This window comes from Quercus robur, chromosome 3 (genome assembly GCF_932294415.1).
Source record: "Quercus robur chromosome 3, dhQueRobu3.1, whole genome shotgun sequence".
In the NCBI taxonomy this organism is placed as follows: Eukaryota; Viridiplantae; Streptophyta; class Magnoliopsida; order Fagales; family Fagaceae; genus Quercus; species Quercus robur.
The window spans coordinates 49442866-49495779 of record NC_065536.1 but is presented as its reverse complement, the minus strand read 5'-3'; the positions used below and the strand labels follow the sequence as shown (position 1 = coordinate 49495779).

At 35.0% G+C, this 52914-nt stretch overlaps 1 protein-coding gene and 1 pseudogene across 3 annotated transcripts; both read left to right on the top strand.

The window, feature by feature from the left end:
• Window positions 1-10768: 10768 nt before the first annotated feature.
• On the top strand, window positions 10769-13853 carry LOC126719706 (flavonoid 3',5'-methyltransferase-like; annotated as a pseudogene).
• Window positions 13854-18981: 5128 nt separating this feature from the next.
• On the top strand, window positions 18982-28200 carry LOC126718188 (uncharacterized). Of its 3 annotated transcripts, none has more exons than XM_050420279.1 (9): window positions 18982-19306; window positions 24453-24568; window positions 25799-25867; window positions 26118-26233; window positions 26329-26383; window positions 26661-26781; window positions 27219-27266; window positions 27563-27598; window positions 27796-28200. In XM_050420279.1, the coding sequence occupies exons 1-8, from the start codon at window positions 19192-19194 to the stop codon at window positions 27595-27597; spliced, it is 675 nt and encodes a 224-aa protein (XP_050276236.1). In that variant the 5' UTR covers window positions 18982-19191; the 3' UTR covers window position 27598; window positions 27796-28200. The 3 variants fall into 3 exon arrangements, with proteins under 3 accessions (XP_050276236.1, XP_050276235.1, XP_050276234.1); XM_050420278.1 differs by having other exon boundaries at window positions 24453-24572; window positions 25803-25867; window positions 27504-27598; XM_050420277.1 differs by having other exon boundaries at window positions 18985-19306; window positions 27504-27598.
• Window positions 28201-52914: the final 24714 nt, after the last annotated feature.

Genomic DNA, 52914 nt, shown 5'->3' with positions numbered 1-52914 from the left:
GTTACAACCAGATTAGAATGGACGAAGCAGATCAGGAGAAGACTTCGTTCGTTACCAGCCAAGGCCTCTTCTGCTATAAAGTAATGCCATTTGGCCTAAAAAACGCGGGTGCGACATATCAGAGGCTTATGAACAAGATGTTCGCAAATCAAATTAGAAGAAATGTCTAGGTTTACGTTGACGGCATGCTGGTAAAAAGCCAAAGGGAGGACGATCACTTGGAGGATCTCAGGGAAACATTTTACACCTTTCATTCTTACAACATGAAGCTCAATCCAGGCAAGTGTGCTTTCGGAGTGACGACAGGAAAGTTCCTAGGGTTCATGGTGTCCCAGAGAGGTATTGAGGCTAACTCGGACAAGATCCGGGCCGTAATAGAAATGGCACCCCCTAAGAACGTGAAAGAAAGTACAAAGCTTTAACGGCAAGATAGCCACGCTTAATAGGTTCGTGTCCAGAGCAACAGATAAGTGTCTACCTTTCTTTTGCATGTTGAAGAAGTCTTTTGAGTGAATGGTCGAATGTCAGCAAGCGTTCGAGGACTTGAAGGCCTACCTCTCTTCCCCGCCATTGTTGAGTCCCTCAAAACCAGGGGAAGAATTATTCCATTATTTGGTTGTATCCCTGGCCACCATCAACTTGATCAGAGAAGAAGACAAGGTGCAAAAACCCGTGTATTATGCTAGCCGAGCACTTCGTGGTGTAGAGGAGAGGTACCCATTGATGGAGAAGCTCACCTTCACTTTGGTTACAGCAGCCTGCAAGCTCAAGCCGTACTTCCAAGCCCACACAATGATTGTCCTCACTGACAAGCCCTTAAGACGAGCAATGAGCAATCCTGAAGCTGCTGGACGAATGGCACTATGGGTAATAGAGTTGAGTGAGTTTGACATATAGTATCGACCATGTAGTGTCATTAAAGGGCAGGTAGTCGCTGACTTCATTGTGGAGTTCACTAATGAAGAGAGCTAAGAGGCAGAAAAGTATCCTCGGTGGAGAATATATACTGACGAATCGTCCAACCGACAAGTTGGGGGAGCGGGTATTGTGCTTCATTCTCCGGAAGGGGATGAGATTGAATGCATGGTTTGTCTCGACTTCCCTACTACCAACAATGAAGCAAAGTATGAAGCTTTGGTGGCAAGACTAGATCTCGCTAAAGTGGTAGGGGCCGTGAGCATGGTTATTCATTGCAACTCCTAAGTCGTCACTAACCAAGTAAACAGGGATTATGAATGTAAGGGAGAAAGGATGAAGAAGTACCTAGAGCAAGTAAAGAGAAGGGTAGAGGACTTACAGGCCAAGATTGTTCAAATCCCCAGAAGAGAGAATGAGCGAACTGACCGTCTTGCCAAGGCCGCATTAGTAGAACACATGATCCTCCCCGACAAGGTACTTTCTTTTGTTCAGTTTTCACCATTAATACATCCCGTCGATATAAAGGAGGTTAGCTTTGAAAGCAACTGGACCACGCCATTAGTCTCCTACTTGAAAAACGACGCATTACCAGACGGTAAGGAAGCCACAAGGAAGCTGAAGGTCCAAGCAGCATGATTCGTTATGATAAGGGACGTCTTGTACAAGAGAGGCTTCTCCCGCCCATACCTAAGGTGTTTAAGCCTAGAAGAAGCAGATTATGTCATGAGAGAAGTACACAAAGGGATCTACGGCAACCACTCAGGGTCGCAGTCATTGGTACATAAACTAATTCGAGCTGGATATTATTGGCCTACTAGGCAGAAGGACGCCTAGACTTATGTCAAAGCCTGCGACAAATGTCAAAGGTTCAGCAACGTCATCAAATAGCCAACGGAAGAACTGACCCTGATGACGGCCTTATGGCCATTCGCTCAATGGGGACTCGACATCATGGGTCCACTCCCAACAGCAATGCGACAGCTGGAATTCCTTATAATCGGTATAGACTATTTCACTAAATGGGTAGAAACAGAAGCCTTGGCTACCATTACAGAGAAGAATGTGAGAAGTTTCATCTAGAGAAACATCGTTTGCAGGTATGGGATCCCCAGAGTCTTGGTCTCAGATAACGGGAAACAGTTCAGCAACGACTCCTTCAGGGATTTTTGCTCACAGTTGGGAATTAAGAACCATTATTCCTCCCCAGCTCACCCATAAGCCAACAGGCAGGTTGAGGTCACGAACCGATCTTTGCTTAAAATCATTAAGACTTGGCTCGAGGGAGCAAAAAGTGTATGGCTAAAAAAGCTACCAAGCATACTATGAACATATAGAACAAGAGCCAGGACACCTACAAGAGAGACACCATTTTGACTAGCATATGGAAGCGAGACAGTCATCCAATAGAGGTCGGACTCACAAGCTACAGGGTGGATAATCACGATGAAAGAAAGAATGACGTGGCTATACACCTACAGCTCGATCTACTAGATGAAATCAGGGCGACAGCTGAGCAAAGACTCGCACGTTATCAAGACCTCATGGCCAAGCACTACAAATCCCGAGTCAGACACAGAGATTTCAAGATTGGAGACCTCATCTTGAGGAAGGTAGTGGTCGTCGCTAGAGACCCCACCCAAGGAAAGCTCGGCCCTAACTAGGAGGGAACTTACAAAATCACGTTATGGCAGAGGAAATGCACCTATCACTTGGAGACGCTAGATAAATAGAAATTGTACCACCCATGGAACGCCAAGCATCTCCGAAAATACTACCAGTAGATAGCATAAAGAGTGACACTCCTCATTTTCCAATTTATTTTAGTTATTTTTTCACTACAATACTTTTTAAGCCTAAAGAGCAAGGGTTGGTTTTTTTTTTTTTTTTTTTTTTTTTTTTTTTTTTTTTTTTTTTTTTTTTTTTTTTTTTTTTCTACGTATGCATGCATTTATCATATAATAAGAGGAGTTTATTCAGATATGATTGGCATATTTATCTGTTTCTACATGTTTAAGTCCACAAGTGGATGAATCCATGATTAAGTCCATAACTGGACGAGTTCATCCCATGAGGATGAGTTAATATTATTAAGTCCACAAGTGGATGGATTTATGATTAAGTCCATAAGTGGACGAGTTCATCCCATGAGGATTAGTTAATATTATTAAGTTCACAAGTGAACGAATCCATGATTAAGTCCATAGCTAGATGAGTTCATCCCATGAGAATGAGTTAATATTATTAAGTCCACAAGTGGATGGATTCATGATTAAGTCCACAAGTGGACGAGTTCATTATTAAGTCCACAAATAGATGAGTTCCTCCAATGAGTTCGTGATTAAGTCCACAAGTGGACGAATTCATTATTAGGTCCATAAATGGACGAGTTCCGGATACCTTAGGGGTTTGTTAAAATTATTAATCCTCCAAATGGATGAGTTTATTGCAAGAACCCACTAGCAGACGAGTTCATTGTTAAGACTTATTAAGTTTGATGCCTTAATTTATTAAAGACAAGAAGACGAGTTTCTTATTTTGTCCTCAAGTAGGACGAGGTCTTTGTCATGGTTGACGGATTCATCCTAAACCCTCTTGCATACAAGAGCATACATATATCAATATCAACACACACAAAAAAGTGACGGATGTAAAAAGTATACCATACATAAAATAAGGTCTTTACAAAAAGGGCCCAAAAACAAAGGGGCATCAACATTGTTTGAAAGTTAGACTAAATATACAATGAGATTATCATTCAAAAAATAAAAAGCTAAGTCAAAGAGGTCGGGACGTCCTGGGGATTCTCTTCATTTTTGTCTTGAACGTCCTGAGCATGAGGATTCTCAACATTCAGAGGCTTAGTGGACAGGACCGAAGGGGTGACAAGAGGATTTGCGGCAGGTTGAGCGAGGATGACACTATCATCTTTTGGATTAGGCTCCGATTTTGTGGAGTCGTCGGTTTCATCAAGGATAGTGTTGCCGACAAGAGTTGACAGCAAGGGATCATCCATGGTGACCTTGGATAAATCTAAGTGAGGGTAGATGGACTAGACCTGTTTAAGGCAATCCTTAAACCCGTCAGCATAGTAAACGCAGGAATCAATGAATGGCTGCGAATCCTTGAATTCCTTCACGGCGTCAGCCCTGGCCGTCTCCACCTGCTTAAGAAGGGTCGTCAGCTCTTTCTCTACCGTTGCTTTAGCTTCTTGCTCCTTCTTCTTCTAACGACCCTTCTCCTCCAGCTTCTCCCTTAGCTCCTTCACCTCGTTATTAAGAGTATGAAGGGCCTCATTGTACTTCTCCTGCTTGTCGGTCAAAGTCTCGTTACGCTTGCGCAGACGAGTAATCACCCCTTCTTAGGCGACACTCCTATCTTGCAGTGCCTTCATGTGGATCAGCGCCTACAAATAGAATAACCGTCACCTATTAAGCAGTGAATAAATAAAAATTAAAAAAGAAAGAAAGAAAAAAGGAAGAGACGTACTTGGGCAAGGTCAAAAAGGCCTGACACCCCCAGCTCCTCTGTTATTTTCTCAGCATAAGGGTCCACGTCCATATCCTTGATGATTGACTCAATCACCTCAATAGCGTAGTCCTTGTGAGTAAGGAGATGACGATAAGATCCCTAAGTGACGAGGCCTGACGTTGTCATTAGTCTCTTGTCTGCCCTGTGGCTCGACTTGGGAGGAGACGGCTTCTTAGGGAGCTTATCCTCAGGGGTGACAGACACCTTCTTGGAAGGACGGTTGTCCTTCCCATCAGCCTTCCTTTCAGGAACCCCCTTTCCAATGGTCTTAGGGGCTGACGAGGACGCCCCGTCATTCCTCTTTGCCTTCTTCTCCTCTTCTTTCCTGCGTGTAGCAACTGCCCTCACCTGCGCCCTTTGCCTGGTTGCCTCCATTTCTGCAAAGGACAAGTGATGAGTGTTAGACCAAATGACGACAAAAAGAAAAACGGCGGGAGAAAGTTAAAAAATACTTACGTCGACGGGAATAGGTATTTAGTCTACGAGCTATAGGTGTTGGCTCTGGACCACCACAGTATGCATGCAACATATCGAGGGTGATCAAATCCTTACACTTCCACTGCTCAAACAGAATTTCAAGGACCCGACGAATGAAGGCCTATCGCTTGTCAGTTATGATTGGACGAACGTTGGCTGAGAAAGGAAAACGACGACATTAAAACACTTAACAAGTAAATGGAAAAGTTAAAGAAAAAACTGACGGTGCTAAACCTGAATCCTTGACAATACCCCAAGTATTGTCAAAACCATGGGGCATTTGTATCCCACTCCTCTGGACGGCATACCCAATCCGTCCCCTAAATGAAGAAGTATCTACCCTTCCAGTTCCTATTAGAATCGGGCATGTCGAACACGAGCCTTAACCCTTTCTTCCGTGCAACGAAGTGGTATATTCCTTGGGATGAGACGATGTGCTGAGGTTTGTAGTGATAAAAGAACTCGTCCAACAAAAGCTGACATTTCCCACCACTCAGATGACCCCATAAAATCTCAGCCTCTATAAAGATCCTCCAGGCATTTGGGGCAATCTGGCTAACAGATAAACCAAAAAAATTAGCCAATTGATGGTGCGATGCCATCAGTGGCAACCTAAGTCCCGTTGCGAATATAGCGTCATACATCCCGACATTCGTAGTCTTCCCTGAATAGCACTTCTCGAATTTCCCAAGGAGACGAATTGGGATATGGTCAGGGATTTGGTAACAATTCTTCAAATTCTTAAAAATGTTAGCCGTCATCATCGACAAGAAGTCATTAACGGTCCACATTTTGGGGAGGATAAATGGATGGGTATGCCCATTCCCAAGGCTTCCTGAACTTCCAACTTCGAGGGTTCTCTCGTCAACATCACCCTCGTCCCGGTCATCCTCTTCTCCTCTCATCACCTTCATCTTCACCCTCATCTATCTCTTCCTCACCTCCCTCCCCAACACAACTTTCCATTTCCTTGTCAAGAGAATGGGCTGACGTTTCCCTTTCTGACGACCGGGAGAGGCCCTCCTTAGGCTCATGACCTGTTTGGAAGACCTCGTCGTAGCCCGTTCCCTCACGGACTGACAACTGCTCACTTGTTGCTTCTCTAGACATCTATTTACCTACAAACGACAGAGGTATTCTAAGAACCTAAGTTGACGGCCTCTCTAAAAGAGGTAAACGATCAACTAGAAAAACAAAGATGAAAGATAGAATGAAATAAAGGAAAAGGTGACTACCAAGTAAAGTAGAAATTTCCTTGAAAGGTGACAGTTTCAGCAAAAGAACGAAGGCAACGAAGTTAGCAAGATGACATGAGTGAAGTTCTCGAAATAACAAGCCCTTTCTTTGAAGATCAACGATGATAAAATAGGAGAAAATGAGGAAGGAACTGAGAAGATATATATTGGATGAAAAGAGCACGGAGGACGAAGCGACATCCTCGTCTAGAAACGGAGCCAATCTGCTTAAGCCATGTGTCCAAGCAATTAATAAAGGTTGCTCGAGGAATTACACATAAATGCCCACTCTTTTTTCGATAAACAAAATAATAAGTAGTAAAAAAAGGAGAGAGCTACGAATTGAACTCCATAACTGTTGGCTAAAGCCAACGGGGCTATAGAGTAAAGGGCAGATGATAAGGGTAATTCTGTGGTTTTGATGAAGTTGTCTGTATTAGGCGAAAGTGATGGTCCTAATGAACTCGTCAGCCTCGCTTAATCGTTCACGACCTAACAACGATAGAATGAAAGTTGACGGTTCCACCTCAAAGTTGACGGCTGCACCTTGAAGACAACAAACATCTAAATGAGACAACTAGAATATATTGATGGGATATGAAGCTGATGGGGGGAAGCTGAAGAGGATAAGCGAACCTTTGACGAGGTTGCCATGTATCTTGTGCCCACGCTTAACCCTAATCAAGAGAGTCCTATAAGGAAAAGATCTCGTAAGATACATGAATTAAAGAAGATCTCTCCCACAAGAAAAGATCTTCTAAGCCAAGGAACAAATATCAACCCCATGCTATTATAAAAACCCCAAGACCTTCACGAACCAAGGTATGCATAATTGCCCAAGTTCTGACATTCTAGAGTTGTGAAAGTTCTCTAACTTAACCTTCAGAGGGTTTTTGGCTGGTATCACACCGATACTCTCTCAAGGTCTTTTTTGTTTTTGTTTCATAGGTGCTGTCTGGAGCACGTGAGGACCGTGTAATTTACTGACGATTTTCGGTATCATCAGTTATAATAAAAGGAAGCTTGTAATTCCAACAACTCCAATGTATTGTCATAAAAACTAATCACGCAAGAGTCTTGCGTGATTAGTTTTTTTTTTTTTTTTTTAGATTTACATGGGCTCTTGAGTCTTGACTGGGCTGGCCGGCTGGGATAGGGGGGCCAAGGTCTTTTATTTTTTTTTTTGTCGAAAATTTTATTTTTGGGCCCAAGGGGGCCTAGGCCCCCTTAGACCCCCGGCTGGATCCGTCCTTGCTAGCAATAGCATTATGACCAAATCTCAAACTGTGCATTTAATTATTTTAGTTAGTGTACATACATAACACGCACGTACAAGGGGAGTGCGTTCCTATTCTTGGCTTATATAATTGCACTTACATCGACATGTGAAAACTTTTTACAGCACCCGAGAAGATCATCCTAAAAAATCAAGCACTTCAAAAGGTTAGAAACACCAACTTTTTCACAACTATTAATATAACTTATTGCAATTACAATAACATTCTTTTTCTTTGGGTCCATCATATTTACATTACTTTTATTAAGTATCAATCAGAACAGGCCCTGCTAACAACTGTGAGGAAATTTTTTCATTAAAAAATATTTTATCCTTAAATATATTGTCTCTAATAACAACTAGTTTTTTGAAATCCACTACGAAAACACTTTTTTTTTTCTTTTTTTGCTGAGTATGTGCGCGCTGTTTTACCATCTTATTTGCAATGGGGAAAATGTTAATTGTTTCCTTTATACCCAACCCAACTCTTGGGTATTCTGGGAATTTTTTTTTTTTTTTTTGTAAAGGTATTCTGGGAATTATTTGGGCACAGTGAGGAGCTTTAGATATAACATGTATGGGCTATTTAGTTGAAGCTGAAACTATCAATTGGATACAGAAATATTGAAAATCTTCCCCTAATATGTTGTTTTGGAGAATCTGATTTTAAGCATATTAGATATGACTTCGTTTTCAATAATGATTTTTTTAAAAGGTTTCCTTCACAAACTTTGGTATTGAGAATCAAATTTAGATTTGAATATATATAGGATTATTCACATTAAACATGTCAAAAAAAATTACATTTAGTATTTCAAAACACTACTTTATCCATTTTAATACTCCACTTTATACTTCACCCAACGTTAAAGATTAATTTTATTTTTTTACTACTTTATTAAAATATTATTTATTTATTATTTATAGTATATTTTTATTCTGCATGAGACATATCTTTCTCTCTCTTTCTGTGTGTGTCTCTCTTCTCCAAGCAAAAACAACCAACCCACCCCTCATGGCCACCACCAGACACCACCCCCTCAATGTCACCACCCACAACCAACCACTGAATCAATCAGCCCACACCCACCAGAGAAAGATTTCATCAGAGAGAGATCGAGAAGCAGAGGCGAGCGTAGAAGCAATCCACGGCCTCAACCCATGGCACAACCCACAACAAATTACTACAGCCAACCGCCGAATCAATCAACCTACACACACAACCCAATACATCCCAATCAACTCACACCCATATCCAGCAAAACCACCCAAGGCTGCCGAAACCCACCCACAACCCAGACCCGACTCTACAACCCAGACCCGATCATCCCACACCCACAACCACAAAACCCACGAAACAACCCACAACCTTCACCACAACCAAAAACCTCCACAATCCACGACCTCCACCACAACCCACAACTTCCACAATCCATAACCTCCACCACAACCCACCAAACCCACAACCACCATAAACCACAAACCCACATCACAAATCACAAACTCACGGTGGCAGATCGGGAGAGATGAAAGATTTGGCAGAGAGAGAAAGACAAAATGAGACGAGATCCATCTCGGAACCAAAACGATGAGACAATACCCATCTCGGAACCAGAACGAAACGACGAGGTAGAGAGAGACGAGAGAGGGAGGGAGATAGAAGCCAGTGAACCAAAGAATAAAAGAGAGAAGAAAGCCCTAGTAGAAGAAAAGAGAGAAAATAGTGTGAGAGAGAAATAATATTTTAATTGAAAGATTAATAAAATATTATTATTTTTTATAAGATTTGAGTTAAAGTAGGCTGTTATTTGTCATTTTTGACATTTTACTGTAGTTATTAACAAGTTAAAATTTTTAATAATAGCAACTTTGATGTGTGTGACTTTTTGAAGGATGAGAGTTAAAAATGAGATTCTAGCACATTTTTTATGTTTTTTTCTTTTTTTTAAGAATACATTTTTGATATAAATACTCTTAAAAATAACATTAAAAAGAAAAAAAAAAGTTTTGTTATACGGTAGCGTTATGATAGTGACTATTTAGTGCTTTCTTTCGGATTGCTTTGACTATTCCACGTTAGTCCTTAGGCCCATCACCAACCCAGTTGACAAGTATTTCGGGAACTAGTCCTAAAACTTAGATTTTGGACATTCTAGTATTTGTCATAATCGTACAAATATTTTCCTTTATTTTTCAAAGGCATCCAAATATGTGAGAATCTTTTATCAATATGTATCTCAATATGGCTCACCTTCCTCTAACGTGATTTCATATGTTGCAGTACATTTTGGAAAAAAGCTAACCACGAGAGCATGAGCAATTGAAAGAACATCCTTTTTGGTGGGTCATAATTTTCTTTCCAAGCACTATTTTAAAGTCATTTTGGTTTGGATGTTTGATGGGTATATAATTGCTTTACCATGGTGAGGGAGAAAAGGGAGGAACAGAGAGAAGGGAATATGTCATATATCCTCCGAATTTTGTGTTTACGAATTTCTCTCATTCTCTGAAATTTGAATGTGTTCTTAGTCCAAAGTCAGAAGGTCTCACTAGAACTTTGCTTGTAAACAATTATCTCTATTTTTATTTATTTGAATAAAGATAATTATCTCTATTTTATTTATATCTCTATCTCGTGGGCTCAAATGATATGTGTCAAATTCTTTTTAGGGAAAATTACAACTTAATTAGCTATGGTTTGACCAAAATTTAAGTTGCCTACCTATGATTTGAAATTTAGCACTTTACCTTCTTGAGATTAGCTTGGTTAAAGTTTTGTAATGCACTTCTCTTAAAAACATGGCTAAATATGTAATTTTGCTCTACTTTTATATCTCACTCCTCCAAAAATACAAAAAATATAAAAATACAAGATTAAATAAGATAAAAAAGAATTTTGCAGAACATTTGCAACATGAGATTTCAAATCACAGGTAAGCAACTTAAATTTTGGTCAAATTTCAGGTGGGTAAAGTGTCAAATTTCAAACTACAAATAGACAACTTAAATTTCGGTCAAACCATAGGTGGATAAATTGTAATTTGCCATTCTTTTTACTAAAGAAGATAGAAATATGTGGTAAAATTTGAAATGTGTCACTAAATTTTGATGTGGCATATTGTAATTGGCTTAATTAATTTTTCAAGCCTCCTACAAATTGCAAGAAGAGGAGCATGGGTACAGTTAGAGCTATGTATCTTACATTTTATTGCACTTCATTTTATTAAATTTCATGCACTGTCACTGCCTAAGATAATAAATAACATTTTTTTTTTAAACATATCTTTACTAAAGTTATTACTTTTGAACTGTGTTCATGTGTGGTACGAGTTTAATGAATGTGCCTGTCGATGAAGGCCTCCTCATCTCAATGCTTCTAAAGACCATGAATGCGAAGAAAACGATAGAAATTGGAGTTTTTACTGTTTATTCTCTTCTTGTTACAGCTTTAGCACTACCAGTTGATGGACTAGGAAGCATCGACGCGGTTGGGAGGGTGCTGCATCGGAGTCCGATGCGGCCCGAAGCGGGGTGTGGCCACTGACGCGTTTGCCCGCGCGTCAGCGCGTCGATGCCGTGTCTGAGTTTTTTATTTTTAATTTTTATTTATTACTGATTCGCACTGACTCAGCTTTGATTCATGTCGACTCAACTTCGATTTGCACCGAACTGGGATGATTCAGCCAGAATCAGGTCGTATCGACCGAATCTGATCGTATCGGCTGACGGTTGAAATTGACCAAAATAGTTGAAACAGGCCGAAATCGGTCTTGAATCATGCCAGAGCAGCTGAAATCGGCTTTGAATGAGGCTCAAACATCCTAAATCTGTCATGCCTCAATTTTATTCTGAATATTTGTTACTTCTTTTGAGCTTTCTTTTTTGGTTTGTGTTTCTTGCCTTTGAAAATATATTTGAAATGAAAAGGATAACATATAGAAAATATATAGAAAATGATGTTGTTTGCATGCTTTCCCAGCAGTTAAATATATTTGTTATCATTTGTTGTTTGCATGCTTTCCCATAATATTGTTTTGCATGTTTTTAAAGGATGTTGTTTGCATGCTTTTCTAGAATAAAAAAATATTTTTGCCTTTGAAATATATAGAAAATATAAATAAAAATATTTTTAATAATTTTTTAATCGCCGCACTTTGCCACGCCCGCATCTTATTTTTTCAAAAATTGCCGAGTCTTGCACCCGCGCCTGAATCCGGAAATGCACCCGTGCTTCATAGCTTTTAGTATTTTTATTGTTATTATTTTTTGGTTACACCAGTTTACACTTTACATTATTGAGCATATATATAGCATTTGAGTGTAAGGACCAGATTAAACTGAGGATTTCATTTTTGCAGATAATAGCCATTGATCCAAACAAGGAAGCATATCAAACTGGACTGCCGTTTATTCAAAAGGCTGGAGTGGAGCATAAGATTAACTTAATTCATTGAATCAGATGCCTTGCCAATTTTGAATGATCTAATTACCAATGTAAGTTTCTTGCACGATGCATGATGCAATTGTATGTCTACTTAAGTTAATAATCGTATGTTTGTTAAATAAAAATAAATAAATTGCAATCGTAGGTGCTCATACTAGAAGTGTGGGGTAAAAGTGTTTTCTGTTGTTGATCTTATCCAACAATCAAGAAGCAGAACAAATTGCTAAAACATGAAGAATTTCCAATTTTATTTATTATTATTATTATTTTTTGATAGGATGAGGAGTTTCAAATTAGTTCCAACCAGGCATCAGTACTCTGAGAGAGAGAGAGAGAGAGAGAGAGAGAGAGAGAGAGAGAGAGAGAGAGAGAGAGAGAGAGAGAGAGAGAGAGAGAGAGAGAGAGAGAGAGAGAGAGAGAGAGAGAGAGAGAGCAAAAACAAAAACAAGAAATTGGGGTGGTTAACCATAATATACCTCAATGATAAAACCATGACAAGGCAATATTTTGCAGTAAACAGTCTAGTGACAAGGAAATTAATAAAATAAGTTACTAACTCCAAAATTTTTCATAATTACTACATAAATTTTCTCCCTTAAAAGCTTTCATGCCTTTTCAATAGAGCTTGTGCTGTGTGTTTATGTTAAAATCTCGTTCCCTCTCCTGTGTCTGTTTCTAAATTTTTTTTTTTTTTAAAGAAAAAGTTTGGCCTCCCTTGAATTTTTTTGGACAAAGTTTAGCTTCAAAATTGGTTATAACCTTAGGCTACAACCTTACTTAAATTTTTTTTATTTATTTATTGGAGGTGAATTTTGACAAATCTACCATGGAATTACATTTTCTTCTTATATCCTCCATTCTTGCAAAATTTCTAAAAAATTAAAGATCCATAACAATGTCATCAATAAATTGTTTAAATTGTAAGTATTTATAATTTAAAATTATGGATAAAATATAAGCTTATAGATCATATAATAAATAATATTCGATTGACATAAAATTTGACATGTGTATTAAGAGTGTAAAGAACATGCAACTTTACGGTTAGATTTTTAAAATATGTAGTAGTATTTATTTTATTGAGTAAGGTTGTAATCTTAGGGTACAACTAATTTTCTTTTCAAAAAAAAAAAAAAGAAGAAGAAAGGGTACAACTAATTTTTTAACTGATCTTTGTCCTTTTTTATTTTATTTTATATACCTTTTCTGCTAGCTACTGGTAAATGTGCTATATCAGTAATGGGGAAAATTTTAGGTTTTTTGTATTTTTTTCCCCTCTATTCCTAAAAGGTGAAAGAAGTGAATCTAAAATTTTCTCTTGCTAAAATTTTTTAAAAATGTTATATTTTGATGAATAATGACATTCCAAATTTGACTCCTATTTGTGCAAATAATTTGACCAAATTCATAATTTATCAATATTGTCTTCAGTTCTACTCAATTGAACCTTTTCATTTCTCTTCCTAAATACTACTTATAATATATGTTAGGAGAAGAGAGAGAGGAGTAGAGTAGAGTAGATTTTACCCAAAATTAGCCTATTTTTAGTCAACTCTACTCTACTCCCCTCATTCTCTCCTCTATCCAAATAGACCCTTAGTCTTCTGTCTCCTTTTATTTTGTGCAACCGAAGATAAGTTGCACATATATACTTACCTTAATTTCATAATTATGAATGCAGGGCAAACAAGAAGGGGCATTCGATTTTGCATTTGTGGATGCTGATAAGGAAGGCTACATCAAATATCATGAGCTACTTTTGAAACTGGTTAAGATTAGTGGAATAATTGCATATGATAATACCTTATGGTTTGGTTCGGTGGCAGACCCTGAAGATGATAAGATGGAGGAATTTTCGAGGATTGGCAAAAAGTATTTTGATGAATTGAACAGCTTTCCAGCAACTGATCCCCGCATTGAATCATCCCTCATTTCAATTGGCGATGGCCTCACCCTTTGTAGGCGCATCTGCTAGCAAAATCAACAAATTGAAGTCCTTGCTAGACTAGCAAGTTAGTCAAAATAAATCAAAGATTCGTTTGAAAAATTGTAGACCGTGTGATGTAATAACTATTTAATTATCTGCTGATGTTTTTATTATAAGAAATATATTTTTAGCAGTATTATAAGGAATAATTCTTACTTAGGATTAATTGTTATTTAAAATGAAAAATAATTATTCATAACCAAAATGGTTTTTTTCTCAAAAAAAAAAAAAAAAGGTTTATTCCTTAACATGGGTAATAAGTATAAAAATAATGCAAAACACATTTTTGATCCCTATATTTTGGCCCTAATTTCAATTTGGTCTACAAGTTTTCACAATTTTCATTTTGGTCCTTAAAATTTTAAATTTATTGTTATTTTTGTCTATTCTATCATCTTACTTAGAAAAGCACCTAATATTAAAACGTAACCACCATCAGTCATGTAAGCATTTTCCATAAGTGAGATGATGACAAAGACTAAAATGATTGCAAGTTTAAAAACACAAGGAACTACCAAAAAAAGTAAGGACCAATTTGAAAATAGAACAAAAATATAGGAATAAAAAATATGTTTATTGTAAAACTTTAGTATTAGTACATGACTTTTTTCTTTATTGTACAAATTTTAATTTTTGTTTTCCTAAGTAATTTAAAGAGAAGTAAGAAGAATCATCTAAGCCTAAAGCCAGGTAAATTTAACAACACGAGGCCGGCCTCATCAAAATTTGCTCCCCATATTCGTTGGTAGAAACACTTCCCATTCCCAATTCTTTTTCCACAAAAGTTTCATCCTCACTTTTATAGTTTTATTAAGTAATTTTTAAGTATTTCCGGAGCATGGAGAATAGTACTTCCTTCTTCCATATTTACAGTGGAGTTCACTCATGTGAAAGGAGGGAGCAATGGCGGAGCCTAGAATTTATGCTTGGGGAGGCCAAATAATATATATATATATATATATATATATAACTCATTTTAATATTTTTTTATAAGATTTTTTTTTTTTTTTGAAAAGCCAGATCATGGACAAGAAATTTTCAATAGTTAAGTACTTTATAACTTAATAGTTTTTTTAATTTGTCAATAGACCTAGATTTAGTATTATAATTAAGATAAAAATTTACTAATTGGTTAAAGATTGTTAAAATCTTCCATTATTTTATTTATTTATATGACATATTATATACTTTTATCAAACTATTAGTTTATTATATTATATGTTATATTATAAAATATCTATCAATTAAAAAAAAATGAAGAAGAATCATGTACCTACTACCTGGGTAGTAGAGAAAAAAATAGTTACTTTAACAAAATTAAAAGAGAGAGAAAGAGATATGTGGCTACTATTTTAATTAACATTGCTAAGTGTGAGGTTTTTAACCATACAAGTGGACAGTACATTTTCTTGAAATTGAAACAACTTAAAGGCACTTAAAAACTTCAGATTCAAGTTTAAAGAGCTTGAAGTAAAAGAAGATAAAAGAAAAGGGAAATCAAAGTCAGAGACAAAGAAAGAAGAATGAGACAAATTGAGAAATTATGGAACGGAGAGAGAGAGAGACTAAAACTGAGAAAATGATCAAAGACTCACATGTACTCAATGTGAGTTGCTTAACAATTCAGTTGTAGATTTATTGGTGGTGTTGTGTTTTGTGGTGGTGTAATTTTTGAGAAACACTGCTATCATAGTCAAAGTAAGCAAGAGGAATTATTATTATTTCTTTTTAATGAGGTAGGAGCTAAGGTTATAATTTTTTTTCCTGACATAATTGTTAAAAACTATATGTTTATCACAAGTTGATGAATACCTAGTTAATTTAAGTTATTGATATTTAAATTTATCAATAATCAGTAATCACCAATAGAATTGTAATTTTATAAATAAAAAAATTAATGGGAGAAGAGGGGTCAAAAGGATATCAACTTGCTAAGTTTTTATTTATTTATTTTATTATTTTTTTTTAAATAGGATAACTCATTATAAATCCATATATTTCAACTTCTTTCAAATAATTTTGGGGGGCCATGACTCAAGTTGCCGCCATTGCGGAGCTCAATTTCTTTGTATTCCATGTGTTTCTAAGAATTTTCCACTTTTATTCATACATAGTCAGAGGTTTTACTTTTAGGACTGCAGCTGCCATGTGGAACTTGAAAGAGTAGATACTATTTTGGACTTCTTGTCTACTACCACTACGATAATGAAATACATGTCCACTATCTGGGTTAAGAGCATCCATAATAGTGAAGCTAAAAATTTAGCTTTTTAGCTCCACGAAAAGTTACTTTATCTATTTTACCTACACACATGCTGTAGTAGTGGATCTATTTTAGATTTCAACATAATAAAATAATATAAACATCACAATAAAATAATATAACCACTACAATAAAATAATATATCCCACTACCCAAAAAACATCCACAGCACCAACCACAATCACCTCTACCATCAACCACAGCCACAGCCACAACCACACCCACAACCACCACCAACACCACCACCACCACCACCAGTCCACAGTAGGCAAAAAAAAAAAAAAAAAAAAAAAAAACCCCCAAATCTCCAATCTTTTTCCTTAATCCAGACCAAACAAAATCACCAATCACAAACAAAATAAAAAATCACCAGTCACAAACAAGCACAATGTCGGCAAGTTGGGTCAGCAGAAGGGGTGGGTCAGCGAGCTCCATGGGTTTCCTAGTTAGGTACCCAATATCCACGAGCAAGCATAACCACGAGCAAGCACTCCGATCGGCAGCGTGGGTCTGAAGCACTCCGATTGGCGGCTTTGGACGGTTGGTGGGTTAGTGACGTTGAGCTTCGGTGGAGGCGACGTCGACGATGAGTCGGGCCGGCGGCGATAAACAGAGTGAGCTTGAGAGACCAGAGTTGAGAGAGTGAGCTTGAGAGCGATGAGCTTCAGAGATGAGATGAGAGTGAATGAGAGAGAGAGAGAGAGAGAGAGGCACAATGTGATAAAAGAATGAAAAAAAAAAAAAAAAAAAGGAGCAAGTGGTATTATTTTAATCACTAGGCAGAATAAAATAATAATTTTTTTGTTTAGCTTTCATGAACAGTGCACATTTATCTATAGATTTATCTCCACTACTGGAGCATGATTTTGGTGTTTGAGGAACTAAAATATAGCAATATACTAATATAGCACCACTGCTGTGAGTACTCTAATAAATAACATTACATTAACCCTATCATGAAAGTCAAATTTTGTATCAAAAAATGCATTTTATATTGTTCATCAAATAAATAAATACATACATTTTATATTGATTTGGGAATGAATTCTTATACCTCATTCTTGTGAAATTACTTTTTTTTTTTTTTTTTGATATGTTATTGTCAAATTATAAGGAGTAGATCAAACTGAACGTGAAATTTTCTATGATACATATCCTGCGTTTTTTGACGCAATGCTATTTTTGGGACTCATTGGGATTCACCTCGCCTCGCTCAGTGGGATGTATACATCAAGGAAGTTAAAATCTGGCTATCGGAAGTCTGTTTGTAGTGTGTTATAACTTATATGTCGTTGTCTTGTTGTTGTTGTTGTGGTTGTTGATGATGCTATTTCTGTAGCTGTGGTTGTTGAGTTATGGTTTGATGTTAGTGCATGTAGTTATGTAAGTCTGGTTGAAGTTTCTGTACTACACTTTTATCAAAAAAAAAAAAAAAAATTCTTGTCAAAGTACAATGCATTTGTTTAGCCACCTTTTGATGGCACTTTATTTTAGCTAGATTCCTCGTAAAACTTTATAACTATTTCAATTTTTTTTTTTTAAAGGGGAAAGAAGCACACAATAAGCATTCCTGGAATAATTTAACATTTTTCCTTTCCAGTTCTATGTATTTATCTAACAACATATTTAGCGTATATAACAATTAATAGCCAAATAATTAGTTTTATGATATGCACAGAAAATGACACTTTGCTATTTTTTAATGATCAGAATTTTAATTTAGCAAAATGAATTCCTACTTTCCATAATAAACTTATTCAGAAAAAAAAAAAAAAAAAAATTCATTAAAGGATTCCATAATGAAATCCAATCACTATTAAAAAGCCGGTGACAAAATTTCAACTCCTACTGATGACTTGTTTTTTTAATCATGACTTCACTGGTTGTTGATAATTGAAAATTTGATTTAAGAATTTTATTATACTATAATTTTAAAACTAAAACAATACTACTAGCGCAATAATTTCCCAGTACTTTTCATAGCATCATAGTGGGTTATGGTTAGTTCAACATTATTTTATTTTATTTTTTTGAGAAAGGGTTAGTTCAATACTTCAATTGATATAGTTTCTTATCGTCAAACAAGATATTAAACCTTAACTATACCAAAAACCAATTAGTATTTTAGCCAATGACGGAGCCAGAAAATTATTCCAGGGGGCTAATATATATAGTTTTTACATTTTTGCAGAAAAAAAGGGGAAGTTTTAACATGTCTAAAAAAATACAACTCAATTTAATAAAAATAAAATATAATTAAATTATGAATGGTTAGTTAAAATCTAGGGAGACCTATTATTGAAATTTATTTCCAAATTTAATTTTTTTTATACCAAAATTACAAGAGGGATTGAGGATTTTTGTAAAGTCAAGGGGGTCATAACCCACCTAGCTTGCTCTCTCTAGCCCTAATTTTAGCGTGATAATAAGAGAAATGGTTATGTTAATTGGTGTCTTTAGGGTAATTATTAAAAAAAATGTTATATTCACAACATTTTCACAACAAATTTTAAGTGACAGGTTGTTACTGGTTGTTATTGTTAGTGGTAAGTTTAAATTTGAACAAATAACAACAAACTAACTATGATTTGTTGTAAAAATACTATGAACGCAGTACTTTTCAAAACTTTTGACTAAACTTTTATAGAAAATAGAAAAAACAGTCAAAGTATTAATTGCTTTATTTTTTCTTCTCTCGTGCAAAATTTCTTAAAATGGTTCCTGACAAATGCCATATCTAAAAAGTTAATAATTATAGTAAAACGTAGTTGAAAACTTGGCATCTTGACCCGGAAGAGTGTGCAACAACAAAGTTTGTTAATAAGGATTGGGGGTATTATAATGTAATTGCGCATTTTGTGTCTCACTCGCTCATCAGTCGCTTAAAAAATGTTGAGAAGTGGTTCTCTTTCTCTTTCTCTTTCTCTTTCTCATTCTCATTCTGTAGCCTTTTCTGACATGGAAAGCACTAAATGCGGACTTGAAACGGAGATAGCTTAGATAGATAGATAGATAGATAGGAAGGAGGATCGCATACTAGTAATTATAGGTTTCGGAGCTGAGATGAGTATGGTTAGGACTCACACTGAGTCTCAGGGAACCTGCGTTTCCTTCCGTTCTTTTTCTGCTTCACCCTCAATATCCCAACGCACTCACTCTTCAGCTTCCTCTTCATCAGGTACACGCTCTGAGTCTATGTGATTTACGAGAATATTTAATAGCTTTCGGTTCTAAAACTTCTTCCACAATCTCGATCTAATGTTTATATGCAAAAGCCAAAACCTTTCTGCTACTGTATATAATTGATGCATTGTTTTCTATCTAAAGAGCGTTTTGGATCCATTTTTACTGTTCAATCGTCTTGTTTGCCGTTTTTTACTCAGTTAGTTCAAATGACAACTCCTTCCTCGTTGTCATGACAGGATGGAGGGTACTAGGGTCAGATCATCCTTCCTGTTTGTTTTAGCCACCACATTTTTATAAAAATGAGTCATTTAAAAAAAAATATTTTGGTAAAACTATTTTATTTTTCTATGTTTGGTTTTTTTTAAAAAAATATTTTTGGTAAAACTATTTCATTTTTCTATATATGTTTGATAACAACTTTAAATGAGTTGAAAAATAATCTTCTAACATCTCTTATTTAACTTGCTTAGCTTGTAAAATAGAGTTGTTTTTCAAAAAAAATAAAATAGTGAAAAATAATTTTTAAAAATAAATCATACTTTTTGTATTAACAAAAAATAGTTTTTATTTGACTTTTTTTTTCTTTTACTACCGAATATTGAAAAATACTAAAAGCTAACTTTTCATAATTTTTTTCATTGAAACATATAGATTGTAAATAATAATAATAATAAAAAGTTTTTATTTTCTCCGGTGCATAATCTTTGGACATTTTGTGAGATTTTTTGTTATCTTTTTTGGGTTTTGGCTTGCAAAAAAAAAAGGGGTGATAGATTCCGAAGATTTTTGAGTGAAGAGAGTAGAGACTGTAGAGTAAGGTAAACACAGAGAGATTTGGGTAAGGTTTAAACTTTAATGCCGGATTAGGCGGCAGTCGGGATATGTGAAGCTTAGTGGACCGGACGGTGCAATGCATGCAATGATGCAATCATTGTCCATATATACAATCCCGGGTCCCACATCAACAAAGACCCATCACATGCAAACGGTCCCTGATTGGACTGTTTCTTTCGTGCCCTACAATGGAGTGTGGGGTTCAACTCTATGTTTGATCAATTTTCATAAAATATTCCGTAAGGGATAAGGTAGTAACTAGAAAGTCAAATGACGTTAATGGTAGATTTAAATGAGAATTAAATAAAGGCTTCAACTATTGTGGAAAAAATTATTGTGTTTTTTTTTTTTTTTTTTTTTTTTTTTTTTTTTTTTTTTTTTTTTTTATAAATCATAACTCATATAATTGAATCTATGGTGTTCGTTTTCATTAGTTGATAAAAAAAAAAATACTAATTGAGTTAATTGAAACTTTTTAAACAGTGGAGGCATTTTATTAAATGTAAGTAAATTATCACCAATCTAAACATGGCAAAATGTGAGGAATCATAGAGATTTTAGTAATGTTTTTTTTTTTTTTTTAAATAATAATTTAAGAATAGGTTTAAATAATTATTAGGTAAAATATAGAATTCAAGTAGTTTATTTGGTTTTGTCTTTAAAGTTTTTCATTTAAGCCAAAAATATTTTAATTGAGGAAATTAAGTTAATTGGTTATCACCTCCTGCTGCTTCCATGACTAGTTGAATTTAATTGAGGAAATTAAGTTACTACATCAATGCACTTATTTTTTATATAGTGTAGCAGGTAATGTCTAATGTCTTATATGCTTATGCATGTGTGTGTTTGTCTCTTAAAAAAAAAAAAAAAAAAGTATAGTGAGAGAAACATTTTCATAATCTTTTCTTCTATGGGTAATTTACAAATGTATCTATTTGGTCTTGAACCCATGACCTAAATTCTACCCTGTAATTTGTACCCCATATCTCCCACACCTACTACATACCTTTAAAAAACAAAAGTTGTCTGTGTATTATTGGTCATATTTATATTTGCGCATCTATGTAAAGTTTTGAGAAACTTTTTCATAAGTGGGGTTGGAAAGTATAAATAATTATGACACTGTTATTGTCATTCTGATGACCATCTACTTGATAGAGTTTTGTAACCTAATTACATAACCTACTTTATAAAAGGAGTAATGTTATGTTATAATAATAACTAGGGTAAATTCCACAAACCTACCCTGAGATTTGAGGAAATACCAATCTAGTCCATAACATTTAGAAATTGATCATCTCAGTCCAATATCCAAACGGCTTGTTAATGCCGTTAACTTTCTAGGTAATTTTTTAGTTTCTTTCTATCTGTGTCAGAACTCTCCTCTTTCTCATGTCTCTTCTCTTTCTCTTCTTCCTTACTTTGATCCTCTCTCCGATTTCTGTTGTCTTTTTCTTCACTTCTCTCTCTCTCTCTCTCTCTCTCTCTCTCTCTCTCTCTCTGATTTATAATTTCTCTGTCTTCCTCTGACCTTTCAGTCCATAACCTCTAATTCTCACATCGTCTGTCCGGTGGCATCGTGGTGGTAGGTTCACTGATTTCACCTCTCTATTTGTCTTTGTGGTGGCCCCGTGGTTGTGGGTTTTGTAGTGGGTCAGTTTTGATTTGGATCGATGATAGAGGATATGGGTTTTTGTGGGTGTGTTGGAGTTTTGTAGGTTTTGGTTTGGATTGTTGGATTGGGTCTGTTGTGGGGTGGTCGGTGGCAGATTAACAGAAAGCCACAGAGGAGATGTGATGAAGATTTTGTGGGTTTGAAATGTTTGTAAATTTGTTGATGCGTGTGGTCTGTGGTTGCTGGTTTTGGGATTGTGGATGAGTTTTGCTGATGGGTTTGTGGGTTGATGGTTTTTGTGGGTTTTGTTGACGCCATTGTTTTGCTGGATTTGTGGTTTTTGCTGATTCCATTGTTTTGCTAGGTTTGTGGGTTTTGATTATGGTTGATGGCCACCGGGTTTTTGAGATTTGTTGGGTCGATGGTAAGGCTTTTTTTTTTTTTTTTTTCCTCTTTCTTCTATTTGTTTTCCTGAGAAAGTCATTGCTCTTCAATTTTTTCTTCTTCTTTTCAGAATCTGAGAAAGGAAAGAGAGAGACTTTTAGGGAGAGGGATGAAAGAGAGGAGAGATGTAACGGACGTTACAAACCATTTGAGGATAAGGACTGAGATGGTCAATTTTTAAATGTTATGGACTTGATTGGTATTTCCTCAAACCTCAGGGTAGGTTTGTGGAATTTACCCTAATAACTATTTTATAACATTTTTACCGTTTGTTATTATGGTCAATTTTAATTGATTTACATTGAGGTCTATTATTAATATCATTTTTTCACTTATCAATAACCACATACTAAATTAGTCATTTGTAAAAAATTTTGTATTTTTAACATTTTTCTTATAAAAAATTTAGAATGCAAATCTGAAATCCCTTTCTTTTACTCTTTGTAGCTTAGAAATAAGAGCAATATTAGGACTACAACTTAGGCTGCATTTGTTTTCGCGTAAAACCATTTCAGGAAATGATTTTACACCTCACTGTGTGTTTGGTTGCGCATGGAAAATAGAATTTTCTAGAAATCAATTTCATTTGACCGTAAATATTATGCCTTTGACCTGGAAAATGGTTTACATTTCTATTTTCACTTCAAACCATTTCCGGAGACGTGAAGAGAGAGAGAGAGAGAGAGAGAGAGAGAGAAGAGAGAGTACCTAGCATTGGCGAGTTCACGCCGGCAAGATCGCACCACCACCGAGATTGCACCCCAGCATTGGCGTCGCCATCTAGATTGTCACCACCCAAGACCGATCCACCCAAAACCGATCTCATCGGCGTCGACGTTACCGATCTCGTTCTCGTTCTTGACCCAAAGCTCATCGGCGCCGCCGATCTCGTCGTCTCGATCTCATCGCACCAATGATTTCGTCGTCTCGATCTCGTCGCCCATGACCCATGACCGATCTCTCCCTTTCCCTCAATTTTTGATCACTCTCTCTTCCTCCCTCTCTCAATTTGATCGAATTGTGGAGTTTAACGAATGATGATGTTTTGCTTTTTGTTTTTTTAAGTTTATATATTGAAAATTTCTATTATAAAATTTGTTTGGTATCTGAGAAAATGGGTGAAAAAATGTGAGAAACTAGTAGGAAAATAACATTTTCAGAATGCAACCAAACACATGAAAACATTTTCTAGAACAATTTTCATAATGCAGCCAAACACTTGAAAATATTTTCCTTTCCTAAAAATATTTTACACATAAAAATATTTTACATTCGGAAAATATTTTACATTCAACCAAACGCAGCCTTATTGTATAATTTTTTGTCATAGCTCGCCGCATAATAAATTGTTAGTGATAAAAGTATAGACCTTTTTCTTTTGGAAAATGCTAACGAGTGCCCTTAGGGCACTAGTTAAGAATCTAGTTAAAGAAAGTTTTTATGGAAAAAAAAAAAAAAAAAACAATTAATGTTTTGACAGTTTTTTTTATTTCCTATAAAAATGATGTTAAAACTTTCTTAAAATGGATTATTAATAACAATCTTTCACACATAAAAGATTGTGACAAAAATTGTACAATCAGTCTTGGTGCTAGAATTTTTCTAAAAATAGTGTCGGAAGACTCTTGAACTCAACACCCCCGCTGCCCCCCCCCCCCCCCCCCCCCCAGCTCAAAAAAAACCCTCTCTCTCTCCTTCAAAGCGCGTGTGTATACTGTATAGTCAAGTGGTTCCCCCATGTGAGTGGATGTGGTCCGAGGTCTGAAGTTCCAGCTCAGTGCGTGTCTATGTCCAAGGAGAGTACGGATACATAACTGCATTAGCTAGCAAGGCTGCAACTCTTCGTTTTATACCAGTACATTTTTTGTCTTCTCCAAGGACCATGGGGATAGTATTTATTTATAACAGTTGTCCACTGTACACTGACTACACACCTTCCCATTTCGGATGGTCCCCATCATTTTAATTAATTTTTTTTTTTGGCTGAATAAACATCTTTATTTAACAAAAGGAAACCAAGACTGGTACAGCAATTAAATTAATTAATACCTTGATTGCTTCACCAATTAAATAAATCTCGAACTTCATTATTCTTAGCTGCTTCATTTTTTTTTTTTTTGGTGGCAGTATTTGTTTCAATCACTGTTTGAGGCTATATATAAATTGAATGTGTATGGCAATAATTTCTTTCAAGGCGAATGATTGAAATTTAAGCTTAATTTATATTACGGATTCTTATGTGCAGATGCAGATGATGCAACTAATGGGACACATACATGGATTGGAAAGGGCCTCAATTGTGTTTGCTTCAAGAGAAAAGGAAATTATGAGCGAATCTGCACGAACTTGACACCTCTACAGGCAAGTATTGTGTATATTACTTACGAACATAACATGTATATATATAAACACATATACTCACTAAACATTTTTAGACTCGGCACATGTTCGCACAACACACTCTTATCCATTCTATCAAGATTACCGCACTATCTACTTATACGTATCATAGAGTAGAATAGAACGCATGGCATTGATGAAAAAAAGCTAGGTTTGTCAGCAATAATTGTGAAAATTTAGCTTGAGCTCCTTCAAAAATAAGTTGTGATATATTGCACAGTTCACCTAGTACCATTAGTGTCTACCAAGGATTGATTTTAAAAAAAATGTTAAAGTTATAAATTATTTTATAATACTTTTTATAATAACTTGTAAAGATGTTGTAAAATAGTTCGTGACTGTAATATTACTCTTGATTTTAAAAATGTAATTAGTTAACAAAATTGAATTATCCGCCATTCATCAAAAAAACAAATATCAAATTATCTCCACATATCAACTCCAGCGTAAGAAACCGGATCCCAACTGAAACTTAATACTATCTTGGTTTTCCTCAATAAACTTTAAAGAAGAATTTAATATTCTCTTTCCTTTTGAATGTCATGTGCATAGATCCAAAACTACATGTTTAGTTACCGTGTCAATATTCTTGTTTGGGACATTGTCAAAAAAGTAAAGAGATATTATATTCACAATATTTTCATAATAAATCCTATGTAATAGGTTGTTAGTTGTTATGCGTGAATAAAAAAGTAATTTAAGTTGTGAATTCAAATTAGAACCAACAATAACTTACCACATATAATTTGTTGTAAAAATATTATAAATGTAGTACTTCTCAAAAACATATTATGGATAAATGCATATCTATTATATGTCAGTGTTCGTTTCTCTCTCTGCCGAAGTCTATATATATATTCTTTGCATCATTTCAGTATGTAATTAGCTAAGGAGTGTTTGGGTGTAATAATTAGCTCCCATCAAAATTTTACTCCAACCAATAGGTTGTTTCATTAATAATTTTTAGTAGATATGGACGAAGTATTTAGATTATCATGTTTTATAAAGTCTAGGATGTAATACAACCAAATTTAGAAGTCACAGTATAATTGTCAAGGTACAAATTCTGAAGTTTATTTTTGCACTTTTCCCCTCCTTTTTTTCTTTTAAATCCCGCCATTCTAAAATATGTTTACCTTTTTATGAGTTCCAATGATTTCATATGTAATAGACTTGTTTTCATTCTTACAGGAAGAAAGAATGAAAAGATTGAAGCACAGAATGCAAGTTTACTTTGATGCTTCCAGGCCAGATCATCAGGTCTAATATTGTATTCTTAAATAGTTAAAAGTAGGCCTGTCCTAGGAGAAAAACAGCTCCTAATGGAGCATTTAGAATGGAATGGTTTCCTTTCATAAACAAATCTTCCGCACAAATAGAGCCAAGTGTTAAACCTATGTTTCTGATATAATTCACACTTCTCTATGAATTTCACTCTTCTCTATGAATATATATATATATATATATATATATTTTTAAGTTACTTAGTAAGAAAGTTTTACTAGTATAGGGTGCTTTGAGAGCTCTATGGTCTGCTACATACCCTGGTCAGGAGCTCCACGGCCTGATATCGGATCAATGGAAAGAAATGGGATGGCAGGGAAGAGATCCTTCCACTGATTTCAGGTTATTTTCACCTCTTGTCATCCCTGTGAACTGCTTTCTCCTATCATTTTATGGCTTTTTCTCTTATTCAGTTGTTGACAATTGCAACTTAACAGAGGAGCTGGATTCATTTCGTTGGAGAATTTATTGTTCTTTGCAAAGACATATTCCGTAAGATTCTAACCTGGCTCTTCAATGTGCAATAGATTCAGACTCTGTTCTTCCTGCCAAAACCTTATCTTCTCTTGGTTTCAAAATCATTTATGCACTGACTTAGCGTTCACAACTTCACAAAAGAAAGTTTTCACATGCTGGAAACCTGGAATATAACTATACTAAATTTGATCCTGTTTTTTTAACCATATTGGGTTTTCAATGAAGGATTCAACTTGTTTTTAACTTTTAATATATAGTTTTTTTGTTTTTTTTGTTTTTTTTATTGCTGCAGACATCTTTTCAGCGTCTACTGAAAAAGCAGGGAGGAAATCGAGCTGCTTGGGAATATCCATTTGCCGTTGCTGGTGTAAATATCACCTTCATGATCATGCAAATGCTTGACCTTCATGCATGTAAGAGCGCATGGCAGTACATTTTTCCCAGATTTGAATACCCTATCTTGCATTCAGCTAAAAAATTAAAATAGAAAAAAAAGATTCAGCAAGAAAAAAAAAAAAAAAAAAAAAAACCCCATCTTGCAAGTTTTGACTAACAATATGACTAGACTATCCTTCATTTTCTAGGCTATGTCTAATAACGAGCTCTAATGAACCAACTATACATGGCAGGAAATTTCAATTGAGTAAAGCTAGGGACAACATAACATTTTCATAATATATCTGGTTGAAATTGGAGTAAACATTACTTTCATATGGCATCATTTTTACCATGCATCAATTACAAAGAGCCATGTCAGCGGTCAGTAAAAAAAAAATTGCCCCACAACTTGTTGATTATAATTGTATTTTGGGAGGAAGATTGCTAACATGGAGAGTTTCTTTGTTGGCAGCAAAACCCAGGACTTTTGTCAGAGCAGTTTTCTTGCAAATGTTGTCAGGTAAGAGCCTGCAACTATACTTTTTAGTATCGATTATGTATTTTGAAAAGCTCACTGCAGTGTTGCTGCTCTGGCGTTTGGTAAAAAAGCTTAACTAGTTTTTGACCTCAAGTTGTGTCTTTTGCCTTTGCCAAGTGATGCCCGATAATGGCCGGCTTAGCGTATGATTTCATGACATCTATATTATTATATACGTGAACATAACCTTGCATGATCTGTTCTCATATGTGTTTTCAGAAAATGAGTGGACATTTGACTTGCTTTATTGTGTGGCTTTCTTGGTAATGGACAAGCAGTGGCTCGAGAGAAATGCAACATACATGGAGTTTAATGTGAGAAACCATGCTTTCTTTTGCTTACAAAATACGTCATTGTGGGTTATATGCTTCAGGTTGACTGGACAGCTTCTTATGATGCCTAAACTTATATAATTCATAAAATCTAAACGTATAATATTAGTTTTCTTTTGAGTAGCTGCCTGGTTGAGTATTGATTTAGATGGGTTCTGACTAGAGTTTACATGGTATAGGATGTTCTAAAATCTACTCGGGCTCAGCTTGAAAGGGAACTTCTAATGGATGATGTCCTAAGGATAGAAGACATGCCTTCTTTTAGCCTTCTTTGTTAATGGTAGTCAACCTGAAAACGCAGGCGGGACTTCTGAGACTAGTTCTTGAAGTTATAGAATCTCTCTCTCTCTCTCTCAGCTAATTCATAACTTCATTATTTGATACAAAGGGCAGCCTCTAATTGCTTCATTATCACTCCCAACCCTACCCTATTATATGACCCATCAATACCTGATTTGATTATTTTTACATTCAACTTGAAAAAATTTTGACATTGAAGGGCGATTTTTTGTACCTTATTTTGAGTGAGTTTTGATCTTGAAAGTTATAGTGAATAAAAAAGGTCGCCACCGTTTGTCATGATATTGTTACCGTGTGATGATCTCCATTTTAAGTTTGAAACTCCACTTTTGAGTACGGATAGAAGTCTTTTTTGTGAGGCTTCAAACCCATCGTACTTGAATATAATAAGAATTTGGCCTCTCTTTTAAATTGATTGGTTACCTGATTCTTTGCTTTTATGTGACGAATTGTGTGCATCCTTAAATGTGTGAGAAATCATAAGGAAGAGAGGGTTCCAGGAGATGCCCCAATAGTTAGTTTTAGAGCCTTTTTTGATATTTGGGCACTAGGGTTTGAACCTCATCAGCCTCCTTTCCCAATTTACCTAGCAAAAAGAATCACATATGATCACTTCTTGGCTTTTGTCACACCAGTTGACCTACTCAAATAACTTAAAGTAAAGGTTTAACATGAAAAAAATACATTTTGCCAACTAACATAACAGTTCCCACAAACAAGCACAAATACACCTGAGGTGTTTTTTTTTTTTTTAAAATAAAAATTCCTAACCGTGCTAATTAGTTTGGATGAGCCTATTTAATTAGTTTATTTCTTTAGTACATCTTTTTAAAGTTTAGTTTTACCTGAGTGCAATAATACTCGTACACATTAAGCAAAATAAACTGATGAAAATAAGTTTATTCATACGCTAGAAAAATGATAATCCTGGTTCCTGAAATTTGACCAGTGTAAGAGAAATGTCAGCCAATGGTCACAAACAAGAGTGCCAAGTAATTTTACATTCAAAAATCAAGTCAACCCACTTCTCTCTTTCTATGGCTCCTGCAACGGTTCTTTCAAATTCAATCGTCATTGCAGCAACATCATCGGCTGATAAGTACAATACCCTACCTGCCAAGTTCTAATTCATAACAAACTTCCTGCCCAGATCTACTCAGATTCTACACTGTGGATCTCCTAAAAGAATTGCAAGCACTACCAGAATCAGAACTCTTCACCATTCAGTGGCTGGTAATTTAATTTTAATACTATCTGAAAGTTCAAATATGTGTATAAACACCCTTGAACGTTTAGATCCCCAAATAACAACTTAACCAATTCAAGCAATATGTCAAACAACTAGTGTGCGGAAAATTAACATAAGCTATAATATAGAATTGGAAAAACTATCTAAGCCAAATTAAAATCACAACCCACAGCAGATAATAAAAGGCAAAGATAAAAGGGAAGGAAGATGCAAACACAAAGATAACACGCGATGTGTTATCGAAGAGGAAACCGAAGCCCTCGGCGTAAAACCTCTCCACCGCCCTCCAAGCGGTAAACAATCCACTAGAAAATATAGTTGGGATACATGGACAACAATAGACCCTCCAAGCCTAATCTACCCAGTGCACCTAAGCCCTCAAAGCTTCTTACTCTAACGAGGTTGTGCCGAACTTTTTTCTTTTCTAGCTTCCCGGATTCCACTACTAGACCGTAGCATCAACCAATGTAGATTGATTCCTTCCTAACTACTTCCCAGAAATCCAAACAGCCCTCTCACAGTGATGAATATGGTGAGAACAAGGTTTGGTAAAATGCCTCTCAAGGATTTGACAATGGAGAGGAAGAGAGTTGAGGAATTTAAAGAGACTCTAATGTATAGATTGTGGGTGAACCAATCTTGTTTTTCTTTAGGGTTTCTCTCTCAAAATTCTCTCTGGAAGCTCTCTTTCATTTGTGGGTAAAAGGGGTATTTATACTGGAGTAAGAGAGAAATCTGAAACGTCAAGATTTACAAAACAGGGGTGGCTCGCGGCTTGACCTCGCGACTTGACTAAGTCGCGAGATCCAGTTGCGAGATAACCGTACGGCCAGTTGTCCTGTTTTGTCCTGTAGTGCTCCAGCTAGCATGACTGTTCACCTTTCGGCATGCTTGGCACGTGTGCTGCGTCTGGCGGCTTGCAGCCGCGAGTCACCCGCGAGGCCAAGCCGCGAGTCTCTGTTTTCTTGCACACTCTTGAGCAAACTTCACTCTATCTCACTCACTACTCTTACAACAAGCCCACCTAAATGCAGGGTTACTAAATGCTGAAATACAAGCAAATTTGGCACGGAATAAAGCCAATTAGATGGTTGAATAAATTCAACCTTACAATCTCCCCCTTTGGCTATTCCGTGACAAAACCCTAAAACAGACTCTAGACTTAACATGTGAGTTGGGAACAGTTGAGCAAAACTCACTCACACCTAACTCTAGAAGCTGTGAAGCACTTGAATCATATGAATATAAGACTTCTGAAACACAACAATACACCATGATCATTGTAAGCAGAAAATCGTGAAATGCATATGAAACAGGCAATATGTAATCAAGCAAAGATGGAGTTAAGAAACAAACCATGGCTTGATCAACCAAGTAATCACTACAAGGTAGTGACCACAATGCTCATTCACACTTGGAATGAACACTAGGACATACAAGCTAACAAGCTCAATGCAAGTCTCTTGCATGCCAAACACTTAACCAATGCATAATACACTAAGTATGTGCATCTAGGAACAATCCTACAAGGGCACAATAGTGACAGTACATAAATCAAAATGCAAGACATTTAGATAGAAGTACTGATTTCAACATAGCATAAAAGGCTGCATTAAGCAAGGTACAAACCATAAAGCCTACTGATTATGCATAAAATAATAACCCTAAAAGTTTACATAAGCACATGGGTATAAAACCAATATAACTGAAAAACATCAACAATATATATATATAAAAGATTAAACCAAGATTGTAAATTATGAGTTAGAAACAAGAATACACGAAAACCACAGTGTATCAAACCCATATAACTATTAAATACCCAAAACATAAGCATATATAAACAATGTCTCTGATTTTGACAACTCCCCCTCAACACATTACTCCCCCTTAAGAGCTGCTTTTCTGCTTCTCATCAACAATCTCATCAACAACAGAAAGAACATCTCCCCCTTTTTGACCGGAATGGCCAAAGGGTCACTGTCCATGCTGGGTGGTGAAGCTGTCAAGTTTTGCAGACAAAATATCAATCTGGTCCTGCATGGCTCTCATCCTCTCATAGTGCTCAGTTTGGACTCCTCTGATTCCATCAAGTCGTTCCAGAATGATTTGAAAAGCATCTGGAGGTGTATCTGAAGAAGTTGATGGTCTAGTCCTTTTGCCACTCCTCTTGGGTGTTGAGGTTGATGCATGCCCTGTTGCCTCCGCCTCAGTCTCCATTGGGACACCCTCTCCTTCATCACCTTCATCTTCTTCACCTGGAAGCCGAACACTTATCCTTTTGTAGGTAAGCTTGTTAATTGCAGAGGGTGTGGACATGAGACTGATGTCTTGAGGGATTGGAACACCCTTCTTTCTAAAGATCCTCATTAGCAAACTAGGAAAGATTAGTTTTGGCCTAGAAGTTGTTCTAGTCTCATCCACAGTAGTGTCATATATGTGGGAACTGATGTCAATGAATGTCTTTTCTTTGAGATCCATCAAAAAGATTGCTCTTGCACAGTTGATTGTAGTCAACTTCTTTATGGGATATAGGTTAAACATCATGATTATTGTTAGACACCTCATGTCCACTAGAAAAGCTGTGGTATTCAGACATTTCCCTTCTCTCTGTCCACCTATCCTTTGTTGAACAGTTTCAATAGATACAATCCTATCTTTGTAATTGACAAACTCCTGATCTTCTAATCCTTCAAGCCCTAGCACATCATCAATGACATGTGCATCCAAAGTGAATTCTTTACCTCTAACCCAGCAGCTTAAATAATTTTCCTTTATCACAGCATTTGAATAAAACTCTCTAATCAGGGGTTCACACACTACAGGGAGATCACTCAGAAGCTTTTCCCATCCTCTCCCTTCAAAACAGCTGGGGATAAAGGTGTTTCTTAAATCCTCCAAATCTACAAATCTTTCTTGAATAATTCCTGCTTTCAAGAAGAAATTCTTGTATCTCTCAAAGTGTTGAACCGACCTAAACAGATTAGAATCCATTTTCAATCGTTTGTCAGCCTTCTTTGCAGGAGTTTTCTTCTTCGGAGGTGAGGGAGCCATCTGTGAACAATCAGAAGAGGCCACAACAACATAGTACAAAACATGTGTAGAACAAAACAGAACTTTGTTAGTGACCAGGACAAAAATGCCTCCACTCAGATGAACTAAACAATTAAACCTCATGCTACTGAAATCAACCACACAGATGAACAGGCTTAAAAAGTGGACACACAAGAACAACAGGGAGAATGCAGGGGAGAATTAAAGCAGCAGAGATAGAAAATATCCTAAAGACAATGTGATGAGAAAGACATGACTCATAAATAGCATAGTAAAACTTACAGATGCTCTCAATAGATTCACACAATAGAGCATGCACATTCAGCACAGTTAACTTCACATCCACAATAAGAACATTTTGAATCAACTCATCAGCACAAGTTTAGATAAAATGAGTAACCAAAAAAAAACTTAGCTAAGCACATGAGGAAGATTAAAAACAACAACTAAAATAATTTCAAACTCAAGCAACAGCAACCACAAGCTAAGCAAGAACATAGAGCAATAGCCGAAACACAAACCCATCTCAAAAACATAAACAAATGCGAATAATCAAGGGGGAAAAACACAAAATCAAGTAGAAAGGAGTTCAAGAATGAAAACCCATGCCTATTACTTGAAGATTTTGAGCAGAAAATACGCAACAATGGAGTTTGGAAATGGGAGCATGGAGTGTTTGGGAAGGAGACAGTTAAGAAAGAAGATGAACAGTCACAAAAGTTCGAGGGAAAACTAAAAAAGATTTAAAAACTGCCCCTATTTTTGCCAAACACGCGTTTTTCGCGACTAAAGTGAGTCGTCACAAAGTCGCCAGTTCAAGCCGCCAAAACACTCAAAGACAAAAGTTTGAAAAAATTTTCTAAGTGTTTTTCACGACTGGAAGGTCTACCCGCGAGAGAGTCGCGAGTTGAGCCGCCAAAATCTCTGAGTAACCCTCGCGACTGGACCTTCCACTCGCGAACAAGTTGCCAAAAATGACCCGCGAAGACGTGACTGAGGCTCGCGACTTGACTTACCCGCGACTAAGCCGCCAAAACAGGGCAAAACTGGATTTTTGAAATTTTCAGATTTTTTAAACAAAATACTTTCCAAAAACACTCAAAAATCTTTTTGTGCTTGAATTAACAAAGATTGAGCATGTGAAAACACATTTCATCAAGTACAATCACACAAATGATTATGACATTTATTGAACATAAACTTGTGTGTTGTGTGTGGATATCAACAATGAGATAGTCCTTAGTCTAATGTGAAGCTTCAATGATCAATTCAACCAAGGTATACACAATTAGCACTAGATCATGTGATCTATCTCAATTATAGAAATATGTATATATGACCTCCCACAAGACTAGATAACATATCTTGGAGCTTTACATTTGACTCCACTTTTAATCATAACATTTGATCTTTTTGATCCTTTGAGACAATTACCTCTCATTATGAGAGTGATATATGATATTTCACTTTGAAGAACTAGCCTTTGGCTTTTTGAATAAACAATCACTTTCATTTTAGGTCGCTTACCTTTTTTCCTAGTGGAATACTAGAATGTGCGACAGGCTTTTGCAGCTCAATATCTCTTTTCATTTGGAGATTTACATTTGGTGAGCTCTTTTTAGCAAAAACAAAAAATAAAGAGTGGGAAGATATATAGACACAAGTCTATACATGTCTCAAGATCATCATAACCATTCACTAATCATTCATGACAAGTTTGAAGATCTATTTACAACAATCACATAGATTTCAAGATTTCTCCCACAGAGATATGAGTGTAAAGAAACAAGTAATGCTCGATAATGCACAAAGCCATTAGCACAAAGGTACAAGGCAAAACAGGTTTTGAGACAAAAGCTCAACAATGTCAATCAAACTTTTTGATTTTCTAATTTTTATGTGATTTTTGGATTTTTTGACACTAGAAGAAAAAGATTGATCAAAAACAAAAAAATAAAAAATATGCACAAGTAGACAAGCAAACAAACATTAGCAAAAACAACAAGCAAACAAACAAACATCATCGCAAAGCATAGGAAGTATTAATGCATAGACATGTTGTAATGCTTATGCATGAGTACTCTTTTTCACCACACATCACTTGCATTTGGGGTGATTTCCTTATAGGATTGGGTACGGGAGTTAGGGCTTTCAAACCTTCGTGAGAAGCTTTCCAAGCAGTTGGTGAATGCACCAATCATCTTCATCACATTCATCATTCCGGGATCACCATTTCGATCTCTAGATTGTTCACCTGCCCAATTTCTTCTATCATTTCTAGGTCCTCGTGACCTTTGAGGAGTTGCACTATTCTTTGCTCTCAACTTTTGGCAATTTGGTCAAGTATGTCCTTGAAGCCCGCAATGATGACACACATAAGTTGATCTAGGACCTCTTTGTGGTCGTGGATGAGACTTGGCACCAGATTTAGACCTGCCCACATACTGATTGCGGGGATTCACCAACCGTTGGTTCTCCACATTCTTCTTCTCCTCCATCTTGAGCTTCTCAGCAGTAAGGTCAACTTCAACTGGATCTTTAGCCTTTACAAACTTCACATCTTTAGTGACAGTTCCAGATGAGCTACTTCCTCCGGTATATCCCAATTCGGATTTGTCTGAAAAACTCTTTTGAGATGAAATAACATCATCTAGCTTCTTGGTGGTGATCCTCTCAATTTTAACATTTGCTTGCACAACCTCTTGCTCAAGGAATCTCACTTTTGTGTAAGCTTCTGACAGCTCACCATTCAGTGTTTCTATCTCACATTTGGCCTCCCTATATCGGATTATGAGACTTTTGTAATCCTCCTCCGCCTTCTTCATTTTTCTCACAGTAGCCTTGGCCACCCTTGTGTACTCACCCGACTTCTCCAGGAGTGAGTTATAATTCTCTTGAAGATTGGCTGTACTTTCATCTTCTTCAGCATCTGACTCTTCAACAATTCCCAGTGATTCTTCATCACTATGTTCTCCAAGGTCTTGTACAAGCAGATTCAACTCGTCTGAAGACTCAACATGAGCAATAGTCATAAAAGCTGAATAGTTCCCCTCTCCATCACAGCTTTCCTCAGATTCTGAGTCGGATGAATCTGAGTCACTCAATGTTGTGGCATACACTTTTCCTTTCGATTTCAAATAATTCGGACATTCTTTCTTAAAGTGTCCATGCCCGTTGCATTCGAAACAAGTGACACCTTGTGTAGGTTGGGATTCTTTTCCATCTTTCTTTTTGAATTCCTTTTTCTCCCTTCCAGAACTTTGGAATTTTCTTTTATCATCAAATTTGCCATTATTTTTGAATTTCAAGAACTTTCTGAAATTTTTAACAAGGTATGCAACATCTTTGTCAACTACATCTTCTCCCGATGAGTCTTGATCTTCCACCTTCTCATTAATGGTCTTAAGAGCAAGAGATTTACTCTTCCGTTGATTGGGCAGCGACATCTCATAAGTCTGAAGAGAACCAACTAGCTCCTAGACTTTGATGTCATTAAGGTTCTTGCTCTCTTCAATCGCTGTCACTTTAACACGAAAACTTTCCGGCAATGATCGAAGGATCTTCCTTACAATTTTAGAATCCTCCGTTTTCTCCCCCAAATTGAACTTGCTGACAACCACCTCATTTAGCTTCCCATAGAAAGAGTCAAATGACTCATCCTCACTCATTTTGAACTCCTCAAACCGAGTGGTCAGCATTTGCAACTTGGTGTCTTTCACTTTCTTCGTGCCTTCGTAGGTGGTTTCCAATATCTCTCATACTTCTTTGGCAACGGTAATGTGAGAGATCCTGTGAAATTCATCTGGAGACACACCACAGAAAATAGCATTGAGTGCTTTACTATTAGCATTAGATGCAGCAAGTGCTGCCTTATCCCATGTGGATTTGGCTTCCTCAGGCCTGGTCCAACCTATCTCAACAGCATCCCAAATAGATTCATCAATAGAACACAGAAAAGCTCTCATGCGAACCTTCCAAAAAGCATAATTACTACCATCAAAATATAGAGGTGCATTTAGGGATTGAGACCGATCCATCTCAAAAGGGAGTCAAGGATCACACAATGGTAATGAAACCACTAGAAGTGTACCCGCTCTGATACCAATTGAAAGTTCAAATATGTGTATAAACATCCTTGAATGTTTAGACCCCTAAATAACAACTTAACCAATTCAAGCAATATGTCAAACAACTAGTGTGCGGAAAATTAACATAAGCTATAATATGGAATTGGAAAAACTATCTAAGCCAAATTAAAATCACAACCCACAGCAGATAATAAAAGGCAAAGATAAAAGGGAAGGAAGATGCAAACACAAAGACAACATGCAATGTGTTATCGAAGAGGAAACCGAAGCCCTCGGCGTAAAACCTCTCCGCCGCCCTCCAAGCGGTAAACAATCCACTAGAAAATATAGTTGGGATACATGGACAGCAATAGACCCTCCAAGCCTAATCTACCTAGTGCACCTAAGCCCTCCAAGCTTCTTGCTCCAACGAGATTGCGCCGAACCTTTTTCTTTTCTAGCTTCCCGGATTCCGCTACTAGACCGTAGCATCAACCAATGTAGATTGGTTACTTCCTAACTGCTTCCCAGAAATCCAAACAGCCCTCTCACAGTGATGAATATGGTGAGAACAAGGTTTGGTAAAATGCCTCTCAAGGATTTGACAATGGAGAGGAAGAGAGTTGAGGAATTTGAAGAGACTCTAATGTATAGATTGTGGGTGAATCAATCTCATTTTTCTTTAGGGTTTCTCTCTCAAAATTCTCTCTGGAAGCCCTCTTTCATTTGTGGGTAAAAGGGATATTTATACTGGAGTAAGAGAGGAATCTGAAACGTCAGGATTTACAAAACAAGGGTGGCTCGCGGCTTGACCTCGCGACTAAGTCGCAGATCCAGTCGCGAGATAACCGTATGGCCAGTTGTCCTGTTTTGTCCTGTAGTGCTCCAGCTAGCATGACTGTTCACCTTTCGGCATGCTTGGCACGTGTGCTGCGTCTGGCGGCTTGCAGCCGCGAGTCACCCGCGAGACCAAGCCGCGAGTCTCTGTTTTCTTGCACACTCTTGAGCAAACTTAACTCTATCTCACTCACTACCCTTACAACAAGCCCACCTAAATACAGGGTTACTAAATGCTGAAATACAAGCAAATTTGGCACGGAATAAAGCCAATTAGATGGTTGAATAAATTCAACCTTACACTATCAATTTCATATCCCAACATCTCCTTCCAAAGAATGGCCAGGCAGTGCAGTTTGGTAAGGAGGGCAAGGTGAACTATAACTCACTTGGAGAAGGGAATGTAATGTGGGAGAGACACCATCTACATGGGAAGCAGTGACAATGAAATGGGGCACATAAAGTTTGAGATTCAATGCATGTAAAGATTGATCCCAATGAGTGTAATTGGTGGCCGGTGGTGGACGTGTTCCCTGTGTATTTGGACGCCAAAAGGCTTGGGTATGTAAAATTTCAATCATTGGGGCTTGATTTGACAACCCATCAGAAGATTTTGGTAGTTAACATCTAGTGTACAATCTGTGCATATGTATGAGTATAATTAAAAGTAATTATAATTAAATAGTTTAAATTATATATTTTTTAGAAGAAATTCAAATAATTCATGATATTAATTTACACATTTTTTAAAACTATATATTTTTAAAAATATATAATGGTTTCTCATTATTTATTTTATACACACACATATATAAATAAAAATTTAATTAGATTTAGAATCTTCATTTTTTGCACCCAATAATTAACTTGCCACAAAAATTTTAAAAATAGATAGGCATATGATACAAAATTGGACTACAATGGGAATCTAATTTAGAATCTAAGTAGATTTGGACATTTCAATTTTTATACTCAATAATTCACTCGATACAAAAATTAATTAAAAATTAGATGAGAAATGCAACGCAAAATTGAGAATCCAATTAAAATTTAATTAAATTTCCTCTGAGTTTTGACTTTTAATAGAGGGCAAATTACAACTTAATTACCCACTTGTGGTTTGGCTGAAATTTAAATTGCCTACTTATGATTTAAAATTTGACACTTTACTCATCTGAGATTAGTTCAGTTAGATTTCTTTAACCCACTTATGTTAAAAACAATGCTAAATATGTAATTTTGCTACACTTTTATGTCTTTTTGCTCCAAAAACACAAAAAAAAAAAATAAAAATACAAGATCAAAAAGAAAAAACAGTGGGTTAATCCACATTGGAAAATAAGTGTGAGTTAAAGAGGTTTAAAGTCTGTGCTGTGTATCCAAGAGTTGGGCCATTTTGAAAATACACCACTATCAGTTTTTTTAAGACCATCTCCCCTTTCCCTATGTGTGTATGTTAAAAATACTAAGTATTCTCAAAAGAAAAACTAGTGGGTTAATCCCATATTGGAGGATGAGTGTGAGTTAAAGAGGTTTAAAGCCCGTGCTGTATATCCAAGAGTTAGACATTTTTAAATATACACCACTGTCAGTTAATTTTTTTAAGACATTCTCCTCTCTTTCTGTGTGTGTGTGTTAAAATTACTTAGTATTCTCAAAAAAAAAAAAGGGTACTCTTGATCCTTTTGGATATACACAATTGTAGATGAGTAAGTTATAATTTGCCCTTTAACATCTTTCCAGCATCATGATCCAACAATTTACTAAACTGCAACTATTCTAATTTTTATTCTTTAGCAATAACAACCATACCTCTATCAACGATATGCTAGAAATCCTTATATTACTATTGTACACTCTAAAATGTGGGTTTAATTATCCTCACATTCAAAAGACTTGTTTCAAAGGCATCTTTCCAAATAAGCATTTCAAATCAATCAAAGTTTCGTGAAAATGTTTTCAAATAAAAGTTTGCCTTTAGTAAATTTCCAGGAGACCCATTTTTCTCCTTTATAATTGATTTTTAAACAACCCAAGGAAAACGTTTTCATAGAAAAGAAAAATATTTTCCTCTCAAAGCCTATGGGATTTTGTTTATTTCTTTTCCTACAAACCCTTTTTGTTAAAAATATATTCCTAGAAAGTGATGTAGGACAGGTGTTAGGAATCCAAATATAATGTACTGGAAGTTACATGTGCTGCGATGTATAATAGAATAGCTAGTGTATTGGTTAGTTAGTTAAGCTTATGTCAGTTATGATGTCAACTAGATTCAGTTAGTTAGTTGATATTCTTAGGCTGGAAAATGTAAGGCATTGCATATAAGATGCTAAGGAATGTATGAGAAAGGCTATCTAGAAAATTAACCAAGTTTGTTCTTTCTATTCCTCTCTAATTCTTTCTACTGCTCAGGATGTGTGTCACGAACCAAATCCATGGAACATTAATTTAGATGCATGACTAACTTGCTAATCTTACATAACTCAATAAACATAATTAATTTCAAAATTAAATAAAACTCCAAATAAACAATACTCTTAATAAACCTCTTACAATATCTAAAATCCACAAATTAGAAATAATCTCCAAATACTATAAAATCTTGAGCAAAATAAAAATAACTAAAAATCCTCTAAGACTTCAAGCATTATTAAAGTCGCCTAAAAACTCCCACACTCTACCTTGCACCTTACGAAACGATCCAAAAGTTCTATTTTCCAACTAAACTTTAATATGAAAATTGTAATTGATGGGGTGAGCCACACATCTAGTAAGTAATTATATACAATACAAAACAAAATAGAGTCAAGCAGAGTACAAGTATTTTTATTTCACAAATTCATTGACATCAAATATAATTTTTCCAAAACATATAATGAACCACTTAATACATATGTAATCAAATCTTAAAATCATTCAAAAACACATATAAATAATTGATCAGAACACAGTGTCACATATACATATATCACATATTCTCACACACAATCCTGTGAACGGATACCAACATCTAATCCTTGCCGGTGAGGGATTAATACTTATTCTCACATACAACCCTATGAGTGGGCTTACACATATATCTGATCAATTCTAAAAACACTTATTTGGAGTTACATATCACAAAAGAAAATTTTATACAAAATAGAATGATTTACTTAATATTAACAGTTATTCCAAACATAGAAGCATATCTGAGATCACAATATCGAATTAAAACGTAAATCAAAGGATGCTTGACTGTCTTAAGGAATAAATAGAAATTGAGGGGTTTATATAAGTATTTTACAATTCTTGCTTAAATATGAAATTTTAATTTGCTAAAAGAAACATTTTAATACCATTATAAAATAGGAATATGACTTTGAAATCACTTGGTTTTAAACAAATTTAAAGAACAAGAACCTTGTGAGAGACAAGGATGGCTCTCAAAAAGAGTTTAGGCATCAACACCTCTTTTTTTGGGTCTTACATGGAGTCGCCACTTATTTTATAAGTAAAATAAGAAACTACACAAAAAATACAAAATATCTTGAATAATACTCATTCTCATTAATTTGAATAAATACAACTCAATAGAAAGAACTATACATAGCTTTGTTCCTAGTTACAATCTAGTAAAAAAAGGTTACAAGACTTTGTTTCATGGTTACAATCTATCAAAAGAAAATAAAGCACTACTCTATGAACCAAAAACCTAAAGTTCAAGGGCTAGGTTACAGAATAGGAAGGTGTTAGGCACCCTTTTTGCCCGGACAAAGTCCGGTCTTCTAAACTCAATCATGATCATTTTAGTACCCTTTGTATGATATTTTTTAAATGCAACCAATGCCATGTTAAATTCTAAACCTAAGGTTAATCTACTATTTAAGAGTCCTAGATTTGCAATTTTATTGTTTAAAAAAAGTTTGATAAGATTGCTTGGTGAAAAATCTAGATCTGAGTTTATATGATGAAAATAATGAATTTTTTTTAATAAAAAATTCAGATCTAGTTTTTATATTTATAAATGAAAAGAAAACAAAATTTTTTATGAAAGTGTAAATTTTTATGAGGTGTTAGTTTGCTTAAAAATTAAGTCCAATCAGCTTAAAAAATAAGCAAAAAAACATATGGGAAAAATCCTAAAAAAAAAGAAGGAGATTTGGATTAGAGTAAGTTGATTTTTCAAATCAAAACACATCTTAGTATTTTGATCATAACTCTTTACTCAAAAATCGGATTAAGCTGAAATTTTTACTGCTGAAGGAAAATCCGATTCTATATAACTTTTCCATATTAGCCTAGTCCAAGTTTTGAGTTTTACTGTGCCAAAAGTGTCCTGGAATGTGAATCTGAAATTTGCTACTTGACTAGCATGTTTTTGAAGTGTTTTCCAAGTCTAAAATTGTATTTGGACAAATTTTTGAGTTATTTTATGATAAACCTCATCCCAAAGTGATAATTAGGATTTTTAAAATAATTGTTTTGAATATAATATATATATATATATATATATATATATATAATCGAAACCTCTGAAGCTCTCACAATTTTCCACCTCAGCATTTTTTATTTATATTTTTTAATTTGATTTAGGACAGCCCCAATTTTTGATCATATAGGAATTTCTCTTTAAAACCCAAAGATCCAGAAACGTGTAAACCCTACACGAAAGCCTTTGAAGTCTGAACTCTGCTTAGAAAACAAACGCAGCCTCTTCAACAACCAAGTCTTCTTCACTGGCTTTGCTGCCCTTTCTCTCTCCTCCGCTTCTTCTTGTAAGTTAGGTTCTTTAAATTTTGGCTTTATTACGTGTTTGGTTCATTAAACGTTGGCTTAAGGAGTTGGGGGAGGAATAGGAATGCTACAATATATACTTTTAACTTCTATTTTGATACCTGTATTTTTTTCTATTATATCTTTTTTCATTTTTTTTATTTGGTTCAATCTGGCACTCTCATTGAATGCCAGGTAAACAAGTCCATGCACAATATGGATAACATGCAGCCTTTCTTTATTTTACTTTTTATTTTTCCATTTTCTTTTCAAGAGAAAAGCCTGCCAAAGTTTCATTCATAGATCAACCACTATTACATGGAAAGATGGGACTTATGCTACAACCATGTCTGAGTAAGTACATATTCAAGCCACAAAATGTTTGAAAGTGGAAGACCCGAAACTTCGAATGTCAAAAATATTATTTAAACTCTTGACTTTTCCTACAAAGTAGTGAAATTTGAAGTTATTATTGGTTGATTTGTGTTGTTTTATAGTCATAAATTTTGATAAAATTAGTTTTAAGACATTTAAATTGGCATTTATTTGATTTTAGTTATCATTCTCCTATGGACTAGGTGGTATTTTGAAATTGATTGGCAAATTTGAAATTAAAGTTGCAAAACAGATGAAACTTAGTTCAGTTTTGTAACTCTCATCCTGGTAGGAGTCTTCTCTCTCGCTTTTTTCAAATGAGTCCCTCCCTCCTTTAGGTTCACTCTAAAGGCTTGAATTTTCTATTTTTTTGTTTTTATTTTTATTTTTTTACTCTTTTCCTTATGGGGGACAATGTGATTGATGGCTTGGAGAAAATGAAGTTAATGGTTGTGGAGGAAGAAGTTATTGCAATATCTGAAGAGGGTAGATTGCCTGAGATTGAAAGCTACAACTTAAGGCTCATTGGCAAGTTTCTAACGTGCAAGGTCTTCAATAAAAGGGCTGCCATGAACACAATACGAAGGGAATGGGGGATGAATACTGAGTTACAGATTGTGGAAGTTGGATCAAATCTTTTCCAGTTCAAGTTCCAAATTGAATTTGACTTGAGCTGAGTTTTGAAATGAGGACCTTGGAGTTTTGATAATCAAGGAGATTTGGCGCAAAGCTCTACTCATTGCATCATTCCCCATGTTCCTGGGAATTGGACTTTTAGCTCTTTTCTTGTGATTCCATTCCTCCCTCTCCAAGCGCGAGGATATGGAAAAAGATTCACTAGGAGGTGTTCTAGACCTTTGCCTATAATTGTAATCATCATCCGAGTCAATCTCCATACTAGGAGGGGAGTCTTCATAATCGTTTTCCCTGACTGTTGTGGGTGTTAACGTTGTTATTTCTTTTTTTTCTTTTTTTTTGAGGAACTTTAGGGTTGTTATTTCTAGGCATGAAGATTTTCTTGCTGTCTTTGGAGTTCCAAACCTAAGGTGTTACGGATTTTTGGTTTCCCCAATTTGCATTATGTCACGATCATCAGAACGATGACTATAAGATGTTGAGGCTTGTGCTTTTTCATTACAATGACTTGCCTATAGAAATCAAGGTATATAGTCTTAAATTGCAGTGTTGGAAAAAAATTGAAGAACAATGGCCAAACAAGGAGATATGTCATTGGGAGTCAGCGTCTTTGAATGGAGTTATGCATTGGTTAGTTGTTGATTTTGGTGTGCTGGATAAGGAGTCGCTTCTTGCTTTTGACCTTGCCTCTGAGAAATTCAAGCTCTATACAATGCCGGTTTCACCAGATTTTGACTATGTTATGGAATTGAAGATTAAGTATTTTGATACAATTCCAATTACTGCTTGAATTCCAGCTAATATTTTTCTAGCCTAGACGACTTAAGAACCTTTTTAGGATTGACCAAGTTGAGAGCATGGGACATGAAAGTTGTAATTAATTCTCTCTAAAGAACAATAACCTCATTCAATTTTGGATTATTGGTTGATTTGTGCAGGTGAACTCTTATTTGTGTGTGTGTGTGTGTGTGTGTATAAACTTATTCACGGTTCTTTTATATTGAGAATTATTTGATTTTTAGGCATCATTATTTTGTGGACTAAGTGGTTTTTTGAAACAATTTGCAACAGTTGTGACCATGGACTATTTTGTCATGAACAATTTTCCACATTAGCATTTTTTATTTATATTTTTTTAATTTGATTTAGGACTTTTAAGATGTATTCAAATGCAAACACCTCCTCTCTCATTCTTTTTTGTTTTTTTTACTCTTCCTTCCCTCCTTCTCTAATTCTTCGGTCACTAGATCACTATTAGGGTTTTTTAATTATAATTTTACTGTGTTTTTGTTAATAATAATTGTCAATTTTTTCTGTTATGTAGTCATATTTTTTTACTTTTTAGTTTTGTTTTTATTTGCAGCTTTCCGGGGCATTGCACAAACAACATGAAATTAGCTATCAATGCATTGTAATATGAAACAAAACGTTCTATGGATTTTTCAAGATGGTATGGAATAATCAATGTGGGGGCCAATTAATTAGGAAGTACTGTTAAGACAGTGTTAACTGGGCCTATGGCCTGATCCGAGGACGTTAAACCATCCGAGAAGATCCAGATAAGATTATAAAGAGAACAGAATGAAGAGAGGAGTAGAGACAATATGAGATAAGTCCAACAAGCGTCCGAGGATAAAAGCCCTCTTGGCAACATGTGTCCGAAGTCAATTCGAGTGCCATATCATCACGGACTTCCTTCGGAGTTACATCATCACTAAGAGTTAGACGTCGGACAAGGGATAAGAAAGGAGAAGGACAACAAATATCTTAAAAAAGCTGCTACCTCCGCATTAAATGACTCCCAACCAACTCTCTGGCCGCATTAATGTGGAAGTGACGCTTGAACAGTGATCAAACAGCCTTACAACTACTAGTTGATGGTTCTAGGAAGTGCTAGATGGGACAGGAAGGAGTTCCCCGAATCTAACCTACACATTTGTGGTAGAGACGACACCAAGGCTGGAATATATAACATGGAAAGATATACTAAAGAAAGGAAAAAAAAAATCGGAGAACAGGACTGGAACTCTTGTATAATTTTATAGGTCAATAAGACAGTATAAAAGAATTCCTTAATCTATTCTGATGACAGATTTTTCAATCTTACTTGTGTCTAATAGTCTTAAACTACCAAATTGAATCGTGTTTCTTCTGGAATAAATCTAGTTTTTTCATCCACGCTCTACAAATTTATTGTTTGGGCTACTTGGGTTCAAGCCCAATCTTGTTTTGGGACCAATCCAATTTTAGTCCTTACAATCAATAAAGTTCATATCTACCACGCTTGAATATAAGATTGTTTTATTTTTGCACTTTCTTATGGTGTTTTTCTTAGCTTTTACTTTTTTGTATGGTGTGGCAAAAGAAATCATTTGATTGATATTTGGTTTCTATGGTTACCAAGCATCTTAATAAGGGCATCAATTGTGCAAATATTTGTTTTGCACCCAACAATGTATCTAAATTCTTTACTCTTTCTTTTGGCTTTTTAGAAGTTTTAACATCTAAATTTTGGGTGCAATATATGAAACTGTTTTGACAAATTTCAATTGCTATAATCATGGATTATTCTTTTGCGATAACCTATCTTTCTCTTATATTTTTTTCTATTATGTAGTCATATGTTTTTTTGCTAATTCTTCAAATTTTTAAGCCTTTAAGAAGTTTAACAACTTAATTTTTTGATTCAATTTTTTCAATATTATATTTTTGTTTCTATTATGTAGTCATATGTTTTTTTTCTCAATAATGTCTACGCACTGATTCTTTACTCTTTCTTTTGGCTTTTTAGAAGTTTTAACATCTAAATTTTGGGTTCATATTTTGCAATATATGAAATTGTCTTGACAAATTTCAATTGCTATAGTCATACATTGTTCTTTTGACGTAACCTATTTTTCTCTTATATGTATATATTTTTTATTATTAGGAGCATTCGTGGTGCTTCTTAGATTGGTCATCTTCTATCTTGATTAAAGCTCTATGGCCTTTCAACTTTTTTTTTTTTTTTTGAGAGAGTTTCAACCTATGGCGTATAGTTCTTTATTATCAGACCAAGACACCAATCAATTTTTGGTGTAAGCGAAGATTGAACCCCAGATCTCTTATATAATCATCAGAGACTTTACCAGTTGAGCTAACTAGAACCCACCTATGGCCTTTCAATTGGTACATCCTTCTTCTTCTTTTTACATTCATATATTCTGAAATCTATTCTTTTCAATGCATTTATTTGTCTTCATTCTCTAATGAAGTCAATTTATTCATCTAATACGCCTTTTTGATGTTGCTCTTTTACATGTTAAAATATTATAACTATTGCCTATAACACTAAATTAGCTTTTCCAATTCTCAAAAAAAAATAATAATAATAAAAAAATAAATTCCAAAACCTATTGCTCTAATGACTCTTTCTGAGTGTTAGTGCCATTTCTGAGTGTAAATAATTACTGTTTTCTATATAAAAACTTCTATAGTTTTTATTTTCTTATTTTTGGGTTTTTTGGTTGCATTTTATATGGCAAGAAAAAATCTAGGATTTTGCAAACAAATTGAGCAATGGGAGGGATTATATTATATTATATTAAAAAAATGATCGAGACTTTGATTTTCATTAAAGAAAGGATGCCATTGATAATAGACATGGCATGCCTAACATTATTGGTGTTAGTATTTTTTTTCCCTCTTAAATTGTAACTTATTTTTTCAAGTGATCATAACTTTAAGCAAATTTAAAATTTAAAATTTTTGTTCAACTAATCCGTGCATCGCATGGGTTAGTGACTAGTTATCCCAAAAGCCTAATTATCTACAGTCTTTAAATATTATTAGCCTAATTGTTTTAATCCCATGCAACAAATCTCACTTTAAGAAAAATACTCTACCAATCACATAAATTTATTTAATTAATTTTAATTATTAACCAATCAAAATTAATTTCAGTTAATCATCTGAGATTAGTTCTACCTAAATGAATGCATGCAGATCATGAAAATTTGATCCTGTGATATCTTTCAATCTGTCGGTTCGATTTGGGCATCGGGCATATCATCGCAATCGTTAGGATCTCCAGATCATTTTTATGTTATGTGATAAATGATTTAATGTAGGAAGTGCAATTATGATTTTTGGGTACTTAGAATGATCATTTCAGTCATCTTCCAAGATTAAATTATGGGTGCAAAATTGAGTGTTTGCAAACCTTTTTAGAAAACTTATCTTGAAACTCAATTCTTTTCTGAAAATAGTTAGTTTAGAAATCATATTTTAAATGAGAATTAGATGTTCAAAATATTATTTAAAATTCAAAATTTCTCTTTAAAACATTATTTAAAAGTTGAAGCTTCTCTTTCAATGACATAAAGATGCTTTTGATAAACTTTAGAAAACGTAAACTTAGAAACATAACTTTTGAAAAACCTTTGGCTTCTAAGAACCTAATGATGTTGGCTTGTTTGTGGGCTAGGAAGGTTTTGTGATTGCTTTGCTAACAAGATTTGGAACTACTACATATGAGGATACCATGGAGGCATTGACAAGATTGAAGCAAACAACTAGTGTTGTGATGTACAAAGGGCAATTTGAGGCTTTGTCAAATAGAATCAAAGGCTTATCAGAGAATCATAAGCTGAGTTATTTCCTTAGTAGGCTCAAGGATGATGCAAGGATGGTTGTGAAGATGTTTAGCCCCAAGATTCTCAATGAACCCTTTGGATTAGCCAAACTCCAAGAAGAATGCATGATTAGTAGCCCCAGAGGTTATAAACCTTCCTTTGTATCTGCCAAACCTTCAATTCTAGGACAAAACCTGAGGTTAAGTTAGATTCAAGATTCAAGAGCTTCCACAACAAAGGTTATCACCTGCTCAAATGGAGGAAAGGAGGAAAAAGGGTCTTTGCTTAAACTATGATGACAAACTCCAGCCTAGACATCAATGTAAGTTTGCTAAACTCTTCTTATTAGAGGGTATATACCCTTTTCAAGGACCAAATTCTAGTGTGCCGTTGGTAAAACTAGATGAATCTGATGCAACTATGATATAATCTAATTTTGATGAACCTAAACCTAAGATAGCAGAAGTTGAGATTACTCTTTATGCTCTTTTGGGCAGTCCTTCACCTGGTACTATAAGAATTAAAGGTAAAATCAATGGATATTAGCTCATTATTTTGATTGAAACTAGCAGCACCCACAATTTTCTAGATGCTACTATGATTTCCATTTTACACTTGGCATAAGATTCTACTTTAAGCTTTAAAGTGAAAGTGGCTAATGATGATACAATCAAGACACATGGAGTGTGTTCAGATGTTAAACTTGCTATGCAAGGACATGCATTTTTAGTTGATTTGAATGCATTACCCTTAGGTGATTGTGACTTAGTACTGGGAACTCAATGGCTAAGAACCCTTGGTCTCATTCAATGGGATTTCTTGCCCATGTCCATGGAATTTCAGCACTTCAATTCCACTGTTAAGTTACTGTGATTGCAGCCTTCTGGTTTAACTCTCCAAGAAGGTACTCAATTTTTCAAGCCTCCTATGAAGAAGGGTCTTATCTTGCAAATGGTGTCTTTGGGCTCTGCTGTTTCTTTAGGATATTGCATTCTTGAAATTGAGGCTTTACTAACTAAGTTTGCATCAGTTTTTGAGACACCCACTGGTCTACCACCTAGTAGAGGTCATAAGCATCAAATTCTCTTGAAAGATGGAGTAGCTCTTGTGTTTCCAAAGGCCTTATAGATATCCTCACTACCAAAAGTCAGAAATTGAGAAGATTGTCAATGAGTTGTTGGAGGATGGCTTCATAGTTGAGTATGTGTACACACCCCAAACCCAGATTAGATCAAAATCTTGTTTTTATTATTTTAATAATTTTTCACATGTTATTTGATTCTGTTTGACTTTGTTTAGGTTATTTATTTATGTTTAATTATTTTTAATGTTTGTTTTAGTATTTTTGCGATGTTTGGTTTATTTGATTTTTTTTCCTTGTGTGTTTTATTTATTTGTTATCTTTTCCTTTTTTATTTTATTTTGTTTGGCTGTATTTTATTTTATTTTATTTTTTGTTTCCTTTTATATTGTTATGTGATCTTTAACATGTTGTGTGTGTTATATTACTTAAGTGCATGATATATGTTTAGGTTAAGAATTAGAGCTCTTTTAATAACTTCTTTATTTAGATATGGCCCAGCAACACATAATGAAGACTGGCCCGCAAGTCAGGCAGTCTTGGGTGCCTAACACCTTCCCAAGCTATACCTAAACTCTGGACTTATAATCTAGTATGCAGACATATGCATGTAAGTGAGTAGCCCAAAAGGCCCAATATGGTTCCTAGACCTAATTTAGGCGATGACTCCATTTTTCACCCTCCGCCACAGTCCACTCCCAAGGCCGAGGCGTACTCCTTTGCACCCACAACTATTAACTCAAGAATGAGTGTTTTTCAAGTGGAAGGGTCTGACATAGGATATAATCTACTATTTAATTTTTGTAAGTCATTAGTTAGGGTATTTTATGTAATTTTATTTATTTTATGTTTAGGGTCATTATTTCTTTGTTTTTAAGTGCTTTTAATTTTTAATTTTTTGTTCAAATTAGGTTTCTATTATGGTTAGGTATTAATTAGGATTTAATTTAGAATATATTTTATTATCTATCATGTTTTACGAATCTTTTAAATATGTCTTCAATTTTGTAAAAATTATGTAAAATGCTACGTCCACAACATTTCCACAACATTTTCACAACAATTCTAAGTGGTAGGTTGTTACGGGCTTTACTGGTGGGCAAGAAAGTAATTTCAATGGTGAATTAAAATTAAAAACTCATAACAACCTGTTACTTAGAATTTATTGTGAAAGTATTTTGAAAATGTTATGGACATAACACTTCTCTTTTTAATTCAAATTTTAGTTTAATAAAAAAAAAAATAGAACTCTCTCTCTATTTTTTTGGTACATTCCATACCTCCTTCTCTTTTCAAATTCAAGGAATCCTCGGTAATTCTAGGTTATCTTTTAGAAGCAAACGTGTTTTGCTCCTTGTTGCTTCCACACTCGCATCATCATAAAGTTTTTCTTAAACCTCATAGGGCTTTTTTTTTTTTTTTTTTTTTTTTAATATATAGTAATATTTTCCTAAGAGAATCTTTTCCAAAAACCCATGAGATATCTTGTGAAAAATCATTTTTCCAAAAAATATTGTCTCTTATAATTTTATTTGGAATTTTTTTTCCTCAAAATTGTTTTGTTTCAAAAACTATGGAATTCCCATTAATCTTAAGCTATTTTCCAGAAAATCCATTGGAACTTTTATAAATAATATTTACTTAGATTCCCATTGGAATATTTATCAAAACTCCTTTTTCAAAAGCCCCTTTTTGAAAATAAAAATTATCTTCCAATGTAAGGGGCTCATATTGTGGTTCTTATACATCGATAAGCAAGGATGAAGTAGCATGGAGAGCGTGGGGGCAGAAAGAATATGGGAAGGAGCTTGGTTCGTTCACTTTAGTTGCACAAGGTTTTGACCACGGTTTCTTATTGAAACTAAGTGGTAAATAAATTTTGATTTTGATTTATGAGAACATGAGAACAATGTTTTCCTTCATTGGTATAGAGCTTTCTTGCTCTCCCTAGTCTCTTTGAGCCTATAGAAGACCATTGGAGGCAAGCATGCAAAGTTTCACCATTGTTGGTCATTATAGCATATTAGGTTTCTCATTGTCAAGGACTATTCAATGAAATTACCAGCACTACTTGACTCCCCACAATCCTAGGAGTCCATGGGGATACATCAGTTGTATCTAATTTTGAAAAGATATAGATGGTTTATGTCTACGGTTATATTTACGTTTATGTTTATGGTTAATTGTGTGAATATGACATTAATTGAGAGCAATGAATAAGTCATATTAGAATTGCCACATTCGAGACAAATGGTCACTTTTTTGGGGTGGTGCAAAATTGTTTTTTTAAATGTAGGACAAAATGGGCTTCTGCCCTTTTTAGGAAAATTAATTAGCATTTTGCCCTTTTTCCAAAACTAAATAGGGAAATGCCCCTCTTTTGAAACTCGACTTTCTCAAAATCAAGTTAAAAAAAAAAAAAATTTCTGGAGCCCTATAGTGACGTTTTTAAGGACCTATAATGACATTTTAAGAACTTATAGTGGCGTTTTATAACTTGATATCCATGAAATCGAGTTACTATAGATCCTTAAAAACGTCACTATAGGTCCTTGAAAACGTCACTATAGGGCTTAACTCGATTTTGAAAAAGTCGAGTTTCAAAAGAGGGACATTTCCCTATTTAGTTTGGGAAGAAGGGCAAAAGGCTAATTAATTTCCCTAAAAAGGGCAAAAGCCCATTTTATCCTTTAAATGTATAAAGTTAGAAGTACAAAAGAATTCAGTTCCTCTAATGACTAATGCATATTAAAAGTGCGTAATATTTTCATCTATTTCTAATTCATTTTATCAAGCTTTGTCAACAATGTGAAACCACCAATAGTGGGTGTGAAAGAGCCATGATTTAGTTCTCAAATAAAATCAATTCCAATTAGGGGTTAATAGAATTAATTAGTTAATACATTAAACATGAATAATTAAATGTATATCAATATTAATTTTTTTTAACCAAAGAAACCAAAAATAGTATAAATACATTAATTATTGAAACTGTTATTCTTTTTCACCGTTAGACAAAGTAAAACTCCAAACTATATGTATTTTATCATAATGATAATAACATAAAAATAATATTTGAAAACATTTTTTCTAAGACATATATTATGTAAAAGTGGGAGATTCTGGCATTTTACCCTTAATTTAAAAAAAAAATTGGCAATATGCCCTTGTTTGCAAATTATATAGGAGCGTGCCCCTGTTTCGATATTCGATTATCCTAAAATCGAGTTCAATTAAATACTCGATTTGTAGAAAATCGAGTTCCATGCAAAAAAAATTTTTATAAGTGTAATTGCCCTATATTTAGGGAGCCCTATAGTGGCGTTTTTAATCCCTATAGTGACGTTTTAAAGCCTTATAGCGGCGTTTTCCTACAAATTTTTTTATAAGTGTGATTGGCCATATTCAGGGTGCCCTATAGTGGCGTTTTTAAGCCCTACAGTGACGTTTTAAGGCCCTATAGCGGCGTTTTCCTGCAAAATTTTTTATAATTGTAATCGCCCTATTCTGGGTGCCTATAGTAGCATTTTTAGGCCCTATAGTGACGTTTTAGATCCCTATAGCAGCGTTTTCCTGCAAAAATTTTTTATTAGTCCCCATACCAGGTTCAAGGGGCTCTATAGTGGCGTTTTTAAGCCCTATAGTGACATTTTAAAGCACTATAGCGGCGTTTTTGAACTCGACTTCCCTAAAATCGAGTTCCTTGCTTTTTATTTATTTATTTATTTATATTTATTTTATTTTTTTAGTTTTATTTGGCATAACTCAATTTTCTACGAATCGAGTATTTCATTGAAACTCGATTTTAAGGTAATCGAGTATCGAAACAGGGGCATATCCCTATATAGTTTCGAAATAGGGGCATATTGCTAAATTTTTAAAAAATTAAGGGCAAAAGGCTAGAATCTCCTGTAAAAGTGATTAGTGTTTGATAGACATTAAAATAGTAAAATGGAATTCTTCACCCTGTTTCAGTTTTCTTGTTCTTACCCACTTCTGTCCTGTGGCATTACTTTAAAGAACACTTTTATTTTAATCTCACCCCTATCTTAGCGGGCACCCACGGGTACCCATCCCACCCACTCAAATGTTTATTTATAAATTATCAAAATTTATTTAAAATATATTATTTATTATATATTAATTAAAAATCATAAATATATTTTTAAAAATCAAGTTCTAACATTACAAAAGCCTTTAAAAAAAAAAACAATATTCAAGTATTAAAAATCATTAAAAAAATATTCAAACATAAAAATATAACAATTATAAATTATAAATTATAAATTTCTTCCAAAACATATTATAAATTATAAATAATTTTAAACATA

Bases quoted from the DNA above. Each gene is read 5' to 3' on its own strand.
- LOC126718188 (XM_050420278.1), top strand. From the start codon at position 19,192: ATGAGTATGGTTAGGACTCACACTGAGTCTCAGGGAACCTGCGTTTCC. The intron at 24,573-25,802 runs GTATTGTGTATA...TCTTACAGGAAG, and splicing joins CTTGACACCTCTACAGGCAA to AAAGAATGAAAAGATTGAAG. The intron at 26,234-26,328 runs GTTATTTTCACC...GCAACTTAACAG, and splicing joins GATCCTTCCACTGATTTCAG to AGGAGCTGGATTCATTTCGT.